This window comes from Ictidomys tridecemlineatus, chromosome 6, assembly GCF_052094955.1.
Source record: "Ictidomys tridecemlineatus isolate mIctTri1 chromosome 6, mIctTri1.hap1, whole genome shotgun sequence".
Lineage (NCBI taxonomy): Eukaryota > Metazoa > Chordata > Mammalia > Rodentia > Sciuridae > Ictidomys > Ictidomys tridecemlineatus.
In genome coordinates, this window is record NC_135482.1 from 99,359,647 (window position 1) to 99,431,735 (window position 72,089).

General features: G+C 37.3%; 2 protein-coding genes and 3 pseudogenes across 4 annotated transcripts; 2 read left to right on the forward strand and 3 right to left on the reverse strand.

The window, feature by feature from the left end:
- Positions 1 to 11,628: 11,628 nt before the first annotated feature.
- On the reverse strand, positions 11,629 to 12,554 carry LOC101968513 (phosphoethanolamine/phosphocholine phosphatase pseudogene; annotated as a pseudogene).
- Positions 12,555 to 17,676: 5,122 nt separating this feature from the next.
- Positions 17,677 to 43,236, forward strand: LOC101965910 (C-type lectin domain family 4 member A). 2 transcript variants are annotated; one of them, XM_078015288.1, is made up of 7 exons: positions 17,677 to 17,775; positions 26,339 to 26,526; positions 27,616 to 27,732; positions 34,057 to 34,167; positions 36,285 to 36,436; positions 39,563 to 39,678; positions 40,666 to 43,234. In XM_078015288.1, the coding sequence occupies exons 2-7, from the start codon at positions 26,445 to 26,447 to the stop codon at positions 40,808 to 40,810; spliced, it is 723 nt and encodes a 240-aa protein (XP_077871414.1). In that variant the 5' UTR covers positions 17,677 to 17,775; positions 26,339 to 26,444; the 3' UTR covers positions 40,811 to 43,234. The 2 variants fall into 2 exon arrangements, with proteins under 2 accessions (XP_077871414.1, XP_077871415.1); XM_078015289.1 differs by lacking the exon at positions 17,677 to 17,775 and having other exon boundaries at positions 26,135 to 26,502; positions 40,666 to 43,236.
- On the reverse strand, positions 38,267 to 39,385 carry LOC101965662 (non-histone chromosomal protein HMG-17). The gene is given in 1 exon segment (XM_040270713.2): positions 38,267 to 39,385. A coding segment is annotated over 1 exon segment (273 nt). The 5' UTR covers positions 39,352 to 39,385; the 3' UTR covers positions 38,267 to 39,078.
- A 15,986-nt stretch (positions 43,237 to 59,222) lies between the features above and the next one.
- Positions 59,223 to 62,527, reverse strand: LOC144365074 (rab5 GDP/GTP exchange factor pseudogene; annotated as a pseudogene).
- Positions 62,528 to 63,211: 684 nt separating this feature from the next.
- On the forward strand, positions 63,212 to 70,355 carry LOC144365075 (C-type lectin domain family 4 member A-like; annotated as a pseudogene). The gene is made up of 4 exons (XR_013423340.1): positions 63,212 to 63,299; positions 67,393 to 67,544; positions 68,762 to 68,876; positions 69,858 to 70,355. The product of XR_013423340.1 is annotated as a C-type lectin domain family 4 member A-like (transcript).
- Positions 70,356 to 72,089: the final 1,734 nt, after the last annotated feature.

Here is a 72,089-nt window from a genome sequence, read left to right on the forward strand (position 1 = left end):
AACCGATATTAAGGATTGTGGTTCATATTTATCCATACCTTTTCCTCACAAAAGTTATTCCAACAAAAGTTCAATGTTGTTTAATGTCACTTTCCTTGGTGAAGCTCAGGTGATTTGGGCTGCTGATTTCACATTCAGCTCTGTGGGTAGATAGTGATTAACTCAAGTTATCAAAACAATCACAATAGTGGCTGGGTAGGAACATCATGAAATGCAAATCCTGCCAACAAATTGCTTTCAGAGGAATCAGGGAATGAATCTCTCTCTCTTTTTAATTTTTTATTTGTTTTAATTAGTTATACTTGATAGTAGAAGATATGGGAATTGAACTCAGGGGCACTCAATCACTGAGCCATATCCCTAGTCCTGTTTTGTATTTTATTAGAGACAGGGTCTCACTGAATTGCTTAGTGCCTCCCTAAATTGCTGAGGCTGGCTTTAAACTCAAGCTCCTCCTGCCTCAGCCTCCCGAGCACCTGGGATTACAGGCCTGAGCCACCACGGCTGGCCAAGTTTTAGAATGATAGAAACACTGTGAATGCCAGAATAAAGTCATGGAAAGGACCTGGTTTATTAAATGCTTTGTTCAGTCACTGAATTGACTATTTCTAAAGCACAGCTTATTCTTAATTTTTATTATGAAAACTAAGAAATATTCTAGTTATTTTGCATATAAGTTCTGTATCATGTTTGTGATTTTCAAATATTGTCTTCTAGTCTGTGCTTTATAATTCCATTCTCTTGACATTGTCTTTTTAGAACAGAGGTTTTAAATTTTTCTGGATTGTAACTTATCATTTTTTTTTCAAGACTTTTGGTTTTGAACCTTAGAAGTCATTGCAAAACCCAAGACCACCTCAATTTTTTCTCTCTCTTATATCCCAGGGGTTTTCTCTTTGTGTTTCATTTAGGCCAATATTTCATTTGAGTTATTTTTTGAAAATATTATATCTATGTCTATATTCTTTTTTTTTAAATGTAGATTTCCAGTTATTTTAGCACCATCTTTGGTGTGAAAATCTATCATTTCTTCATTGGATTGCCTTTGCTCTCTTGTTGAAAATCAGTTGTGTTTATTTCCATACTCTATTCTGTTCCCTTGATCCATTTGTCTTTTATGAATTCCACACTGTCTTGATTATTATAGTATGACTGACAGTGTCAGCCCTCCAACTTTATTCCTCTTCAAAATTATGCTGTCTGTACAATTTTTTGAATCAGTTTGTTGATATCCAAAAGAGTAGTTTTCTGGGGTTTTGGTTGAGATTGAATTGAATACAGATCAAATTGGAAAAACAAACAAACGACCCCCCCCAAACCCCCCCAAACTGGTGCCTTAACATTATTTAGAAATCCTTTCCATGAACATGGAATATCTTCCTATTTGTTTGTTTATTTATTTAGTTAGTTAATGTTTCATTAAAGTTTTGTGTTTTCCCCCATAAAACCTTGTACATATTCTGTGACATTTATATCTAATTATTCTTTTTGGTATGCGTAATGTTGTGTTTTTTTTCTTTGTTTTTTAAATTGACAGACTGTAGGTACTTCTTATGTACAACATGCTCTGAAATGTAATAATTAAGTCTAGATAATTAACTGTGTTAGCTTTTCATTGCTGTGGCTAAAATAATAACAAGAACAACTTAGAGGAGGAAAAATTTGTTTTTGGTTAACAATTTTTTTAATATCTATTTTTTTTAAAAGAGAGAGTGAGAGAGGAGAGAGAGAGAGAGAGAGAGAATTTTTAATATTTATTTTTTAGTTCTCGGCAGACACAACATCTTTGTTGGTATGTGGTGCTGAGGATTGAACCCAGGTCACACGCATGCCAGGCGAGCCCGTTACCGCTTGAGCCACATCCCCAGCCCTTGGCTAACAATTTTAAAGTTTCAGGCTATGGTTGACTGACATCCTTGCTCTGGGCCCAAAGTGATGGCAGAACATTACAGTGGAGAGGTGTGTGAAGGAAATTTTCTCAGCTCCTGGCCTCCAGAAATCAGAGAGAGAAAGGAGATGTGGTTAAGCTAACTATTTTTTTTTTTTTTTTTTTTTTTTTTTTAGCTTCTGTTACTTGCTTGCTTACACGATGATGAGAAAAGCCCCTGATTTGTTGTTTTCATCCTTATATTCCCAAGACACAGGCCAGGAAATTGCTGTTCTCCCACAGAGCATCAGTCTCTATGAATGGGTGACAGCCCCTGGCCACATAAATAAAGCTCTCTTTTGTTTGAATTCGGACTTAGAGTGTTTTCCGAGGCAGCTCCCCATGACAGTGAGAGGCAAGTCCTCCCATACTTGCTCCTCTGTCTTGTGTCTGCTCCTCTGAGTTGCTGGGTTTTTGCCTGTCAGAAAAAACTTCTGGGGAGAGCCCTGAGTGTTGTCCACAGAGTTGAGCAGTGAAAGGGCCTCCTGGAGTCCCCATGTATGCAGGCACACCTGCCTTTTTGTCCTGTTGGTTTCTGAACAGAGACTTTCCTAAGAATCTCTGTATGGTCAATGTGACCTTAACTGGACAGGGAGCCCCAGACATACAAAAAAACTTCAGTAGGCAAACGGGGCAATTGACATAAACCCCTTGCAGCTAGTTGATATTGCTTTTCAGGTGTGCAGTGCCTGGGAGGAACAAAAACTAAAGCCAACTCCAACAAACTTGGATCTTCAAGAAAGCCTAAAGAAAAGAATGGGAAGGGCTCCTTCCATTGAAAATCAATATGCCTACTGAGAAAGAAAGGTAAGAGAGCCTGTTGGGTATAACTGAAAATGAATAACTCATGTAAAGTTGATGCACTGTGATAACGAGAAGAGTGATAAGTCAGGCTCCAACCCCTTGAATGCACACTGGGAGAAGAAAGATGATTAATTTTTTCTACATGTCATATTGTCCAATCCCTCTCCTGGGAAGAGATTTGTTACATACATTAGATAGTCAGATAACATTCTCCCCCCAAAAGTGATACCAGTTTTGAAAATCAGGATAAGGTCCTTGTTCCCCAGGTGTTGAAAATTAAACACCCCAAAAATGCCAAGGCAAGAGCAGAAAGCAAAGTTTATTTAAGAAACAGAAGAGACCTTCCTGTGGAGGTGGGCATGGAACTCTGGTGAGCAGGCTCAGAGGGGATGAGAGGGCCTGACTTTCTCCAGCAAGTTATACTTTAACCATTAATTCTTTAGGAAACCTCCCCAAAACTCCTTCGTTGGACAAAGCCTTCAGTTATACACTCTATAACACTGTCTACCTCCTTCATGTTATAAAATTTTCATTTGTGTGAATATTCTTGAGTACATACTCCCTACTGGTCCACAGGCTTCCTGAGAAGACAGAGTATGTGCAATTTTGATCAAAGTGTTTTTGGAATTTACCTTGTACCCTCTGTATATTAAATGCATGGTAAATCCATGTTGAATAAACTTAATAAATGAATAAAAGAAAAGAAACATAAGAGTGAGGGTGGGGTGGTGAGGGCAAGAGGGGGGAGAGAGAGAAAGAGAGAGAGAAAGAGAGAGAGAGAGAAAGAGAGAGAGAGAGAGAGAGAAAGAGAGAGAGAGAGAGAGAGAGAGAGAGAGAGAGAGAGAGAGAGAGAGAGAGAGAGAGAGAGTGTCGGTCTATCCTGTGGAGAGAAGGGGGTCCGGAGCTGGTGCCTGAGGGAATGGGGGTGTCTTGCTCCTTTATAGATTTTAGGTTTTCTTTCTTCTCTTGCCCCTCCTCCCATTGTGCCTCTGTGACTAAAAGGTGACCAAAAGACAGGAAGTGTGTGATTGCTACAGGGTGTGATTGCCTGTGTTGGGAAATACCATTCTTCCCCTGGAAGCTGTTAGCACCCTGGTGAGAGGTGATGGGAGGTGCTATCTACCCATCTCTTTTTCTTTGATAATTAGCTACCTTTGCCCTATCTCAAAGGTAACAACTCTTGTTGCAAGTGCCACCAGAAACATGCTCTGATTCCAGCTTTCCTTGCCACCCAGGAAAAGGAAGCTGAGCCTGTTCTGCTAGAGGTGTGCTAAACAGTGAGTAAGGCTGTGTGGGCTAAGGGACCCTGGAAAGAATGATCAGGTTTTCCCAGCCAGACTTTTGCTTAAGGAGGAGGTAACTTGTCCCAAGAAGAAACAATAGTCCTCCCTTACCTTAAAATAGAAGCATCACTAGTGATCCAGAGTCTTTTGGGTACATTTTTTAAAAACATATTGAGTTAGCTTTACCAGTTCCCCTACAGAATTCCAATCCTGCCTGTGTAAAATACACATGCACATGCACACCCCCCACCTCCAACAACAATGACATATACCTCCAACAACAAAATAACCCCATCACATTATGGGTAATGATTTGTTCAAAGCCTGAGAGCTCTATATAATGTTGTTTAGTATATTTAGCTCTGTTTTAGTCAGAATTTTTGTTGCTGTGACCAAAAGACCTGACAAGAACAATTAGTGGAGGAAAAGTTTATTTGGGGGTCATGGTTTCAGAGGTCTCAGTCTCTGGCTCCATTCCTCAGGGTGGGAGATGAAGCAGCTCATCATGATGGAATAGTGTGGAGGAAGAAAGCAGGTGGGAACCTGGCACCAGGAAGGAGAGAGTGAGGGGGAGAGACTGAGAGCTCCCTGTGTTCAACAAGAAAACAAATTAAAAATCCCAAAAGCATGCCCCCAGGGACCCACCTCCTTCAGCCACACCTTACCTGCCTACAGTTACCAGTTAATCCCTGTCACAGGACTAATTCACAGATTGGGTTAAAGCTTTCATAACCCAGTCATTTTACCTCCAAATCTTCTTGCATTGTCTCACACATTAGATTGTGGGGAACATCTCATATTTAAACCATAATAAACCCATAGTACCAAATCACTTATACCCTGCTGACTACAGTGCCAGGTAACCATGGCTTATTTAATAATGCCAGATTTAAAGGATGTATTCTTTTGCATCCCACTAGAAAGAAATTCCCAATTACTGTTTGCTTTTGAAAGATAGGACCTCAGTACCAAATTAACCACCCAGTTTATTTGACTGTTTTACATCAGGGACTTAAAAACCTCACCTACTCTGTTTAATGAGAGTCTAGGAAAAGACCTGTGAGGGTTACAGATGGATCCACGAATTCTTTGTAATATGTGGATCATCTACTTATGGCCTATCTTGACTATGAACACTGCATTTCAATCACTATTGCTGTACTAAACCACCCTGCCTCATGTGGATATTAGGTATCCATTAAAAAGGCTAAGTTTTGTAAGTAAGTCACCTATCTGGGATTCCAGATTAGCCAACAAACCCAAAGTTTGATGTCATATCCAAAGCAGCCTATTTTTATGTATTTGTTCCAGTTTAGTTATACATGACAGCAGAATACATTTTGACTCATTGTATACAAATGGGGCAACTTTTCATTTCTCTGGTTATACATGATGCAGAGTCACACCATCCGTGTAATCATACAAATACATAGGGTAATAATGTCTGTCTCATTCCACCATCTTTCCCACTCCCATTGATCTCCCTTCCCTTCATTCCCCTCTTCCCAAACCAAAGTTCCTTCATTTTTCCTTGTCCCCACTTTCCATCCCCTCATGGATCAGCATCTACATATCAGAAAACATTTGGCCTTTGGTTTTTTGGGATTGGCTTACTTCACTTATTATAGTATTCTCTAACTCCATCCATTTACCTGAAAATGCCATAATTTCATTCTTCTTTAAGGCTGAATAATATTTCATTGTGTAACCACAGTTTCTTTATCAATTCAACCGTTGAAGGGAATCTAGGTATATACGTTGGTTCCACACTTTAGCTATTGTGAATTGAGCTGTTATAAACCTTGGTGTGGCTGTGTCAGTATAGTATGATGATTTTAAGTCCTTTGGATATAAACTGAGGAGTGGGATAGCTGGGTCAAATGGTGGTTCTATTCTAAGTTTTCTGAGGAATCTCCATACTGCTTTCCAGAGTGGTTGTACCAATTTGCAGTTCCACCAGCAATGTATGAGTGTGCCTTTTCCTCTACATCCTTGCCAACACTTATTATTGCTTGTATTCTTGATAATTGCCATTCTGATTGGAGTGAGATAAAATATCAGTGTAGTTTTTATTGGCATTTCTCTGATTGCTAGAGATGATGAACATTTTTTCATATATTTGTTGACTGATTCTATTTCTTCTTCTGTGAAGTGTTCAGTTCCTTAGCCCATTTATTGATTTTGCTATTTGGTTTTTTGGTGTTAGTTTTTTAAAGTTCTTTATATACCCTGGAGATTAGTGCTCTATTTGGGGTGTGTGTGTTGAAGATTTTCTCCCATTCCAAAGCAGGCTCTCTTGAATCTTAGAGAAGCCAGGAACCAGAGACAGTTATATGGGTCCCCGAGAATGTTAAGATTTTGCCATATTTGGGTACCTAATAGTTAACCCCCATATAAGACCTTGAAAAGAGCAGGAATTAAATCTTTCACTTGGACCCCAGAATATCAAACTACCTTTGAGAAGTTAAAACAAACTCTCATTACAATCTCTGCCCTAGGTGCCTAATTTACAAAAGGAATTTAGATAAAGTACAGCACACAAAACTCTTTTATGGACATTGGGAGACATACTGTGACTAACAGCCTATTTGTCAAAATAGCTTGACCATTACAGCAAAATGATGACTAATGGCTGACTACTGGGAGGATGGAGAGCTACCAGGCCATCCTATCAGGAAATTCAAATGTCAACCAGTACAAAAACAGTGCCCCCCATCTCAACACCTATTTCCATCTTAAACCCAGCAACCCTGTTGCTAGCAAATGATAATGAACCAATACAACATGACTCAGAGATCTTGTAGATAGATGATAGCAGGTTGGATTTGCTAGATCAAACTATCACTGAGCTAGACTGGGACCTCTTTACCAATGAGAGCAACTTCATGGGCAATGGTCAGCAGGTAGCTGGATAGCTATGGTCTTAGAAACAGAAGCTTTGCTGCTGAAAACATCAGCCCAGAAAGCTAAACTAATTGCTCTGACAAGAGCCCTCAGATTGTCCAAAAGAAAGAAGGTAAACATTTATACTGACTCAACATATGCTTTAATGATGGTACATGCATATGGAACTATCTGGAAAGAAAGATGACACCTCACTGCTGAAAACAAAGACATTAAGCATGCCCTTGAAATCCTGATGCTAATACAGACTATGGCTGAGCCAAAATAAGTGGCAATCATATACATTGACCTTGACATCAGAAGGTTGATAATCATGTGGCCAAGAGAAATTAAGCCACTGATAGTGCAGCCAAAAGGGCCAGAAAGGAAAAACTGATTTTTAAAAATTTTTTTAGTGCATTATAGTTATACATAATATTGGGATTCATTTTGACATAATTATACAAGGATGAAATATAATTTGTTTTAATTTCATCCCCTGTGATTCTCCTTTTCCTCCTTTCTCCCCCTGTTCAATTTCCTCTATTTTTCTAGCCTTTGTTCTATTTATTTATAGTTTTTTTAAAAAAATTAGTTCATTATAGATATACTTAAAGATGAAATTCATTGCAGCATATTTACATATGTACATAGGATAGTTTGGTTAGTTTCTTTCCATTCTTCTCTTTTCTCATTCCACCTCCCCATCCAACCCCTTCCTCTACTTCACTGATTTCTCAGTGAAGATTCATGGAATCTCCTCCCTCTTCCCCTCCTTTTGGTCTAGTTTCTGCATATGTGAGAAAACATTCAAACTTGGACTTTCTAGGTCTGGCTTATTTCATTTAGCCAGGCCCAGTTCAATCTATTTGCCAGCAAATGCCATAACTTCATTCTTCTTTGTTACTGAGTAAAGCTCCATTGTGTATATATGCTACATTGCCTTTATCCATTTGTCCATTGATGGGTACTTGGGCTAGTTCCATAAGTTGGTTATTGTGAACGTGTTGCTATAAATACTGATGTGGTTGTATTCCTATAAAATACTGAAGTGGAATAGCTGGGTCATCTAATGTTTCCATTCCTAGAGTTTTGAGGATTTTCCTTACTGCTTTCCAGAGTGGTTATACTAATTTGCAGTCCCACTAGCCATGTATGGGTGTACCTTTCCCCCACATCCTCTACAACACTTATTACTGCTTGTATTCTTGATAATTGCCATTCTGACTGAAGTGAGATGAAATCTCAATGTAGTTTTGATTTGTATTTTCTGGTTGCTAGAGATGTTGAATTTTTTTTTCATATATTTGTTGGCCATTTGTATTTCTTCTTTTGAAAAGTGTCTGTTAGTTCTTCTGCCCATTTTTAATTGGGTTTTATTATTTTTTTGGTGATAAGACTTTCGAGTTCTTTATATATTCTGAATATTAATCTCCTATTTTTAAGAGTGGGTAGAAAGGATCTCCCAAGGGGTGAAAAAAGAGAGGAGAGGGAATTTCATAAAAATAGAGGAAAGATCAGTAGAGTTTGATGAAGCGGACAGAGGAGGAAGAAGGGACTGGGAAAAGGAAGAACACTGGAGTGAATCTGACTGAAATTTTGTTTGTGCATGCATGGATGTGCACTGTGGGTCATGGCATTTGGTGTATCCACAGGAACCTAGTTAGAAAAAGCAAAAGCAAACCGTAAATGAATTGAAGATTGGTGGAGTTGAAGGAGGGGAGAGGGGCAGGAGGAGCTGCTGAGACTGAGTCAGAGCAGTCATTCCCATGCTTTTGGAATTATGTCGAGGTGTATCTTGGTGCTGTATCATAATTAAAGAGAATTTAAAAAAGTAAAACTTTGGTACCTTTTTGCTCTGTCAGTGGGAGCATAAATCTGGTCCACATTTTCTGGAGAATATTTTGGCAGTATGTGGACATGCCTTGACATAGGCATAACATTTCTAGGAACTTATTTTAGGTAAATAGAGCACTCAAAGTTTATGGCAAAAGACTATGAGAAACAATTAATAATCACCAAATATGCAAGCTAATTATGAAATAATGTTAGCAGATTGGCATCCCCACACATGGCGTACTGAGCAAACATAGAAACATCATACGTTAAAATGTTATTTCATAACATGAAAAATATTTGTGATCTGCTATAATGGGAGGGAGAAAAAAGAACTGGCAAGATCCATTATGATTGGATGGCAGATATATGAGTAATTTTTATATCCTTCTCTAAGTGTGGTGGCTACCTCGCAGGGTGGCCCAACCATTCCCACCTTTTGGCATTCATTCTTTTTTCCCATCATTGCCCCACAGCATCAAGGATAGAAAGTGAGTCAAAGGAATATGGCAGAGGGATAGGATGTCACTTCTGATGGTAGAACATAAAAGGCATTGTAGCTTATACCACATTCTCTTGGATCCCTAACTCTGGAGGGAATAAGAAGCTCTGTGGAAAGCAACTTAGATCTTCTGCCAACCATCAGTGAGGAACTGAGGCCTCTGTCCAACAGCCATGTGAATGAACCATCTTTGCAGAGGGTGTTCCAGACTCATTGAAGATTTCAGATGAGCACAGCTCTGTCCCACATTTTGACCACTGCTTTATGAATCCATGGAGCCAAAACATCCCAGCTAGGCCACTCTCAGATTCCTGACTCAGAAACTGTGTCTAAGTTGTTAAATTTTAGGGTACTTATTACATAGATAGTCATATTTTCTAAATATCCATGGATTACATGTACTGTTTTTAAAATTAAAGAAATAATATGACAATTAAAGATGCCTTATTTTATTTAGAGACAGGGTCTCACTGAGTTGCTTAGCACCTCACTTTTGCTGAGGCTGACTTTGAACTTGTGATCCTCCTACCTCAGCCTTCTGAGCTGCTGGGATTATAGGCATGTGCCACTGCACCTGGCTCTTCACATTATTTTTTTTTAAATTTGCACTGTTCTTTTTAGATATGCATATACATGACAAGAGAGTGTATTTTGACATACATCCATATATATACATACATATATACATATATGTGTACATAAATGAAGTACAAATTCCCATTCTTGTGGTTGTACATGATATGGAATTACACTGGTGATATAGTCATATATGAACATAGGAAAGTTACATTTGATTCATTCTACTGTCTTTTGTATTTTCATCCCCCCTCCCTTCCCTTCATTACCCTTTCCCTAATCGAATGCCTTCTATTTTTCCCTTCCTGCTCTTATTGTGTGTTAGTATCCCATACAGACAAAAAATTTGGCTGTTTTTTTTTGGGGGGGGGACTGGCTTATTTCACTTAGCATAGTAGTCTCCAGGTCCGTCCATTTACTGCTAAATGCCATAATTTCATTCTTCTTTATGGCTGAGTAATATTCCATTGTGTATATATACCACAGTTTCTTCATCCATTCATCTGTTGAAGGGCATCTAGGTTAGTTCCATAGCTTGGTTATTGTGAATTGAGCTGCTGTAAACATTGATGTGCCTGCATCACTGTAATATATTAATTTTAAGTCCTTTGGGTATATACCAAGGAGTGGGATAACTGGATCAAATGGTGGTTCCAATCCATGTTTCCTGAGGAATCTCCATACTGCTTTCCAGAGCGGTTGCACCAATTTTCAGTCCTACCAGCAATATAAGAGTGTACCTTTATCTTCACATCCTTGCCAACATTTATTGTTACTTGTATTCTTGATAATTGCCATTCTGACTGTAGTGAGATGAAATCTCAGTGTAGTTTTGATTTGCATTTATCTAATTGCTAGAGATGTTGAACATTTTTTCATATATTTGATGATTGCTTGTATTTCTTTTTCTGTGAAGTCTGTTCAGTTCCTTAGCCCACTTATTGATTTGGTTATTTGTTTTTTTGGTGTTAAGTTTTTTGAGTTCTTTACATATCCTGGAGATTAATGCTCTGAGGTGCAGGTGGCAAAGATTTTCTCCCTTCACACTCTCGATTGTTTCCGTTGCTGTGAAGAAGCTTTCTAGTTTTATACCATCCCATTTGTTGATTTTTTTTTTTTGTCTCCCTTCACCTCCTTTATAGTTCTCAAACACCAGAGGGAGAAGGGGCTTGGGTTTCCCTGGATCTGCTTAAGAACATCATGGCTTTTTGTTCCATATGGAAGGAGGTGGACACTAAGGACGACTTTGGTGAAGTCCCTGGGCTCTTATGGCATGGACGAGGCTGTGGTGTGAGGAGACACCTTTGGACGCTGTGAAGTCTTTGGCTGACATTAATCCGAGGAGGACGGTGTGCTTCCTCCTTCCACCAGCAGAAAGCGACTGTTGCATCTCGCTTTCCACAATCCCCCCTCCCCCCATTCAGAGGTGCTGGCGGGGTGGGAAGGGGGATTCATGGTGTTGCGAGCACAGAAATAGTATGGGATTTCTGTGGTTGAGGCAAGATCGAGGAGGCCTGGAGCTGTGGCAGAGAGGATTATCTGTCTCTGCTGAGAGTCTGGTCAGCCCTGAGGAGTTTGGGATACCCGGTTTCACTGAGAGAAGACTGGGAGAGGGGAGGTTATGCAGCCCCAGGCAGCAGTTAAAGCAGTGGGAGGTGTTCCTTTTCCCGTCTGCCAAGGAGCCCCTTCCTCCCCGTTCGGAGCATGGGGTTTTGCAAACACTGCTGTCTTTCAAGGCATGTACACCACTCCCCTGTGGACCAGATTCCAGGATGGAACTGTTTACAGTGGAACCGGGGAAGATAGCCGATCTGGGGTCAGTTCCAGACCCCTCTCCCGGTCCCCAAATGAATGAAATTCCAGAAATCAGGCTTGTCTTTCCCAATTCCATCTCTCTGCCCTTCCTTTGCCCTCTCGCCCCTGGAGCCTCCTCCATCCAGGCGGTAGGGCTGAACAGTCTTCAGCATCTGTTGCAGATGGAAGAGCACGTCTATTTCCCAGGGCACCACACTGGCGCGGAAGGAGCTAGGCTCCGCCTTCGGTGCTTCCTGAATGAGGCAGTGCATAGGATAGCCGCGGTGCGGTAAGGCCACATCACCCACTCTCAGCCATCAGCCCCACGGGTCAGAGATCTTTTGCACCATCGACCACGTAGAAGAGGCGTTCGAACTGCACACCATTGCGGGCCCACTCGCGCAGGTAGTGGCTGAGCAACTTGTGCTTGTACATGTTGGCTGGGCAGCGCGTGCAGCTGTGCGTGTGGAAGGGTCTCAGCTTCAGGCCAGGACAGGTTGCTGAGGAAGAGGGCGGACAGACCCAGGGGGCCAGCGGCACGCAGGGAGCTCTCCACACCAACAGTGTTGACGTCTGAGATGAGAATAACCTGGAAGCAGGAGCCCTGCTTAGCCACAAACTGCAGCAAGTCTCCCAAACCGCAGCAAGTCTCCCCAAACCCGGAGACAGGGGGATAGCGTGCAGGTCCCACAGCCGCAAATCCTGCTCACCCAGGTACTAGAAGACGCGCTGCCTGGACTCCTTGTAGAAACCCTCGCGGTGTGTGGCTCACCGGCTGTCGGGTAGCTGCTGGCTTGTTGGAGCTCACACGTTGGAGTCATCGTTGTTTTCGTCCACAATGGTCTCCTGAAGCCAACAAGGTCAGGAGGAAGCACGATGTGCCCTTTGCAGCCATCCCGCTGTCCCTAGTCAGGCATCGGAGGCCAGCCATTGGAAGACACTCACTCATTGACAGTGCATAACCCTGAGCACCACCTCTAGGGACTCTGTTGGCCTCCAGACGTCCAGAGCTCCTCTGGCAGCTTTATCCTGAGGGATCAAATCCTTTTGAGGGCACCAAAAGGGTCTTCAAAAGAGGGCAGGATCTCTGAGTTTCTCCCTTAGCGGGAATTGGAGGGGATGCTGTGTCTTAATCCATTCTCGGATTTCTGAGTTTTGTCATGAGTCCTTCCAATCCAGAGGAACCATGGATGATGTGCGTCTAAGCTGCGCCCAGGTTGCAGCCGTGCCCCCTTTAAAAGCCTGGGAACCAGAGCCAGAGCCTCGGTGCAGCCCTATTTGTTGATTTCTTGATTTTACTTTTTGCACTTTCGGAGTCTTTTTGGTTCCTAAGCGCCCTCCGCCCCCCACTTTGAAATTGTAGTTGGACACAATAACTTTATTTTATGTGTTTATTTTTCTGTGGTGCTGAGAATTGAACCCAGGGGCCTCAAACGTGTAGGTGAGTGCTCTACAGCTGAGCCACAAAACCAACCCCCCCAATTTTTTTTTTGTTTTGTTTTTTGGTCTTACTAGGGATTGAACCCAAGGCCTTGTGCATACCAGGCAAGCACTCTACTAACTGAGCTATGTCCCTATCCCTCACATTCTTGTTTCCTTTGCTGTGAAGTTTTACAATTTGATGCCATTCCACTTATTGATTTTTGGTTTTATTTCTTGCACTTTAGGAGTCTTTTAAGGAATTTGATACCTGTGCCAATATGCTTGAGTGTTGGGTGGACATTTTCTTCTACCATTGGCAGAATTTCTGACATAATTCCTGGGTCTTTGATCCATTTTGAGTTGACTTTTTTGCAGGGCAAGAGAAGGGGATCTCACTCCAATTAGAATGGCAGCAATCCATAATGCAAACAATAGTGCTGGGGTTGTGGCTTAGTGGTAGAGTCTGGACTGGCATGAGGGGGTCACTGGGTTTTATGCTCAGCATGACATAAAAATAAAGTAAATGTACTGTGTCCATCAACAACTAAAGCAAAAATATTAAAAAAATAATACAAGCAATAATAAATGCTAGAGAGGATGTGGAGAAAGGAACACTTTTACAGTATTGGTGAGACTGAAAATTAGTGCATCTGCTGTGGAAATCAGTATGGAATTTCTTCAAAGACTAGGAATAGAACCACCATATGACCCACATATAGTACTCCTTGGTATTTATCCTGAAAAATTAAAGTCATCATATAAAAAACATCCCTCCCTACGTTTATAGCAGCACAATTCACAATGGCCAAACTATGGAACCACTATGTGTCCATCCGTGGGTGAATGGGTTTTTTAAATGCAGTATATGTACACAATGGAATCTTATTCATTCATGAAGACAAATTAAATTATGTCATTTGTAGGAAAATGAATTGAACTTAATAATTATATTAAGTGAAATAAGCCAAACCAAAAGTCAAGTGTTTTTTTCTTATTTGTGGAAGCTAGAGATGAAAATGGGAAAGAAAGGTGGGGGAGGGATCTCATGAAAATCAAAGGGAGATCACTAACTAGAGGAACAGGACCAGGGGAGGGAGAAGGAAAGGATAGGGGAAATATGGAGGCATAATCTTGGACAAATTACATTTTTATGTTTTGTGCATGTACAAATATGTAACAACAAATCCCACCAATATGTACAACAATAATAGTGCCAACAAAAATATAGAAAAAAATAAATAAAAATTTAAAAGATGCAATGGCACAGCAGTGAAGGTTATTTTCAAAGCATGAAGTGAATCCCCATTACATTTTCCCCACTGTCAGTTTCCACCTTCCCTTGCTATGGAAAAATCAATGATGACATCTCCAACCTGCTTTTTGCTGAAAATAGGTGTCAAAGGGGGTTGTAGAGTAGAAGTTTTTTTTACTTGTTGTCATTTATCTCTTTTGGACTTTTACAGAAGGGATAAAGAGGTGATTCCAACCTTTGTGGGGATCTGGAAGAAGCACTCAGGATGGCAGGTAATGTTTGAGTGATTGTTGTGCATACTGTTTTAATCTAGTTTCTTTTGCTATAGTCACATTTTCTACTCCTGCCTGCACCCCTGCCCCTGGGTGTCAGAAAGGATCTTTAATACACTATTTCTTTGTGCACTCTAAGTATAGCCTGCTTCTGAGTATACCCTTGTGGATGAAAGCAATTTGCAATATCTTATCCCACTCTAGGTGGATTTCTTGGCATAATTCAGCCACTATATTTTTAAGATGTGATTTATCTTTTCTGTTTTCCCTGTAGATTGTGGTCTCTAGGATGTATGTAACTTCCATTGAATATCCAATGTTTTGCTTACTTGTGGGTCATTTATATAATTAAAGATGGTCTGTTGTTACTCTCATTGATAAAGGGAGCTCATGCTCTAGGATAAGTTCCTTCAAGAAGACTCTAGTTGTTTCAGAAATCTTTTCTGCTCTGGCAGGATAAGCCTTAACCTGCACAGAGAAGGTTTCTACTAGTGTAAGCAAATATCTGATGTTTTCTCTGGCACAGAGCACTTGGGTAAAATCTACTTGTCAGCCATCAAAAGACTGTATTTTTACATATTGAGTCCCTTTTATAGTAGGCCACTTTTAGACTTTGGATTGTTCTTGTTGCATAAGACACCATTCTGAGTCACTTGCTGAACAGTCTGCTGGAGTTGTGACCCTTGAAAGTGGAGCTTGATTAAATTTGCCGAGGTATTCCTCCCATAATGAGCACTCTCATGGAGGTGTTTATCAAGACAAGAACAGCACTTCAGGCAGGAGGATGAGCCCATGCAAATTTCTCTCCTCTTGGCAGTACTATTCCAGGATTCAAAACTTGAATCTTTGACCTTTTACCCTCCTCAGAATTAAAGGTTTCATTGGTCTGGTTCAAGCTGAGTAATTAGGGCTCTGATAAACAGTTTGTACTTCTAGAAAAGAAGTAGCTCTAAAACTTATTTGGAAAAACAAGGGACCCAGAATAGCCAGTGCAATCCTGAGCAAGTAGGCAGCACAATACCAGATCTCAAATTATACTACAGAGCCATAGAAACACACATCATCATCATCATCATCATATATGAATACCTTCCTTTCTCACCTGCCTGATGAGATTCTTCCCACTGTGTGAGTCTAGCTCAGATACTGCTTCATGACACATTCACCATCCTCTCAGTCTGAGAGATGAAGTTCCTCATTCTGTTTGAATTGCTGTTGAAATTCTCTCATTACACTTTATGAACAACCAGAGACAGGAAAAATTGTTCTCTGTATGTGTGCTATGAATTGAAATGCATTCTGATGTCATGTGTAACAAATTAGAATAAATGAATAAATTAAAAAAAGAAATTCTTTCTTTGCAAGTTTGTTACCTCTTTAGCATATAAGAATAATGTTTTCTTTTTATCTGCTTTCATTACTTTCCATACATCATTGTAGATGGTAAATGTTTATTAAATACTTGTTCAATTGGTGATTTCCCTGAAGAGGGAGTATAAATTATTAAATCATTTTTTTCTTTTCTTTTACTCATTTTTTTATGTGAGTTGCTTATGGAGACATGACTTAAATATTTTTTATATTCTCTGGAATTATTACAGAAAACCTCATTTTTGTGCTCCTGAGTCAGTAAAGAAGGCCAAATAAGCAGCAATAAAGATAAATTTCACTTTGGTAATAGACTCTTTGAAATGAAGGTAAGGGACAGGAGATGGGAATAGGAAAGATGGCGGAATGAATTAGATATAACTTTCCTATGTTCATATATGAATACACGACCAGTGCTACATCATGTTCAACCACAAGAATAGGATCCTAATTAGAATGTTATTTCCACGTATGTATGATATGTCAAAATAGTCTACTGTCATGTATAATTTTAAAAAGAACAAATAAAAAAAGAAGAAAACAAAAAAGATTCTTTGATCATCATAAAAGCCACTGGGCATTATACAATACATTATGATAAATTGGTAGCTTAAACCTCATTTAGTTATTACTGGCTAAGATTGCTTTTTTTCCCATGGTTATGTTTTTTTTTTTTTTTTGCGGAAGATTTTAAATCAATTCATATTATTGCCTCTTGATTGTACATAACAAAAATATAGACCATTTGTGATATGAGTCATTCTCCCCATCAGTCATATATTCTCTTGAAAAATAGGAGGAAGAAGAGAACATTTTATTTACCTTGGGTCCTTAAGCCTGGGGATATAATAGGCTTGTGATGGTTTTCACAGCCATTTTGTGGTCTACCACTTATTTCAGAAAATTTTCAGGGTTATCATTTTCAGTTATCTTTAGAAATATACAGGATATCCAGATAGCATATATTTTAAAAAAGTTCTAGTATATAAGTATTGCCTGCATCTGAATCAGTAGAAAATTAATTGTCAATGTTTTGCTCAATAATTAATGTTTTGCTCAATTAATCTACTGATAATATCATCTTATTAAACAAAATAGTGCATTTAGACTCACTATTTGTTTCTCTGTTTGCTTTTTGATATTTCTTTGTTCTTATGTGTGTTCTGCCCAGGCACCTGTGGTAGGGAAGAAAGATCACTGATTATTCTATGTGGAAGTTATATTTGACTGTAAGATAGCATGGGACCACTAGAGGGTATGCTTCCTCTAGTAACTCTCAGAATTGTAGGAACTGCTCATACTTCTGAGGAAGGTAAATGTTGAAAAAGAGAGAAAAATGAAGACTGTGGTGGTGAATTTTATCTATGGATTCTGAGCCAGTATGTATTCTAAAATTTGTTAAAAATGTAGGAAAGCAGCTGTTTGGGGAGGCAGAAAGTGAAATACAAAATGATACTTTCTTCAGACTAATACTTAAATATTTGAATGGCAACTACATTTATTAATAACATGCTCTCTGTTCCAGCTCCACCCCATAATAGATTATTATAATAAATAATAGATTACATGGTAAAGAGTAGTAATCAGGGACACAGATTTAGGAGGAGACATTGTCTCTGGTCTAAATTTGCTCTGTCATGTACTGGCTTTTAGACTTCAGACTAATTATTTACCCTTGTTCACCCCAGTTTCCTCATATGCAAAACAGTACCCACTTCATAGAGTTATTGTGATAATAAAATAAGTTAAATAATTAAAGTATTTATGATGTTTTTTTTTCTTGAGGCAATCAGCTTCACGATGGGTTCCCTCATTAACTGAAAAATGAAAGTGCTTGGAATAGGACCTGGTACATGGTAAGTTCCTTGTAAATATCTGCTACTACTCCCTCCTTTGCTACTTCTAATGCTGCTTGGGTGGACTCTCTCATTCCTGCTGTCAGGGTGTTTAATGGGATGGTGTTAGGGCAAAGTGATGTGGTAGTAGAACTGAGGTAGGTGTCCCAGAGTGAGGAATGAAGTAGGAGAAACCAGCTGGTAGGGAGGAATGGAGTAAGGGATGATGGGAGACATGCTTTGGAGAGCTAGCTCCCTGGATGGGACTGAATGTATAAGAGTGTGCTGAAGACTTCATTCTCTCTTGTAATTCTGCACAGCCTCTATTTATAGCTTTATATTATATTACTTTTTGTGGAATTAAGAAACTCAGCTGGGCACAGTGGTGCATGCTTATAATTTCAGTGACTTGAGAGGCTGAGGCAGGAGGATTGCAAATTCGAAGCCACCTTCAGCAAAAAGGTGCTAATCAGCTTAGCAAGACCCTGTCTCAAAAAATAAGGGCTGGGATGTGCTCAGGGGTAAAGAACCTCTGGGTTCAATCTCCAGTACAAAAACAAAAATCTCAAAATACAAAAAAAAAAAAAAACCCAATTCAACTGCCTTTTCACCCTGTATTTTTTTGAGCAGAAGTCATTTGCTAGATACTAATTAATTGTTATGTATAGATTGTCTCATTTATCTTCGCACAACCTCCTCCCCAAAGTAGATAATATGTTTTTTTTTTAAATATCTTACAGATGAGGAACACAGACATAGAGAGGTTAAATAAAATTTTACCTAGTTGTATCTGTGGTGACACTAGTATCAAAGATAATGATTAATGAATTGATTGTGGCCTACTTCTACACCTCATTATGAATAAAGGAAAGCACACACACACACACACACACACACACACACAATGATACAATGGAGTTTTATTCAGCATAAAGAAAAATGAAATTATTTCATTTGGAAGAAAATGAATGGATCTAAAGACCATATGTTGAGTGAAACAAATCAAACTCAGAAGGTCAAGAGTCTGTTTTCTCTTATATGTGGAAGACAGAGAGGAAAAAGGAAAAAAAAGATAGGGTCCGACCTCATGAAAATCAAAGAGCAATCCGTAGAGGAAAGGGATCAAAGGGTGGGGGAAAATGTTGGGGGTGATATTGGCCAAATTTTATTGTTATATTATGTGCATGTAAGATTATGTAATAATAAATCCAATCATTATATAAAAAGAATTATATTTTAATAAATGCTGTAAGTATACAAAATAATTAAGAATTTTATTTTAATAAATGCTAAAAGGGGAAGTTGTATATTTATCTTAATATCCCAGCCATTCTGATTCAATGATATGCTGTTCTATTTTATGCATGCTCTGTCCTTTCTGTCCCAAATGACTGCACGTCTTAAATGTACCTTAAATGCTTTGTCATAGTTGCTGGAAATCTCATTGTTGTGCTTCTATTTAGGTTTCTATTTATCCACTGTAGAAACCGTATAATAATTTCCAGCAAAGACCAGTTCTTCCTCCTGTGTGTGCCACATACGTAGAATATAGTCTAGTATTGTGCCTTTCCCAATATGTTGAACTTACCTCTTTACATGCCTGTTACTAAACCTTACACTTTCACAGTAAAAATCTTTTGTGTTTCTGTCCCTATCCCCTGATAGTGTTTGGTGCATGATAAAGCCTTAGTAAATAAAAACCAATGAGGGAAAATGGAAACACAGCAACTAGTGGTGAACAGAAAAGTGAGTACAGCTGAAACTCATATTGACTCATATTGTGATGTTTCATTTAATATAACAGTTAATCTAGATTTCAAAAGTTTTTACTTTCAGAATATTTAGGAAATTCAACTTAGTTGCTTGTTAGAATTTTGTAGAAGCATATTATGGGGGACATTGGGATTTGTAATGAGCATAGTAAATCAGAATTTAGAATTTTTATTTAGCTATGGAAGAAAGCTCTAATTTTTTATTTTTAAATTACAGAAATAATACATTCTAAAAGATTCAAGTGATAAAGAAATGTGTAATGCAAAGTGTGAAACCCTCTTGGTGTGCCTTTTTCTGTTCCTGGTTTCCTTCTGCAAAGTCAATCACTGTCAATAATTTCATATGTATCTTTTTAGACACCTTTTAATTCATATTTTTGTGCAAATGTGTGTTTCTGCTTATGTGTATGTTCTTTGATAAAGTAAAATGTATACCATATGTAAATTTTTACTCTTAAATATCTATAAGGTTTTGAAATACTTTGTCCATATATTTGTATATACTTCTCTTTCTTATGTATAATTTATTCTTTTTATCATCTAAATAGTTGTCTAATGTGTGAATATATGGCAATTTATTTAAGCACTGCCTTCATTGATAATATCATTTTTCTAATTTTGTTTTGTGCGCTGGGCATTGACCCTCAGCCTCATGTATGCTAGGTGAGGTCTCTATTCTTGAGTTGTATCCCCTGACAGAATTCCTAATTTTAAAATACTTAGTAAACAATTAAACATCTTTTATGTATTGTTATACTTAAATGAATTGCTAGGTAAAAAGTGACACATTTTAATTTTTGATAGTTTTTTGCTACATTATCTTCTGCCTAATTTATATACCAATGTTAGTCCTCAGAATGTTTGTTTCTGTATTTACTTTGCCAACACATTACTTTAAAATTATATAGTCAATACGTTGGGTGAAAAATATTACTTATGCTTTACTTTTATTATATTGAAGTTGTGATCTTTTCATATTTTTTTTACAATCTGGTTTTCCTGTGAATAGCCTGTGTATTTTTTGGTTTCACTTTTCTTTTTTAAAAAAATTTTAATTGATTTTTTTAAAAAACAAATGACAGCAGAATGCATTACAATTCTTATTACACATATACAGCACAATTTTTCATATCTATGGTTGTATATACCAATTCTTGTCTTCCTACATGTACTTTGGATAATGATGTCCATCACATTCCACCATCCTTGCTAACCCCCGCCCCCTCCCTTGGGTTCACTTTTCTGTTGCATTTGTAGCATCTTTTGGTGTACTTTAGATATTAATCCTTTTCCAGTTAAACACGTTGTCCTAAAGCATCACTTGTCTCTTGGCTTTGTGTTCTTATCTGTCAATAAGAAACTTAATTTTCATGTAGTCAAATTTGTCAGTTTTTCTATTGGAAGTCTGGGAATTTGTTAAACTTAGAATTGTCTTCCAATTCCATGATTATACATATATTTTATTGAATACTTCTGTAATTTCATAAATATAATGAGGTTTCAATTCATCCAGAATTTATTTTTGTATATTATGTGAGGTCAAGATTTAAATATATTTGTTTCTTCTAAATAATTTCTCACCTTCTTTCCGTCTTTCTTTCTTTGGTCCTGGGGATTAAATCCAGTGACAGTCTGTTACTGAGCCACATTATCCACCCCTTTTATAAATTTTGTTCTGAGGGAGGATCTAAATTGCCCAGCAGACTGGTCTTGAACTTGAGATTCTCCTGACTCAGCCTCCCGAGTCACTGGTATTAGAGACCTTCACACTATTTCTTTTTCTTTCCTTCCCTTCCCCTCTCCCTTTCTGCAGGAAAAACAGACTGTAAGTAAGTGACTCAAAGCCAGTTCTTGCTTGTCCAATGTTACTATTCCTGCAGGAAGCTGGGGAGGGGCCCTGGGTCCTGGCTGGTCACAGCCTCTGAAAGTGCTAAAACCCACAGACAGGCAGACTCACCCTACCTGCTCTCTGGGAAACCTGCAACTAACACTATTTCTTAAGCAATTCTTTTTTTTATTTTATTAGTTGCTCATGACAATACAATGATCTTGAAATATCATACATTTGAATCAAATGGGGTATAATTTCTCATTTTTCCAAGTGTCTTAAGCAATTCTTTTGAGTATATTGATATAAAATTCCCATGAATATATTGATATATTTCTGAACTCTATTTTATTCTGCTGTTCTATTTTTATATTTGACAATGTCATCTCATAATTTATTATGAAATCTCTTTCTGTAAATTCTGTTCTTTGTTCTTTTCCTTCCCTTTTCTCCCTTTTCCAACTCTTCTAGTTGGTGAGTTCTAGTTTCACTGGCTATTTATAAAAGTTGGTTAATTCTTTTTCAAGTGTACCTTTTTTTGATTTTTTTCTGGTTTACAGTTTTTGGTCTTTAATCATTTAAAACATCACTTGCTTTACAGTAATTTTCATATTCTTCTATTTTCTCTCATTTGCCCATGTGGTTTATCCATTTAGGATTGGTTGAATTGGCATGTGTTTTCAAAATTTTTAGTGTCCTCCTGGGAAATCTTATTCTATTTGTGTTGCATGAGTATTTCTGTGCTGTGGCTTTTTTTTTTTGCGGGGTGTTATTATCTGATTTAGATAAATTTTTAAATTAAATTATTGGCTAGGAGAATTCTTCCCATCATAGGTCATACAAGTTTGTACTCAAACCTGTAGACAGTGGCCTGGGATTTTCTCCTCACTTTTTTTTTTTTAAGTTTTGACTCTTTAAAAAAATTTTTTTGTAGTTGTAGATGGATAGAATGCCTTTATTTTATTTGTTTATTTTTATGTGGTGCTAAGGGTCAAACCCAGTGATTCAGATGTGTATAGCAAGTGCTCTGCTACTGAGCTACAGCCCCAGCCCTCCCCTCAATTTTTTATCATGAATATTTTCAAACAGAAGTTGAATGAATGGTATAATTAATTTTCATATAACCATCATTTATGTTTAACAATTGTGAACATTTGAATATATAACTCTCTATATAGTACCTGCTGGATGATTTGAGAATAAGTTTTATATATAACATTTTACCTCTAAATACTTCAGTACTCATATTTTAAAACTGTCATTCCACCACAAAAATCCTAATACCATTACCATTCTTAAGCTCAATAATCATTTTCTAATATTTTGTGCTACCTTGTCTGTACTAAAAATTGCCTCAGTTGTCCTCAACATTTTCATCATAACTGTTCTGTACAACCAGGATTTTGTCAAGTTTTACTTACTGTTTTAAAAAATGTATATTTAGGGCTGGGGATATGGTTCAATCGGTAGCGTGCTCATCTGGCATGCGCAGGGTGCTGGGTTCCATCCTCAGCACGACATAAAAATAAAATAAAGATGTTGTGTCCACTGACAACTAAAAAATAAATATTAAAAAAACTCTCTCTCTCTCTCTCTTAAAAATGTATATTTAATTGACAACACTTTTATGTGGAAGAATATGATGCTTCAATACACATGTACAACATGCAATAATTGGATCATTGTAATTGGCATATCTATCTCCTGAAACATTTATCATTTCATTGTTCTGGGACTATTCAAAATTCCTTTTACTAGCTATTTGGAAACACTTCATGAATTGTGAACAACCCTAGTCATCCCACTGTGCTATAGAACCTGAGAAGTTATTCCTTCTATCCATGTATCTTGAACTCCTTAACCATCATCTCTCCATCCCTCTCACTTTCACATATTTCCGAGACTCTGGAAACTACTATTATACCTCCATTTCTAGGAGACCAACTTTTTAGCTACTACATATAAGCAAGAGGTTGCAGTCTATGTCTTTCTGTGTATGACTTATGTTACTCAATGCAATGTCCTCCATTCCCATCCATGTTGCTGAAAATTATTGATTTTCATTCTTTTATATGGCTGAATAATATTTCCTTGTGTATATAAGCACATTTAAAAAAATCCATTCATCCATTGTTGAACACCTCAGTTGGTTCCATATCATGGCCATTGTGAATAGTGCAGCAGTAAATATCACTGGAGGTAACTCTTTGGTATGCTGATTTCATTTTCATTGAATGTATGTGTGTATATATATATACCCAGAAGTAGGGTAGTTGTATAATATGGTGGATCCATTTTTAATTTATTGAGTAGATTTCATATTGTTAACATAATGGTTGCACTAATTCTTATTCTTACCAGCAGTGTATAAGACTTCCCTTTTCTCTGCATCCTCACAGCATTTCTTCTTCCTATTCTTCCCACATGCCTCCTCCTCTCCTCCTCCCCTCCTCCTCCCCTCCTCATCCTTTTTTCCTTTTCCTCCTCTACATCCTTCTTCTTCTTTTGTTTTTTTTGATAATAGCTCATCTAATTTTGGAGAAATTATATATCATAGTGGTGTTTATTTTCATTTCCCTGATGGTTAGTGATGTTAAGCCTATTTTCATATACCTGTCAACCATTTGTGCATTTTTAAAGAAATGTCTATTGAGATCATTTACTAATTATTTTTGGATGATTTATGTTTTTGTTGTTGAGTTTCTTGAGTTCCTTATATTTTTATGTGTGTGTGTGTGTGTGTGTGTGTGTGTGTGTGTATATATTTCTCCTCTTCTTCTTCCTTCTTTCCTTTTTTCTTTTCTCTCCCTCCCTCCCTTTATTTCTTCCTTTCTCTCTCTCTCTCTCTCTCTCTCTCTCTCTCTCTCTCTCTCTCTTTTTCTCCAGGCATGATGGTACACACCTGTAATCCCAGCTACTCAGGAGGCTGAGACAAGAGGATTGCACGTTTGAGGCCAGCCTGGGCAACTTTGGGATACCTTTTGTCAAAATAAAAATAAAAAGGACTGAGGATACGGCTCCGTGGCAGAGCACTGCTGGGTTTAATACCTGGAGTGGCCAAAAAAGAAAAAGAAAAAATATCATTGCCCATATTGATGCCCTGAAATGTTGTTTCTTCTTTGAGTTTCATAGTTTTCTGGTCTTATATTTAAGTCTTTGATCCATTTTGTGTTAATTTATTGGTAATGGGAATTGAACCAAATCCCCAGCCTTTTATTTTTTTTTTAATTTTGAGACAGGATCTCACTAAGTTGCTTAGAGCTTTGCTAAATTACTGAGGTTGGCCTCTAACTTGCAATCCTTCTGCCTCAGCCTCCTGAGTGACTGGGATTACAGGCCTGTACCACCATGCCTGGCTGAGTTACTTTTTATATATGGTGAAAGAAAGGCATCCTTGCTGGTGATGGAGGACCTGTCATGGAATGTCAAATCCCAAGTAGGATGAGAGAACTCTCTATGAAGTAGGTAGACTTGATGTGAGTTTCAGCAACTGAGCAGGATAAGGAGGTTGTCTGTATGGTAGGATACATCAGAGTGGGAGACAGAGCCTTACAGGGTAAGGAGGGCTTCTACCCATGGAGTTAACCTCGTGTGGTCTGTTTGAGCCTCAGGGAGGCTAAGTTATGGCTAGGAGATTAGCATCAAGAATCAGAGCACAAGCAGAGTAAAGGAGGTTTTCCTGTGGAGCGATGGCTCAGCTCAGGGTTTTAGAACCTCAACAAGGTGAGGAGTCTGTGCACTGGGGAGGGTGTTAGCTGGCCCTGTTCAGGAATATCCAAGAAGAGTGAGGAGAGCATCAGTGCTGGGGACAGGGTTTAGGACTGGGGAATCAGAGCTCAACCAGGAAGAGAAGGATGTTTTAGTAGGAGAGGGCTGGTACCAATAGTGGGAGATTAGTAATATTCAGAAGATCAGTCAAATAAATGAATAAGTCAAAGTTAAGGGACATAGGTTTCTTACTAAACTGAAATTTGGGACATTGGATTGGAATTGGAGTTATTAGTGGGAACTCATGGTTTTCAATATATTTAGATACAGAAATAAATATAAAGATCTGTATTATGCTGAGGAGGAGAATGTAGGTAGGAGAGACTAAAAGAAAGGGAATCATCTGGGAAAAGCTGAGAGCAAAGAATGTGGGCATGAATTGAGATAAGTTTTGTGGAAAGTTCCCACATGAAACTTTTAGTTTTTGATATGTTTTCCTCTTGGCTTTTGGAAAAAAAAATTTAGCACTAGGTGGAAGTTTATCCTTCACATATAATTCCATGCCATTATCCCAACTGTTCAAAATATTCCTATGTACCTCCTAGAGCTGTTTGTTGGTGTATGTGGAGAATAAAGGGAAAGAGAAGTGTGGAATGAAATATGCCTCCTTTTCTACCACCTAATAAAGACAGATGCTTTCAGGAGTTCTGGCGGTGACCAGTAGCAAAATGAACAGAGATTCATGATGGAGATAATTATTAACATCAAGGGAAAGCAGAGAGGAGCCTCTTCAGAAGGAACAGGATTTAAACTTTGTCTTCCCCATCGTACTACAGGAAGCTGACTCTTGAATTTGGGGAGGCTGTCATCTGATATTTGTGTCAGTGATCATCTTAGAATGTGGTATCAAGAAGCCACCTGATCAGGCAGAAATGAGGAGGTGAATGCAATATGTTTGCTTAGTGAGTTGGTTGGATGAATGTGGAACACGAATATTATTTTTTTGCTGATAAGAGCACAGTTCTTAGGAAAGACTTCTCTAAATTGCTCATTTCCCCTTTTCCTTTCCTTCCTATTTCTTGCCCTTGCCTTTTGAGTTCCTGCTTTTGATACATCTGCTTAGCCGTATTTAGTATGTTTAAAGACTAACTCTCATGGTGCTGGTCCTGGCGATTGCACCTCTCTCTGCGGAATGAGTGGTTTCATGCTGTGGTTTGAATTCTCATGAGACAGTCTCAGGGGTATGTGCTTATTTATTGCTTCTGGTCTCATCCAGTTGAGAGAAAGAGCAGTCGACCACCATGTTTGGATCTCATGTATAAGATGTTTTAAGGAAGGGATGACACAGATTTTCTGAAGAAAGCAGAAGGGCTCTTCGCAGTATGGCTTCGGAAATCACTTATGCTGAAGTGAGGTTCAAAAATGAACTGAAGTCTTCAGGTACCAATTCAGATTCTCCTGCAGGTAAAAAATCATTTTCTGGTGATCAGAGTTAGTGATGTGGTGAAGGAGGAAGGGAAGATTTATAAGCAAGGCATTGGTGATGTTAGTTGCTGTTCTGTGAGTGGTTGTGTCTGGGAAACCCTAGAGTTCCTTATATTTTGTTGCCTGTAGATAAGCATTAAAGGGTTGAGGAGTTGTAAAGTGGCAAAGAAAAGATTTATGATATTTTCCTTACTGGAACCATTTAGGACAAGTATTTGTATTTTATTGTATGTTCTTCCACATACACATATACAGCCATGTGTGTAGAAGTATATTTGTATGTATATATTATGTGTATGTATGTATATATATATATATATTTTTCCATTTATGAGGCTCTCATAAATGGTGGGCAAGTGCTCTCCTACTGTGCTTCATTCCTAGACCTGAAAATGGTTTCTAACTATGAGATGGCAACAAGAAAGACTGATCTTCTCCTAAAAATGTGGATAGTTTTTAAAGATTATCTGCTACAGCACATATTTTTAAAGTAAAGTTGGGAACAATCTGGAAGATTATTTAAATATACAATGAAATACTGCGCAACCACAATAAATGAAGAAATAGGGAGATTTGAAAAAATATTCATGATGCAGTGTTAAAGAAAATGGTAGTTAACAAATGAAGATTGATGATATGTCATTGGACAAAAATGCACATATGAATATACATTTTAAAAACTGATTGAGGGGCTGGGGGTTGTGGCTCAGTGGTAGAGCACTTGCCTAGTACATGTGGGGCCCTGGGTTCAATCCTCAGCACCACATAAAATAAAATAAATGTATTGTGTCCAACTACAACTAAAAATATTTTAAAAAACTGGCTGAAATAATATATATTAAAATATTAAGAACAGTTATTCTCAATGGTAGGAATTAGTACTTTTATGTATGTTATAAAATTTCTACAGTGATCATCATTGTTTCATTCTTAATCCTATTTTTAAATTATTTACAATCTTATACTATTAGTAATTGTGTGTCACACATAGAAAAGGAGAAGAAGATGAGGAAGAGGAAATAAGGACATAATTTATTATTAATGAAAAGTATTTGGTTTCTTCTTCAGCTCCCAAAGAGAACACCACTCCTCTCAAAAGTAATCCCGCTTTTCCTAAGCTGCTGCTTGGATCATTGCTGATACTTTTCCTGCTGTTGGCAATCTTATTCTTTGTTGCTTTTATTAGTAAGTATAGCAATTCAATCAATAGTCAATATCTGCCTTGCATAAAACGAAGATTTTCTTAGAAACTGACATTTAACAATGTATTTATCCAGATAGCTGAACAAGAAAATTTCTCTGGGGAGATTAAATTCAGTTGTATCTAATGGAAATTTTGCTCCTTTTTAGGATTTAGTTACTCTCCTATAAAAATAATGGAATCCATTCTCATTAGATAATTTGAAGAATATATGTGGGTAATGTATGTTTCCTTAGTAGCACTTATAAAGCTAGTCCTATTTGACTTCACAGACACTTATATTTTGGGGTATGTAATGGACAAGAAGGAGATGGGAATAAATATTCCAGAAGAGTTCTCCAATACATTATCTTCTAATTATTTCTGTTCTGCCTAAGATTGTGTGAGATGTAAAAGCCAAATTAGCAAATAGATTTTTGCATAACTTGGCTTTCAGAATTTATCAAAATTTTAAGTCATAAACAGCATACTTTTGGATAGATATTTTATTCATTAATTTTGTTATTCAATAAGTGGTAATGGCCTTGTACTATTTGCTAGGCACAATGTTAGAGAGTCTAGAAAGAGTCACAAATTCTGTCCTCAAGAAACTGAATAGTCAAATGAACCAGTGCTTGCTGGGTGCAGGGGCACATACTTATAGTAATTCCAACTACTCAAGGTGCTGAGGACAGCTTGGGCAACATACTGAGATCTCCAAAAAAAGAAGAACCAGTGTTTGCAACATTGCATGGGAAGTGTTCTGTAGGTAAGAAGTGAGCTCAGGAGGCTGAGTTAAGCTTCCTGCAAGAGGTGCCACCTAGAACTGTATATATCAAGAATGGTATAGACATATTATATATTTGGAGAAATATAAGCATACATGACTGGAACATATAATGCTGCTTGAAGAACTTTGAAATGAAGTTGTTAGGGGCAGACATGAACAGGACACAGATTATGAAGTATTGTGTACCATTATAAAAAATTTGGATTTTTTCCCCTAAATATTATTTTACAAAGTAAATTAATCTAAAATTTAGTGGATTAAAAGAGCTATATATTTAGCTCCCACTTCTGGGGCTTGGCAGTTTATATTGGTTTCAGTTGGGAGTTTCCTCTGTCCTAGCTGAACTCATTCATGCATACTATGTCAGGTACTAGTCATAGAGGGAGGAAGAGGATGTCAAGTGGAATGAAAGGGGCAATTTCACCACATTTCTGTCGTCATTTATCAGGCTAGCCTGGGTTTGTTCACATGACCACTTACTAACTTCCAAGACTGAGGGTGAAAGGAAGCCAAGCATGTTGAAGTCTCAATTTGGAACTAGCACAGTTTTTTTTGCACATTCTATTGGCTAAATGGAGTCTTAAAGGCAGCACATATTCAAGTAGTGGAGAAACAGACTCCATGTCTTGATTGGAGAAGCTGTAAATTCACAGGGCAAATGGGTATAAATATAGGGAGTATGGAACTTTGGGGCCATTTATTCAGTGTGTCACAGTCATGGAAAGCCATTAAAAAATTCTGAGCAAGGAGTTGATATGGAAAAATTATGGAAAGTTTGTTTTTACAAAGCTGTGACAATGGGTTTATGAGCACAAAGTTGGTGTTAGAAAAAGAAGTTAGAAGGCCAATGGATAATCTTGTTGAGGCACATTGAGAGCCTGATACAAGGAAACTGTTAGTGAAGGAAAAGAGGAGGTAGTTTTGAATGATAGAGAAGATCGAATCAAGGAAGACTTGATGCATATTTAGATCTGGTGATTAAGGGACCCAGAGAAGTTAAGTGTGACTCTAATATTCTGACCTATTAAACTCACCAATAATAAAGTCATTCAAAAAAGGTAGACAACATAGGATGAGTAGCAGGTTTGGTTGGAAGATGATGATTTAAGTTTTGAACACATTGAGCTGAACCCTCAAATGTAATTATTTAGTAGGAGGAACATCTGCATTTCAGGAGTGAGTTTTTTTTATTGGTTGTTCAAAACATTACAAAGCTCTTGACATATCATATTTCATACATTAGATTCAAGTGGGTTATGAACTCCCATTTTTACCCCAAATACAGATTGCAGAATCACATCGGTTACACATCCACATTTTTATATAATGCCATATTAGTAACTGTTGTATTCTGCTACCTTTCCTATCCTCTACTATCCCCCCTCCCCTCCTCTCCCATCTTCTCTCTCTACCCCATCTACTGTAATTCATTTCTCCCCCTTGTTTTTTTCTCTTTCCCCTCACTTCCTCTTGTATGTAATTTTGTATAATAATGAGGGTCTCCTTCCATTTCCATGCAGTTTCCCTTTTCTCTCCCTTTCCCTCCCACCTCATATCTCTGTTTAATGTTAATCTTCTTCTCATGCTCTTCCTCCCTACTCTGTTCTTAGTTGCTCTCCTTATATCAAAGAAGACATTTGGCATTTGTTTTTTAGGGATTGGCTAGCTTCACTTAGCATAATCTTCTCTAGTGCCATCCATTTCCCTGCAAATTCCATGATTTTGTCATTTTTTAGTGCTGCGTAATACTCCATTGTGTATAAATGCCACATTTTTTTAAATCCATTCATCTATTGAAGGGCATCTGGGTTGATTCCACAGTCTAGCTATTGTGAATTGTGCTGCTATGAACATTGATGTGGCAGTATCCCTGTAGTATGCTCTTTTAAGGTCTTCAGGTAATAGTCCGAGAAGGGCAATAGCTGGGTCAAATGATGGTTTTATTCCCAGCTTTCCCAGGAATCTCCATACTGCCAGGAGTGAGTTTTGAGTTTTGGAAGTCATTCACATTCAGGCAGCTGGTAACACCAGGGAAAAGTATGATATCACTCTGAAAGAAAACTTAGTATGAGAAGTAGGGACAGGGATGAAACTCTGGAGTACACTATATTTTAATAGGTAGATGAAAAAAGAGGAGCTTATAAAAGAGTAGAAGAATCAGCAGTAAGAAATATGAGGCAGAAACAGGAAAGAATTCTGTCCCAAAAAGTTAAGGAGAGAGAGAACTGTGGTGAAGAATTGTGAGTCCATTGGGAAGATGACTAATAAGTGGTCCTAGGATGTTACTGATGATCCATTTCAAGGATGGGTGTAGTGAAATGGTAAAAGCCAAAGCCAGAATGAGGTGGGTCAAGGAAAAATCAGGGTTAGGGGGAAAGAAAAAATTCAACTTCTAGATAATGAGGTGAGTTTTAATTTGAGAGAGACATGTGCACTTAGGAGTTAGAATCAGTGGTGATGGAGAGAGTTAAAGGACAGAAGAGGAAGAGAACAACATCCTCTTGATTAATCTTGAGGTTTCTAAAAAACATTTTTCTATTCTTTAAGGTAAGCCAGAACTGCTTAGAATTAGCAAATTCCTCCTTCTCCTAAAGTCCCAGGCTATGAAAAAAATTTTTTAATTTTTAAAATTTCTTGACTCTATTTTTTTCCATTGTTCTGTGTGATATGTTGTTTTTAAATTTTTTTATTCTAATTTGTTATATACGACAGCAGAATGCATTACAATTCATATTATATATAGAGAGAGCACAATTTTTCATGTCTCTGCTTATGTACAAAGTATATTCACACCATTTGTGTCTTCTTCATACACATACTTAGGGTAGTGATGTGTATCTCATTCCACCATCTTTTCTTTTTACCCCTTTGCCCCCTCCCTCCTCTACCTTCACCTTTGCCCTATCCAGAGTTTGTCTAATCTTCCCATGTGCCTCCTCCCAACTCTCTATGTATCAGCCTCCTTATATCAGGAAAACATTTGGCATTTGGTTTTTTGGAATTGGCTTATTTCACTTAGCATTATATTCTCCAACTCCATCCATTTACCTGCAAATTCCATGATTTTATTTTCTTTCATTGCTGAATAATATTCCATTGTGTATATATACCACATTTTCTTTATCCATTCAACTACTGATGGGCATCTAGGTTGATTCCACAGTTTAGTCATTGTGAATTGTGCTGCTATAAACATTGATGTGGCTGTGTCCCTGTTTTTAAGTCTTGTGTGTATAGGCCTAGGAGTGGGATAGTTGGGTTAAAAGGTGGTTCCATTCCCAGTTTTCCAAGGAATCTCCATACTGCTTTCCATATTGGCTGCACCATTTTGCAGTTCCACCAGCAGTGTATGAGTGTGTCTTTTTCTCCACTTCCTCGCCAACACTTATTGTTGTTTGCATTCTTAATAGCTGCCATTCTGACTGGAGTGAGATGAAATCTTAGGGTAGTTTTGATTTGCATTTCTCTAATTGCTAGAGATGATGAACATTTTTTTCATATATTTGTTGATTGATTATATATCCTTTTCTGAGAAATGTCTGTTCAATTCCTTGGCTCATTTATTGATTGGGTTATTTGTTTTTTTTTTTTTTTGATGTTTAACCTTTTGAGTTCTCTATATACCCTAGAGATTAGTTCTCTATCTGATGTTCAAATGGTAAAAATTTGCTCTCAAGCTGTAGGCTCTCTATTCACCTGACTGATTGTTTCTTTTGCTGAGAAGAAGCTTTTTAATTTGAATCTATTCCATTTACTAATTCTTGATTTTAATTCTTGCACTATAGGAGTCTTGTTAAGGAAGTAAAGGCCTAATCTGATATGATGTAGATTTGGGCCTACTATTTCTTCCACTAGACACAGGGTCTCTGGCTTAATTCCTAGGTCCTTGATCCACTTTGAGTTGAGTTTTGTGCATGGTGAGAGATAGGGGTTTAATTTCGTTTTGTTGCATATGGATTTCCAGTTTTCCCAGCACCATTTGTTGAAGAGGCTATCTTTTCTTCAATGTATGTTTTTGGTGCCTTTGTTTAATATAAGATAACTGTAATTATGTGGGTTAGTCTCTGTGTCCTCTGTTCTGTAACATTGGTCTACCAGTCTGTTTTGGTGCCAGTACCATGCTGTTTTTGTTACTATTGCTCTGTAGTATAGTTTAAGATCTGGCATAGTGATGCTACCTGCTTCATTCTTCTTGCTAAGGATTGCTCTAGCTATCCTGGTACTCTTATTTTTCCAGATAAATTTCATGACTGCCTTTTTTTTATTTCTGTGAGGAATGCCATTGGTATTTTGATTGGAATTGCATTAAATCTGTATAGTGCTTTTGGTAGTATGGTCATTTTGACAATACTAATTCTGCCTATCCAAGAACAAGGGAGATTTTATCTTCTAAGCTCTTCTTTAATTTTGATATTTAGCATTCTGTAGTTTTCATTGTAGAGGTCTTTCACTTCTTTTGTTAGATTGATTTCCAAGTATTTATTTTTTTTTGAGGCTATTGTAAATGGGGAAGTTTTCCTCATTTCCCTTTCGGAGGATTTGTCACTGATATACAGAAATGCCTTTGATTTATGGGTGTTGATTTTGTATCCTACTAACTTACTTAATTTATTTACTAGTTCTAGAAGTTTTCTGGTGGAATTTTTTGGGTCTTCTAGGTATAGAATCATATCATTGGTAAATAGTGCTAATTTGAGTTCTTCTTTTCCTATGTGTATCCCTTTATTTTTTTCATCTGTCTAATTGCTCTGGCCTGTGTTTCAAGAACTATGTTAAATAGAAGTGGTAAAAGAGGGAATCTTTGTCTTGTTCCAGTTTTTAGAGGGGGTGTTTTCATTTTTTTTCCATTTAGAATGATATTGGCCTGGGGCTTAGCATAGATAGCCTTTACAATGTTGAGAAATGTTCCTGTTATCCCTAGTTTTTCTAGTGTTTTGAACAGGAAGGGGTGCTGTATTTTGTCAAATGCTTTTTCTGTGTCTATTGAGATGGTCATATGGTTCTTATCTTTAAGGCTATTGTGTGTAAATTCTCAAATGCATTTATTTGATCTCCACTCCTTTCCTACAGATTTGGCCTTCATTTGCATCTTATGTTAAGTATTGAAGGAGACTGTGGATAAGTTCCTTTAGATCCCATTATGATAGAACTGTTATGTCCTCTTCTAACTCCTCATCTTTTAGCTATTCCTACCTAACATTTCAAAACCAGTAGGATTAGGCCTGTTGACTGTGGGGTCATGGGGAAAGTTTTCCTGTCAGGTTGTGTACAATTAGGTAATAAGACATTTTTAGATTTTGTTTCTGTGTTGAATGCAAGAAAGCAACAGTAAAGAGCAGTGACCTGGGTTGGGGCTGTGGCTCAGTGGTAGAGCACTTGCCTTGCATGTTTGAAGCACTGAGTTTGATCCTCAGCACCACATAAAAATAAATAAGGTAAATAGAGGTATTGTGTCCATCTGCAACTAAAAAAATCTTTAATAAAAGAGCAATGACCTAATGCTACCAGGAAAATGATTGGTTTTTATTCTATTTTTCAGTTTTCTTTAACAAATATTCTCAGCTACTTGAAGAAAAGAACTATAAAATTTCTACGAAGACCTCAATTCACACAAACTTAAAGTGTGTAAGAAACAATTCAACCATGGAAGGTAAATTTAATGTGCCTAGAGTTCAGTTGCTGACTGTAGTATTAAGGATCCCAAATCAGTATTTATGATTTCTAGGTAGAGCACACCAAGAAGAGGAGTCTCATGATCATTCTAAGTTACAAGTGTACACATCATAACACCTGAAATTTTTATACATTTAAAGTTTTCTAGGCAACGCTTGATTGTATAAAAGGATATATTGCTATTGCATTTCTTCAGCCAGTGCTTCTTTCTGAGGTTTCTGTGCAAGGCTACTCTTTTTCTCTATGTTAGTTATAACAATTTGATAAAAATGATGATGAATATATTATTGTGAATGTGATTATGTGATTATTTTATATTAAAATAGGCTGTTTTAAAACATCTTTATATTTACAAAAAATTGAGCAGATGGTATTAAAAGATTCTATTGTAATCCCCCCTTTCACACACAGTGCCCATTATTATTAACCTAAATAAGGACATTTGTTATGACAAATGAACCAATATTGATGTTTTTATCACTAAATTCATGATTTTTTTCCCTTTGGTACTAGGAATTAATCTTAGGATTTCACACATCTAGGCAAGTCTTTATCACTGAGCCACCTCTCTACCCAAAAGTTCTTGATTTTCTAAATTTTCAAGTATTATACTTTTTCTGCACTGGACTCCCACACAGTTCTCCACATTACATTTAGTTGTCATCTCTCTTTAGGTTCCTCTTTGCTGTGATAGTTTTTCAGACCTTCCTTGTTTTTGATGACTCTTAACAATTTTGGGAAACACTGTTCTATATATTATAGGTTGTCCCTCATTAAAAGTTGAAGTTTTCCTAATGATTATATGGGGATTATTTGTATTTGGGAGGAGGCTCACAGATGTAAAATGCTATTTTCATCGAATCATTTTAATTGTTTATATCATCAAAGTAATTTTTGACTGTTGATGCCAAAGTTGATTACCCCAGGTAGTGTTTGTCAGGTTTCTCCATTGTAAATGTATTCCCTCTCTTATTTCCAGACTATAGAGTTCACCAGGAGGTTACTATGTGTAGATAATACTTTATTTAGGGTGGAGGAGTCATGATTTCTGTTCATTAGGGTAGAATGTTACATTAATGCTCTCCAGAAGAACAGAAGCAATATGAATATGGATTTTTTCTTTTTTATTTATTTCTTTTTTTTTGTGCTTCATCTTTTTTTTTTATTGGTTGTCCAAAACATTACAAAGCTCATGACATATCATATTTCATGCATTTGATTCAAGTGGGTTATGAACTCCCATTTTTACCCCAAATACAAATTGCATAATTTATTTATTTCTTATGGATATTTATTTTAGGAACTTGGCTCATGCAATCTTGGGGGCTTGATAAGTCCAACATTTGATCTGGGTAACTTGCAGGCTAAGGATTCAGGAAGGAGTGTCAGATTGAGGCCAAAGGAAGTCTGCTAAGCTTTTAAAAGGCTATTATATTTTTCAATAATAAAATATCCATTTTTTACATCTTCTGTTTTTGTTGACTCTATTTTTTCCTTTATTTATTTTTTTTGTGGGGGGTGGTTTACTGGGTTTATCCCAGGGGTGCTAAACCACTGAGCCACATTCCAGTCCTTTTTAATTTTAATTTTGAGACAGGGACTCACTGAGTTGCTTAGGGCTTTTCCTTTGTTTCAAGATTGTATCTTCTTGTTGAAGAGTTTTTATCATGGTTGCTTTAAAATAATTGTCAGATAATTCTAACACTTTGGTTATCTGTTTTTTTGTGTCTAGTGATTATCATTTTTTACTAAATTTGAGAACTACCTGATCCTTGGTATGGTTAATTTTTTCTGTTGAAACTTATATATTTTTATTTTGAGGTTTTGGAGTCTGGGTTTTATTTAAACATTATATTTTAGCTGTTATTTTTCTCTGATACCACGCCAGCATGAGAAAGGGTCCCTGACACATTATTGCCTGGTGGAGGCAACTTGGCTCCTTGGCACCTGAGGAAAGGGGTCTCCTTGTTATATCTGGGTGAATATAGGAGCTGCAGCTTTCATGCTGTTTCCCTAGGTTTGTAAATTTAATAACACACATTTAAAAAATACATTTTCATATAACGCACCTATTTGTCCTTCTTGCCAATAAAGGAAAAGTCTGGACCTGTTGCCCAGAGAAATGGAAGTCATTTAGTTCCAGTTGCTACTTTTTTTCTACTGATGCAAAATCTTGGAATGACAGTCAGGAGAACTGCTCTAGAATGGAGGCTCACCTGGTGGTGATCAACAGCAAGGAAGAGCAGGTACTTTCTAAGAGACAATGGAGTCATGAGCCTGTCTCACTTTTGTACATGTCTTTGCTAAGAAGGGATATTGATGCTGTGGCAGAAGACTTTTCATAAGACAGATAGGAGAGGCTCCCTTAGCCTTCACATGCCACACCTTGTACCTTCTTCAGTGTAACTAACCTACTCCCAAGGAAATTGTGGCATTCAACACTTAAGACCTGGGGGTTTAGTGAAAGGATGAAAATGTTTCTGCCTACAACAGCAGTTGCTATTTCAATATATAACTGTTTTCTAAATTATCAACTGCTTAACAGAAAGGAGAGTTAACTTGAATGGGCAAAGTTAAATCAAGAGACTCACAATCAGCAATCAGGAATGAAATTTAAGAATTTGTGAAGTGCTGGGTGTTGTGATGCATGCTTGTAATCCCAGGGGCTTGAGAGGCTTAGGCAGGAGGATCTCAAGTTCAAAGCAATCCTCCACAATGTAGCAAGGCAATTTAGCAAGTCCCTGATCCTAATTGAAGTATAAGAAAGGGTAGGGATGTGGCTCAATGATTAAGCACTCCTGGTTTCAATTTTGGGTACCAAAAAAAAAAAAAAAAAGGTCATGATGTTATGAAAGGAATTTGATTAAATTTGTAAGAATTTTCTTATGCACAACTTTGAAGAATGTTCTTTCAGTGAAAAAAAAGAGGGAAAGTGTGGGTGGATCTGGGACATTGGGCTTTACCTCCCATGGTAGTCTGTTGGTCAGAAGGGGTGGTCCTATGATGGAGGCTAGGCTCCACAATGGAATATTACTCAGCAATAAAAGAGAATAAAATCATGACATTTGCAGGTAAATGGATGGAGTTAGAGAAGATAATGCTAAGTGAAGTTAGCCAATCCCAAAAAAACAAATGCTGAATGTTTTCTTTGATATAAGGAAGCTGATTCATAGTGGGTTAGGGAGGGAGAGCCTGGGAGGAATATATGAACTCTAGATAGGGCAGAGGGGTGGGAGGGGAAGGGAGGAGGCATGGGGTCATTAATGATGGTGGAATGTGGTGATCATTATTATCCAAAGTACAGGTATGGAGACATGAATTGGTGTGAATATACATTGTAATCAGCCAGAGATATGAAAAATTGTGCTCTGTATGTGTAATAAGAATTATAATGTATTCCATTATTATATATAAAGCATAAAAATTAATTAAAAAGAAGAAAAGAGGGAAAGTGAATTTGAGATGGAAGTCATTGTGATTGTAGATAGGAATTGCTTCCATATTTAATAAAATTAAGGCTTACAGATGAAGTCTTTGATCCTGTTGTGCTCAAAGATCTGCAGTTCTGAGGTCCCCATCTGATTATTCCTGAACCATCTCCTTTTGTTTTCATTTCTGTGTGACCATAAAGAGTTCAGCTGAGGGACTGGGATTGTGGCTCAGAGGTACAGCACTCACCTAGCATGCGTGAGATACTGGGTTCCATCCTCAGTACCACATAAGTATAAAAGAAAGACATTGTGTCCCCCTGTAACTAAAAAATAAATATTTTTAAAAAAAGGAGTTCAGCTGAAAAATCACACTGTAGCTTTAAATATATATAATTATTAGTTGTTAGTAAAATCTTTAAAAAATGTAAAGATGGAAATGTTAACTATGCCAATTTGATCATTATGCACTGTGTATATGTATCAAACTATCATGTTATCTGATAGATTTTACAATTGAAATAAGAATAAATAAATCACCAAAATTATTTTAAAAGTATTTTTTATTGGCAAATTATATTTACACATGGGAGTGGACTTCATTCTGTTTTATTTATTTATTTTTTATTATTATTATTTTTTCCAAGCCAAACTGTATCCAGCTTTATTAAAGATACTTTTCATAAACAATCATGGTATTTCAGGCAGGACATGGGCAGACAATCGTTAACAGTATACAACAACTTTCAAACTCCCTTCTTGAATGGACTACCAAAATCAGAAAGCCACTATAAAACCCAATGAAGTCTTCATTTGATGCTCTGAATAGGGAAAGTTTAGAGTGAGGGTTGGCATTTCACATTTAGCATGTTGTTTAACAACTTTTCACAAGCCGACCCTGACTTTCAGGAAATGAAAGGAAAATGGCAAAAATTATTAATCTGAAGATCCACAATCTAGAAAAGGAACTGCTGCTCTTCTGAGGGACACTATTCTCAATGACATCACTGGAAAGTCCAGATTGCCCCACACACTGGTAAAACCAACTGTTGGGAATCAGGTCCCAACAGGTTTAGGGGAGTTAAGTCTATGCCAATGGCAGAGAGGGACAGGAGGACATACAGATGAGTTTGAGTTTTTCCATACCACAAGGCATTTGTGCCAAGGTGGCTATGTGTGCCAACATCAGGGAATCCCTTCCTCTTAGGAACAAAGAGGAAGTCTCTCAAAACTAGAAGGGAAAGGTGTCTTCCCCCACAGCAATCCAGCTTTGGAGACATTCTACTAGTGACATATGCTCCTTCCCCCCCAAAACAACAATGAAGTGTTCTGTGTGCTAACAACATAGCTTAAAAAAAAAAAGTAAAACAAAATTCTGCATTTTTATAAAACTTGATAAAAAATAGTATTTCAAACTGTACAGTCACCAGAAGTACACAGTTATCAAAAACGCACACACTTCACTTGGCATCTCCAGCACCTTCAGCTTTCTGTGCCTGGTCTGTTTTGGCATCTCCATTTTCTGCAGGGTTATTCCCATCCTTGCCAGTGTCAGCTTTTCACTTTTTCCCTTAGGGTACCTTCTCTCCCTTCTTTGCAGGGGCCTTTTTAGGCTTGGGCTCTGGCTTTGGAGGAGCAGGTTTGGCAGACAACCTTGCAGATCTTCTCTGTGGTTCGTCTTTCACCTTGGCTTTATCTCCTTTAGCATCCCCTTCAGCCTTTCTCTTGGGCATGGTGGCGACAGCGGCGGGACGCAGGCGCTGGACGCGGGGATGCAGCGGCGCGCGGCTTTGGTTGGTCCGGGGGTTGTTCTCGCCTCCTCCTTCCTTCATTCTGTTTTATTAATACCAGTACCTAGCATGATTTGGCAAATTAAAAAAAAACACCTCAGTTCAAGCTGAGTATCTAAAGCCTATGACTTCTTTTCCTTTTCTTTTCCTTTAGGATTTCCTCACTCAGAATATGGATAAATACGCTGCTTATTTTGTGGGGCTATCAGATCCAGAGGGTCAAGGACACTGGCAATGGGTTGATCAGACCCCATACAACCAAAGTGCCATGTGAGTACAGAATTAGATAAAGGAATCCTGGCTCCTGGGTCATGCAGGAGGTTTAGAATGTTCCAGCATCAGTTCTGAAACTAAAACAGCTCACTCTTGTCCTGTTGCACACATAGTTAATCAGTTTTATTACCTCATGAAATTATCACAGAACCCTAGGAGGCACATATTATTTTTCCTATTATTGAACTGGGAAATTGAGTTTGGAGAGTATAGATAGTTCAGCTAAGGTCACCCAACAATAGTCTTTAGAACCAAGTGGATTCTACTTTGCTTTTAAAAACTCTATTTATTCTCTATGTTTAAAAATCATGTTTTTAAAGATTATTGCATATTATTATGATTTAATATTTATCATAAAGCAAATATCATACATTTGGATAGTATTACAATATTTCATATTTATGTAATCTTTAAAGGCATTTAAATACATTAGTATACTTCCACCTTTGACCCTTATATCTTCTTTGTGGAATATATAGTGCTGTTACTCTGGTCCAGGTTTTAGATGGGCAAACTAAAAATTTAAGAAATTAAATTATTTGACCTAGAAAACTGGAATAACTAGAAGATCTACAGATTTAACTAGTTCTTCAGACTTCAAAATCATCCCATTAAAAAGGGAAAAAAGCCTACATTGATACATGGGACCATGGTGACTTTTTTTCATGATATAAGAAAGGCCCACAGATTGACAGTCCCCTGGCAATATGGCCTATGTTTAGAGGAGAGCCTGTGGGTAACTTTTGCTCAAATGCTTAGTGCAATAAGATATGAGAAAATATGAGTGATGAGGGCCCAATTTTGAAGATAAATACCAGAGGTGTTGGTGGTGGAGAAACTGCATGAGAATTGGGAAGGGTTGGTCTGGGCATATCTGACCCTGACTTCCACAAAGTTCCACCCCAGCCTCTGACCCCATAACTGACTATAACCCCCTTAAAAGCAGTCTTGGAAGAATCATTTCATCTTTTTTCTCTGTTTCAGATTCTGGCATCCAGGTGAGCCAAGTAGTAGTGAAGAGCGTTGTGTAATAGTAAATGCTCGTCATCCATCATTACAATGGGGCTGGAATGATGTATCTTGTAAAGGTCATCAACGATCAGTTTGTGAAATGATGACCTACTTATGAATCAACACTTTTCATGGACATGTGTTTGGATTTGCATTCATTATTCTAGAACTAGCTCATAAGTTCTTTATGAAAGACATTCCATAGACATTTAGGTATGTGGTCAACTATTCCACTTTTGAGGAAATGTTAGTGTTGCAAATGGAATTTATCAGTTTACTTTCTACAAAACACCTAAATACAATAATTGTGGGGTCTTTTACTTTATGTACAAAGAGTTTACTCCATATTATTTCTGTACCATAATGATGGTACAGAATTTTCAAAGACACATTTTACTCAATATGCCTTTGACTGCCTCAGCAAAGAGAGTAATTGAACAGGAGTGAAATATTTTATCCTGTGTCTAGCCAGTGCTGGAACTCTTCTCTTCACTCTACCTTGTGTTGTCTGAGTGTGTTTCAGTGTCTTTTACTTATTTTTCTCTAGAGCATCTTTACATCAATGTGTGTGAACAGGTTTTATGTGAGGTTTGTGTTTAAAGAGCAATATAGAATCAGAAACCATCCTACTGAGTGCTAATCATTGAAAAGGATTGTAAGAAGTAATACAGTAGTTACGGTTTTAAGCCACTAAGGTTTTGGGTACACTGTTGAGTACTGGGAAGAATTCTTTCACGAGACTAGTGTTTTGTAGAAATGATAATGTTGAAGGTGACTGATTTCTCTGAAGGTGGACATCTGCTGACAACTGACAATCCTCTAGATCCCTTTGGATGTAAATTTTATTCAGATTATTCTAATTCTGAAACATGGATTATGTTACAGTTTAGGTATGAGGTGTCTCCAAAAGCTCACGTGTGTGACAATGAAAGAAAGCTTAGAGTTGAAATGATTGGGCTGTGAGAGCCTTCACCCAGTCAGTGCACTAATCCCCTGATAGGGACTAAATAAATGGTAACTGTAGGCATGTAGGGTGTGGCTGAAAGAGGTGAGTCACTGAGGGTGTGCCTTTGAGGTGGGTATTTTCTTATGGTGGGAGGAGTTCTGTTGTTTTCTGTCTGCTTCCTGGTGGGAATGTCCTGAGTCACTTTCCTTCTCTGCACCTTTCTGCTCTGATGGTCTCTTTCACTTCAGACCCAGAGCAATGGGAGCTGGCCATCTGTGGACTGAGACCTTTGAAAGCATGAGCCCAAGATGAACTTTTCCTCCTCTAAAATTGTTTTTTTTGTCAGGTATTTTGGTCACAGTAGCAAAAAAGTTGAGTAAAACAGATTAGTAATTCCTTATTTGCCTACATGGAAATTATCAGTAGTGCACAGTTACTGGGGATGAGCTCAATGATTCAAGGACAGAAGAAATAATGAGGCACAGTTCAGCTGTGTTAAAGCAGTTGTTCAGTGTAAAGGTTTGATGAAATATTGTGTCATAATATTTTGAATGAAGGGCTTTGGAGAAGTTAAAAATGTTTTAAATGGAATTTTTAAAATGAGGAATCAGCTTTGAGGACTGTGGTTCATGTTTGATGTCTATTCATCCCTTCTTCCTCAAAAACAATATTTCAATATTGTTTAAAGTCACACTTTCCTTCTTGAAGCTCCTTTGACTTGGGATGTGTGAGTGAATATGGATTAATCCAAGTCAACCACACAATCATACTAGTGATTGGTTTAGGAATATCATGAATTGCTAAGAAATTGCTTCTTCCTCTTCTCAGAGAATCAAGGAGTGAATCTCCCTCTCCTAATGAACATGAAAGGTCCTGTTCACAACTGACAGTCATTCTGTAACCATGAGGGGAAGTAGTCTTCAAATGATAGAAACACCATGGATGGCAGAGTAGAGCCATGGGAAAGACCTGGTTATTTAAGTTCTTTGTGGATCACTGAATCGACTATTTTTACAGCATAGCCTACTGTGAAATTTTATTGTGAAGACTAATAAATTTCTAATTATTTGTCAGACTGAGTCCTGATGGATTTAAGAAAATACATTACTTTTAGTGACTAGATTTTATTGAGCGATAGTTCACATAAGTAAAAGGCACACAGTTTCTGAGTATAGTTCCATGATTTTGTCAAGTGCATGCAAACCTGTAACCACCATGATTGTCTACAGTAAAGATCTCTATCATTACCCAATATTCCCAGTCCTAACCTTATGAATGCAATGTTCTGATTTCTGCTTTTCAAATTCCATATAAAACAGAAAACAAAGTTTGCCTTTTTTTACTTTCTTTATCTCAATATGTTTGTGATTCTCTGAAGTTTTTGTATTTTTTCATTGGTAGATTCAATTTTTTTATGGAATTATGTTTCATCATAACATGATCTGATTATCTGATTTGCTGTTGGGTAAGCTTTGAATTATTTCTATATCTTATCTATTGTGAATAAAGCTTCTTCTTTTACATGCCTTTTTGTGTAACGCTGCATTTATTTTTCTTAGAAATGTGTGCAGGAATGGAATGTTTTTACACCACAGTATTATAGAGAATAGTATTACTGTCCTAAAATTTTTCTATGTTTCAGTTACTATCTTTTTCTTCCTGACAACTCCTGGAATTTACTGATTTTTATGCTTTTGTCTTTACAGATTGTCATAAGTTGGGTCCTACACAGATATTTCTGATGTCTTCTTACAGTTAGTAATGTGCACTTAAGATTCCTCCATTTTATTTTACAGCATGTTGACATTTCTTTTTATTGCAGAAAATATTCTACCACAGTTTATTCATCCATTGAAGTATATGTTGATTGCTTCTAATGTTTGATACTTAGGAATGAAGTTTTTATTTGGCCTCTTGTTTGGGTTTTTGTGTCTACGTCTTTTCAATTTTTTTGTGTTAACACCTAGGAACACTCTTGTTGACTTGGGGGTTAAGACTAACAACTGTCTTCCAAAGTGGTTTATCATTTTACATTTGACCAGCCATGAATCACAGTGTTCCTATTTCCTTGCCAGCATTTGGAATTGACAATGTTGTGGATTTGTCAATTATATGTGTGCTTTGGTGTCTAATATTTAAAATTTTTTCCTCCCTATCAATTGAATAATGTAAACTCCTTGAGTTTAGTGACTTTGATTTGTTCACTGTTGAGTCCTCAGAGATAACACAGTATGTGTCCCCAAGTTGTTACTTAATAAGTATTGATTGAAAGAGAAAATGAATGTCTCAGCAGGAGTGGTATAGAGTTGTCTATCTCTGTCTGGGTAAATGTCATACAAGGTAACATGTTAGAAAATTTATTGAGTTTGGAAATTTTAGCCAAATCCTACATTATAGCTTTTGTCAATAATGAAGTTCATGCTGTGATGTCTGTCATATGCATGCATCTATTTGGGTAGGGACAAGGGAAGAGAAGGGCATTATTTATTGGCTCCCTAAAGCCACAATCAAAAGTTCCATAAAAGATGAAATAAGTAGAAATTTTCATTTTAAAAATTTAAACTAGACTTATGTGAAACTGATACATATATCACCAAATTGTGCATATTATGGGTTTCTATGTAATGTTTCCATATATGTATGTATAATTTAGTGTTTAAATCAAGTTAAACTTATCTGTCTCCTCAAACATTGATCAGTTCTTTATGTAAAAACTGTCAACATCCTTTTTTTAAATTTAAAACAATTTTTCCAGTTGTAGATGGACACAATACCTTTATTTTATTTATTGTTATGTGGAACTGAGCATTGAACCCTGTGCCTCATACATGGTAGGCAAGAGCTCTACCACTGATCCACAACCCCAGACCTCAAAAATTTTTTCTAGCTCTCTTCCTCATTTGCTTCCTGGCCATGTGGAATGAACAGTGGTATTCTCACTACCATGTCCTCTGGAAACCCCACCAGCACCCTCAAAGCAATGGATCTGCCTGATTGTGGACTGGAATCATTAAAATTGTGAGCCAAAATAAACATTTTCTCTTTATAAGAAGTTAATTATCAAGCTACTGCCTGCACCTGAACGGTAGGCAGACCGTGCAACCCGGAGAAGGGGCCCAGCAGCCCGCCGGCCTAGGAAACAGACAACCCCAATTGGAGGAGGGGCCCAGCCGCAGACTGTGCCTGCATCGTAGGCAGACCGCGCGACTCAGAGAAGGGGCTCAGCGGCCCGCCAACACGGTAGACAGACCTCCCCAGTTGGAGGAGCCCAGCCTCCCACCTGTGCAGTAGACAGACCACTCCAACTGGAGGAGGGGCCCTGCTGCCTGCCCGTTCAGTCACCCAACCTAGCTCTTGACAAACATAAGGTTTCCCCAACACCCCCACCTCATCAAACACCTTATGAGAAAAACTGATGGAACTCATCACGGAAAGTCCCACCAACCCTTAAAACCCACCAACCAGTTGGCGTGGCTACCAGTGCGGCTCTGCAGTGGATCAGGCACCTGGTTTACATCTCAGAGAATAAGAGTAAAGAGGCCACAGGTGGAAGCTCAAGTCCTCTCACACTGACTACCACCACCATCCTGAATCCAGAGACTCAAGCTAGGAATAGACAATGCCACCAATTGGAAGAAATGAAAACAGAGTTCTGAGAGACATTTCTTTTTCTTTCTTTTTCTCTCTTCTCTCTCTCTTTTCAGCCATTCACCCTGTCTCCTCTACCCTTCCCCCTCAGGTCCTCGCAACCTCAACATATGTGAAGCCAAAAATTGTGCACGAAAAAGGTCTTTAACAACTGAATCACCAGAATAATATACTATAGAGGAATTTCATATGCCCCACCTCCCTCACCCCTTTTTATTTCTTTTCTTTTTTCTCATATTTTCTTTTTCCCACACTCTTTTTTCTCTTCCTTTCCTTGTTATTTGTTTTCTTCCCTCTTACTCCCTTTATCCCACTTGCAACCCCCTAAATTTTACTATTCATAAGTAGGGTAATCTTATAAATACAGATAGGAATTTGAATCTATATATTCTTCCATAAATTACCCATCTATTGGTTAGAGCTTTCCAAAGTTACTAAGTTAGATTAACCCCATACCCTCACTCCTTTCCCCATAAACATAACATCCTACTCCTTAAATTCAGTTTTCTTCAAGCTACCAGAAACTTTATGCCTTTCATGAAACTCATGACTATATTTGTAAACGATAATCGAAACCAACATTTGTAGAGATAGAGTCTAGCTATGAATGTAGTAATAAGGAAAACGTGTGCTTAGATGATGTACTATTGATATTGAGAACTGTTAACATTGTCTTTCTCCACAAAAGGGAGACTTTGCAACTATACAAGAGCAATATAAATATATAGGGGGAAAATTCAATAACACAACAGTTTCACAAAGCAGAAAGAAACTCGAGCAGTATGAAAAGACAAGGAAAGAAAGGACCACAAGCAATAATGGTCAACTCAACTTTAGAAGAGGTAATATCTGCAGCAGATGGAATCTCAGATAAAGAATTCAGGATATATATGCTTCAGATGATCTGGAGTCTCAAGGAAGACATTAGACAGCAAAATTAGACAATGAAAGATCACTTCAGCAATGAATTACATAAACAAATCCAAGAAGCAAAAGATCAACTATACAGGGAGATAGAGGTTATAAAAAACAAACAGAATCCTAGAAATGCAGGAAGCAATAAGCCAACTCAAAAACTCAAATGAGAATACTACCAGCAGAGTAGAACACTTAGAAGATAGAACATCAGACAATGAAGACAAAGTATTTCAACTTGAAAAGAACATAGACAGCTCAGCGAGACTGTTAAGAAACCATGAGCAGAACATCCAAGAAATATGGGATAACATAAAGAGACCAAACTTAAGAGTTATTGGGATACAGGAAAGTATAGAGGTCCAATCCAAAGGAATGAGCAATCTGTTCAACGAAATAATATGAGAAAACATCCCAGACTTGAAGAATGAAACAGAATCCCAAATCCTAGAAGCCTACAGGATGCTGAATGTACAAAATCATAAGAGATCCACACCTAGACACATTATAATGAAGATGCCCAACATACAGAATAAAGAGAGAATTTTAAAAGCTACAAGAGAAAGGAAGCAGATTACATTTAGGGGTAAACTAATCAGGATAACAGCTGATCTTTCAACACAGACACTGAAAGCTAGAAGATACTGGAACAACATATTTCAAACACTGAAAGAAAATGGGTTCCAACCAAGAATTGTGTATCCAGCGAAATTAAGCTTCAGGATGGAAGATGAAATTAAAACCTTCCATGATAAACAAAAGTTAAAAGAATTTATAGTTAGAAAACCAGCTCTTCAAAACATCCTCGGCAAAACATTATAGGAAGAGGAAATGGAAAATAACAATGAAAACCAACAGCGGGAGGTAGTACAGTAAAGGGAAAAAATAATCAAAGAGGAAAAACAAACCATGTTAAATAACAAAAATAAACAAATATGGCTGGAAAACAATCCATATCTCAATAATAACCCTAAGTGTTAATGGCTTAAACTCACCAATCAAGAGACACAGGCTAGTATACTGGATAAAAAAAAAATCCAACAATGTGCTGCCTACAGGAGACACATTTGATAGGAAAAGACATACATAGACTGAAGGTGAAAGGTTGGGAAACATCATATTACTCATATGGACCTCAGAAGTGTCCATATGAGTAATATGATGTGTCCATACTCATATCAAATAAAATAGATTTCAAGCCAAAGTTAATCAAAAGGGATAAAGAGGGACACTACATACTGCTCAAGGGAACCATACACCAACAAGACATAACAATCATAAATATATATGCCCCAAACAATGGTGAGGCTATGTTCATCAAACAAACTCTTCTCAAGCTCAAGATTATAATAGACCACCATACAATAATTATGGGAGACTTCAACACACCTCTCTCACCACTGGACAGATCTTCCAAACAAAAGTTGAATAAAGAAACTATAGAACTCAATAATACAATTAATAACCTAGACTTAATTGACATATATAGAATATACCACCCAACATCAAGCAGTTACACTTTTTTCTCAGCAGCACATGGATCCTTCTCAAAAATAGATCATATATATGTCACAGGGCAACTCTTAGAAATTATAAAGGAGAAGAGATAATACCATGCATCCTATCTGATCATAATGGAATGAAACTGGAAATCAACGATAAAAGAAGGAAGGAAAAATCATGCATCACTTGGAGAATGAACAATAGGTTACTGAATGATGAATGGGTTATAAAAGACATCAAGGAGGAAATTTAAAAATTCTTAGAGATAAATGAAAACACAGACACAACATATCGGAATCTATGGGACACAATGAAAGCAGTTCTAAGAGGAAAATTGATTGCTTGAAGTTCATTCCTTAAAAAAAGAAAAAAACAACAAATAAATGATCTCACACTTCATCTCAAAACCCTAGAAAAAGAAGAGCAAAACAACAGCAAAAGTAGTAGAAGGCAAGAAATAATTAAAATCAGAGCTGAAATCAATGAGATCGAAATAAAAGAAACAATTGAAAAAATTGACAAAACTAAAAGTTGATTCTTTGAAAAATTAAATAAGATCGACAGACCCTTAGCCATGCTAACAAAGAGAAGAGAGAGAATTCAAATTACTAGCATAAGGGATGAAAAAGGCAATATCACAATAGACTCTTCAGAAATACAGAAGATAATTAGAAATTATTTTGAATCCTTATACTCCAATAAAATAGAAGATAGTGAAGGCATCGATAAATTTATTAAGTCATATGATCTGCCCAGATTGAGTCAGGAGGATATAGACAACCTAAACAGACCAATATCAATTGAGGAAATAGAAGAAGCCATCAAAAGACTACCAACTAAGAAAAGCCCAGGACTGGATGGGTATACAGAGGAGTTTTACAAAACCTTTAAAGAAGAATTAATACCAATACTTTTCAAGTTATTTCAGGAAATAGAAAAAGAGGGAGCTCTTCCAAATTTATTCTACAAGGCCAACATCACCCTGATTCCTAAACCAGACAAAGACACTTCAAAGAAAGAAAAATACAGACCAATATCTCTAATGAACATAGATGCAAAAATCCTCAATAAAATTTTGGCAAATTGGATACAAAGACATATCAAAAAGATCATGCATCATAATCAAGTAGGATTCATCCCTGGGATGCAAGTCTGGTTCAATATACGGAAATCAATAAATGTTATTCACCACATCAATAGACTTAAAGATAAGAACCATATGATCATCTCAATAGATGCAGAAAATGCAGTTGACAAAGTACAGCATTCCTTTATGTTTAAAACTCTAGAAAAACTAGGGATAACAGGAACATACCTCAATATTGTAAAAGCTATCTATGCTAAGCCTCAGGCTAGCATCATTCTGAACAGAGAAAAATTGAAGGCATTCCCTCTAAAATATGGAACAAGACAGGGATGCCCTCTCTTACCACTTCTGTTCAACATCGTTCTCGAAACACTGGCCAGAGTAATTAGACGAAAGAAATTAAAGGCATAAAAATAGGAAAAGAAGAACTTAAATTATCACTATTTGCAAGTGACATGATTCTATACCTAGCAGACCCATAAGGGTCTACAAAGAAACTACTAGAGCTAATAATTGAATTCAGCAAAATGGTAGGACATAAAATCAACACACACAAATCAAAGGCATTCCTGTATATCAGCATCAAATCTGAAATGGAAATGGGGACAACTACTCCATTCACAATATCCTCAAAAAAAAAAATACTTCGGAGTCAACCTAACAAAAGAGGTGAAAGACTTATACAATGAAAACTACAGAACCCTAAAGAGAGAAGTAGAAGAAGATCTTAGAAGATGGAAAAATATACCCTGTTCATGGATAGGCAGAACTAACATCATGAAAATGGCGATATTACCAAAGGTTCTCTATAGGTTTAATGCAATGCCAATCAAAATCCCAACGGCATTTCTTGTAGAAATAGATAAAGCAATCATGAAATTCATATGGAAAAATAAAAGACCTAGAATAGCAAAAACAATTCTAAGCAGGAAGTGTGAATGAGGCGGTATAGCGATACCAGACTTCAAACTAACTACAGAGCAATAGTAACAAAAACAGCATGGTACTGGTACCAAAACAGGCTGGTGGACCAATGGTACAGAATAGAAGACAGAGAGACCAATCCACAAAGTTACAACTATCTTATATTTGATAAAGGGGCTAAAGCATGCAATGGAGGAAGGATAGCATCTTCAACAAATGGTGCTGGGAAAACTGGAAATCCATATGCATCAAAATGAAACTGAATCCCTTTCTCTTGCCATGCACAAAATTCAACTCAAAATGGATCAAGAAGCTTGATATTAAATCAGAGACTCTGCGTCTGATAGAAGAAAAAGTTGGCTCCGATCTACATATTGTGGGGTCAGGCTCCAAATTCCTCAATAGGACACCCATAGCACAGAGTTAATAACTAGAATCAACAAATGGGACTTACTCAAACTAAAAAGTTTTTTCTCAGCAAGAGAAACAGTAAGAGAGGTAAATAGGGAGCCTACATCATGGGAACAAATCTTTACTCCTCACACTTCAGATAGAGCCCTAATATCCAGAGTATACAAAGAACTCATAAAATTAAACAATAAGAAAACAAATAACCCAATCAAAAAATGGGCCAAGGACCTGAACAGACACTTCTCAGAGGAGGACATACAATCAATCAACAAGTACATGAAAAAATGCTCACCATCTCTAGCAGTCAGAGAAATGCAAATCAAAACCACCCTAAGATACCATCTCACTCCAGTAAGATTGGCAGCCATTCTGAAGTCAAACAACAACAAGTGCTGGCAAAGATGTGGGGAAAAGGGTACACTTGTACATTGCTGGTGGGACTGCAAATTGGTGCAGCCAATTTGGAAAGCAGTATGGAGATTTCTTGGAAAGCTGAGAATGGAACCACCATTTGACCCAGCTATCCCCCTTCTCAGTCTATTCCCTAAAGTCCTAAAAAGAGCATACTACACGGACACTGCTACATCGATGTTCGTAGCAGCACAATTCACAATAGCAAGACTGTGGAACCAACCTAGATACCCTTCAATAGATGAATGGATAACAAATATGGCATTTATACACAATGGAGTATTACTCTGCAATAAAAAAGACAAAATCATGGAATTTGCAGGGAAATGGATGGCATTAGAGCAGATTATGCTAAGTGAAGCTAGCCAATCCCTAAAAAACAAATGCCAAATGTCTTCTTTGATATAAGGAGAGCAACTAAGAACAGAGTAGGGAGGAAGAGCATGAGAAGAAGATTAACATTAAACAGAGACATGAGGTGGGAGGGAAAGGGAGAGAGAAGGGTAATTGCATGGAAATGGAAGGAGACCCTCAGTGTTATACAAAATTACATACAAGAGGAAGTGAGGAGAAAGAGAAAAAAACAAGGGGGAGAAATGAATTACAGTAGATGGGGTAGAGAGAGAGGATGGGAGGGGAGGGGAGGGGAGGGGGGATAGTAGAGGATAGGAAAGGCAGCAGAATACAACACACACTAGTATGGCAATATGTAAAACAGTGGATGTGTAACTGATGTGATTCTGCAATCTGTATATGGGATAAAAATAGGAGTTCATAACCCACTTGAATCAGATGTGTGAAATATGATATGTCAAGAAGTATGTAATGTTTTGAAGATGAATAATAAAAATTAAAAAAATTTTTTTTCTAGCTTATTTTTATTGATGCGTTGTAATCGAGGTCACAGAGTAGTGTCTGCTTTCCAGATCGAAGCTGTGCTGCGGATGTTAGCAGAGGGGCAGCCTGACAAGTGAAGATGCTGCTGACTTCCCAGCAGAAACCTGAGAACACTAGATGTATACAACCCCTATTCAGTCTCCCAGATTCATGATGTTAAGCTGTTTTTATAACAAATCTTCTGAAAATTGTTTTTCAGAAGTAGCATTACCCAATCTGTCCTAAAGGACATCTGTGCATTAGTGACAGATAGTGGGACTTGACTTCATTGTAATACTAAAGTCTCCAAGCAGGGAAAACCCGAAGGCTCATTTCCATAACATGGAAAGTATAAGGAAGCATGTTCCCAGACTTCCTTGTGCAGGAAAGTCCCCACCCATGTTTGTGATGATGTCTTCTCTGGACCAAGTCATGTATTCCCTGCCAAATAAACTGCAGCTTGCTCTGGCAGCCAGCAGGGCTTTGGGAGAAAATCCTCATTTGCAAACAAATTGGTTTCATATCATCACTGTTCTTGGTGTATGTTCTGCCTGGATTCTCACCAAGAGGTAGATCCATTAAGTTGGGTCACACTGTCATTGTTCAAGGAACTGGAGGAATTGTGATGCTGTGTGTAGAGGGGTGCTGTCACAGCCCACCATCCCTAATCTCTGGGTTCTTGCTGCTTATGGGGAAGGTGCAGAATGCAAAATCTGGGGAGGTGGCAACTACAGATCCTCAGCTTCACTGAAGGGCTTCAAGCTAGCCTTGTGCTGCAACCTTGGGGATGTGCATTCATTTCTCCTGCTCACCTTCTGAACCCAGGCCCAGGGTTTACTGCTGCAGCTTCTATAGTAACTGGGCCACCTGCAAGATGGTTTCTGTTGCAAGGACAGTACCCTGCACCAGTATTCCCATACCTCTTCCTGGAGACCAGCCTGTTTCTCCAAGAACAGGGACAGAATTGAGCTTTGGGGCTCTGGTTCTACTTGGGCTGTTGTTGCCCACACAGCCCTCCGTTCAGGGTACTGTCTCTGGAAGTTCAGATCATTGGTAGGACTGGTCATTTTCAAAGGGCACAGGAAAGTATAAGGAAGCATGTTGTCTGACTTCCTTCAAACTTAGCAACTGTGTCTGAAGGATCTTCATTATGCCTCCATGTGTCTTGATTTGTCCAGGTTTCACAGTCTAATTTTTTTCAAAATCAATTATTGATTACTACCAGTTATTTTATCCTTTAATTCTAAATTTTCTTCAAAAATATCATTTTTATCAACAAATTAATTAGGCATATTAATAGAGTTCACTGTGATATTTTTTTTAAACCCATACAGCCTGCACTGATCATATCCATACCTTCTCTTCCACTCCCTCCACCCCAGCAGACTTCCCAGTTGCTAGTAATCACAATTTTACATTCAGGTAAATTTTTCACATATTTTTTTTAATAGGAGAGGAAATAAGATACTTTCTTTCTATGTCTGTTTTTTTTTTGCTTGCTATGATTTTCTCCAGTTCCATTTTTTCTCTTTTTTGTTGCAAATGACAGGACTTCTTTCTTTTTAATGAGTGAATAATAATTCATTGTCCATATATACCATATTTTCTTCATTCCATCTCTTGGTTAATGGGTACCTAGACTGATTCTATGTGTTAGTTATGAGTAGTGCATGCAGTTAGTTTAACTAACTCTTTTGTATGCTGACTTAATTTCTTTTGGATATATACACAGGAGTAATGTTGTTTGATATTATGATAGTTAAATGTTTAGTTTTTTGTGGAATTGCCATATTGTTTTTCATAGTGGCCTTACCAATTTACATTTCTACCATCAGTATATAGGAGTTTCTTTTTCTCTAGGGCCTCACCAGCATTTGTTAATTTTTGTTGTTTTGATAATAGTCATTCTAAATGGTGTGAGATTTTATCTCATTTCAGTTTTGGTTTGTATTTCTCTGATGGCTGATAACAAATTGGCTCCATGTCATCATTGAGCAAAATAAAATACACTTATTGGTCTTTTATATTTTTTCTTTTGAGAAGTGTGTATTCAGATCATATACCCATTTTTATTTGGATGACTTGTTTTTGTTGTTAAGTATTCTTTTATTTTCTTCTATAGTTCAGATAACAACCATATGTGAGATTTATAGTTGGCAAAGATTTCCTCCCTTTGTGTAGTTCATCTTCTGTTGGTTTTTCCTTTGCTGTGTAGAAGCTTTTTAGTTTGATATAATCCAAGTGTCAGGATTGCTTTTATTTCCATGCTTTTGGGAAATATTCAGCTATGGTCCTACTTGGAAAATCATTGCCTGTACCCATGTATTGGAGAACAACATTAAGGAAGGTTAAATTGGAGACGGGTAAGGAAGTCAAGAGCTCTTCAACTTGCTTGTCCTAAACAGAGCTGAGGAGAATGTTTTCTCTTCCTTCACAGTCAGATGACCTGATCATCGAGTTTATTTCTTCATCTCTAAGGGGAACTGGAAAAATGGCAACATTTTATAACCAATTCCTCCATCTCCCCCTATGATTTATTTTATCTCAAAGAAACCATGGGAGAAACTTTCTGGGTTTCTATCCTGTTTCTCAAAGTCTGTTTCACCATGTGCCACAGCTATGACTATCCCATCACTACAAGTGCCCTGCTGAGTTCAAGTCCACTTTTTACTGAGGTCCAGTTATGGAGGTCTGTTTAATTAAATCATTGGCTATTGGTGATGGAACTTGGTTTTCAGTCCTTTTCCCTCCCAGGGTGGGATTGAATGTTTCAACTGTTTACTTACATGATTGGTTCCTCTAGCAAGCAGCTCCCATTCTGGAACTATCTTGAGGACCATCAAGAGTCACATAATTGGCATAAGGTTAAGTATGAATGAACGGGGCATGTTATGAATAAAAAAACTGTCTTCTCTTGTCTTTATTGTTCCAAACCTCTTTTGGGAATTTGGGGAGGAAAACCCAAATATTATAAAAAAGATGCTTTTATTACCCTTATGGTTGAGAAAGGTTGTAACGTGTTAGAAACTCTGTGCCAAGACCTGAGCATGAAAACAAATGTATATTTCTTTTATAACCCAATATTGTGAGTTCAATGTCCATATGTCCATAATAGATTTCCATGTATTCAGACTGCTTCCTTAAGATTGTGGAGATTTTTTATGTTAATAAAGAAAAAAATGTGCATAATCTACATTCTACAATCTGCAAAATATTGACCCAGGTTCCCAAAGTCCTTGACTTGAAGTCTGCCTCTGAATTTAAATCATTTCAGGCTTCCCTTTACCTGAGGAGGGAGGATTAAAAATCTTTATTGACCTTTGCCCAATATTTATCTTGACTGATACCTGTGACAATAATGACCTCAAGTACTGTGGTCCTGCCAAGAGGAGCAGAATTTTTATTCTCTAAGAAAATGACAAATCTGGTGAAACAAAGATAATGTGTGGGTAGAATAAAAGCACTTTCAGTAGATACTCTACCACTGGTCTTAGGAATGTTTTGCTTGTCAGCCCCTAAAAGGAACTTTAAAAGACTGTGTAGCCTCTTATGCAATTTTACATTGAAAATATTTCTTCATGTTATAGAAGCAATGGTTTCAACTTGTGGAACTTCATAAATACTGATCTTTAAATTGATTACATCTCTTTTTAAAATATACCTCTCAGTGTCTAGAAACCATAACAAAGTGTTAATCCCCATGATCCATTAAAAGAAGAATAAGTGGAAATTCTGTTATTCTGGTTATCACTAATTCTGTGGGGGATAAAGGCTTTTCCCTTTCGAAAAAAATGTGTTTTGTTTAGCAGTTAGATGTTTTATACTCTTTTCCCCCTTGGACTAATATTTATGTCACACTTTTTAATGTAAATTTTTTTATTTATGTATGAGAGCAGAATGATTACAATTCTTATTACATATATAGAGCAAATTTTTCATATCTTTGGTTGTATACATAGTATATTCATACCATTTTATATCTTTTTTTGTATACATAGTATATTCACACCAGATCAGTTCCTGTCTTCATACATGTACTTTGGATAGTAATGATCATCACATTCCGCTATCATTAATTACCCCATGCCCTCTCCCTTCCCATCCAACCCTATGTTACACTTCTTTTATCCACTAAACACATACATATATACATGTTTAAAAATTTCCTTTCCTGTGGGGTGTTAGGCTTTAAGGTTGTAAAAATTCTTTTGTATTGGCTCATTGTTAAAAGTCTGATCAGTATACAATATTGAACACATCACAAGTTTACTATAAATTTTGATAAAAACATTATTAAAACAATGAAATTCCATTTGAAATCTTAGCAAGGTGAATGGGAATTTTAAAAACTGTAATCTGATGTATCCATCATCAAATCATATTATTGTTAGCATAAGGTAGTTTTCAACATTGATGATATTCCTAATTTTCAACTTGATGACACAAACTGATAAATTTGGTCTCTTAAAGTAGTAGATAGAAATGGAATGAGGTTTGATAGAAAGTTACCCAAGTTTTTGAAAAATTTAGTTCTCTATTCATGATCGTATAGTAAAGTATTATGAAAATTATTTGTAATGGTCTACCAAATAAGAATTTGATTGTTATTGTGTTAGCTATTTATTGATGTGATCAAAGTGTCTTACAAGAACAACTAAAAGGAGGAAAAGTTCATTTGGGGGTCATGGTGTCAGAGGTCTAAATTCATGGACTCCAATGCTCTGAGCCTGAGATGAGTGAGAACATTAAGGCAGAAGGGCATGGTGGAGGAGAGATCTCAGCTTAGGGAACCTCAGACAAGATATAATCCACAAGAGCATGCCCCCAGTGACCAACTTCCTCTAGCCACACTCTTATCTGCCTAATTACCCCTAGCAGTTTATTCAAGTGATTATTACATGAATTAATCAGCTGGTGAGGTTACAATTCTCATAGCCTGATCTTTCCACCTTTGAAAATTGTTACATCCGCTAACATGAGCATTCTGCATTCACTAGAACAATAATAGACATTCTTTGATATTGTTCAATGTAAAGAATAAAAACTGAGATAAGTTGCAAAAGATTTGTTATTTCTTATTCAGTTATTTGTTTTCTCAATTTATCAATATTTATACAAAATTTTTCATTTTACATTTTCAAAGTACCATATCAGATTATTATTCTCAGATCAGTTTGGGAAAATAAAACAACTATGCCATTATACACTGTTTACATATGTTTTTATTCCCAATGGCTTTGAATACATATTTTTTGTTAACATTTGAGCTAGAAAGTTAACATAGTCATGTTAAGAAGATTGTACATCATGAACAAATTGTTTTCATCCCAGGGTTGTAAAGATGGTTTAACATATGCAAATTAATGAATGTAATTCTCCACATAAATGTTTCATGACAAAAACTACATACTCATCTAAATAGATGCAGAGAAATCCTTCAACAGAATTCAGGACCCATTCATGATAAAAGCACTTGAGAAAGTAGAGTAGAAAGAACTAGAGATAGAAGGATTTTTTTTCCATTGCTGAATTATAACTTTACATAAAAGCAGAATTTCTTTTGATATGTTCATAGGTGAATATAGCATAATTTGGTCGATTTTATTTCCTTGTTCTTCCCCTTCGTCCCCCTTCCTCACTTATCTTGATTCTCTGACTTTATTCTAGATCTTCCTTCTATTTTTGTGAGATCTTCCATTCTACTTTTAAAATTCCTTTTTTTTTCTCTCCATCTTCCTTATATCAGAAAAACATTCAACTCTTGACTAAATCTGATACATTTCACTTAGCATGATGTCCCCCAGTCCTACCCACCTACCAGCAAATGAGACAATTTCATTCCTTTATGGTTGAATATAGGAAGAGCATAACAGTAGTGGAAAGTGAACAGGCAAAGGGAGGAGGAGGGGGAAAAAGGAAACATTGGGAATGTATTGGAGCAAATTATGTGATGTGCGTATCCACAGATGACATAATGAGTCCCACTACTACCCATAATAAAAATTTAATGAGAGAACTAACAGGCCAGGTGTGGTGGCACACACCTGTAACCTCAGTGACTCAGGAGGCTGAACCAGGAGTGTTACATATTTGAGGCCCTAAGCAAAGTAGTTAGACCCTGTATCAAATACAATACAGCACTTGTTTGCATGAGCTCTCTTTGCCCTGTGAGTAGGTCCATGGAACAGGGTATAGGAGAGTGTGGCTGTGGAGTCGCTAATCAAGGCCCCTGGAGACCGCACAGGAAGCAGGTCTGATTTTATTGCACAATTACCATGTATATATACTCAGGCATAGCTAAGCAGATTATAGGCAGCCACCAATGCATTTTCTGCTAATTCTCCTTGCAGTGTCCAATTGAGGAGTGGCCACGGAACAAGCACAGGGACTACAACACATGGCCTCACACCCTGGCCTGTGCCTATGAGGTAAGAAGCCTGCTGTTTAGACACCAAGCATGAGGGGAGTGGTCTGCCACTCAGATGCCCTTAAGGTATGCCATGAATGCAGTACTCCATGCACTTGTCCCCACACTTACTGTCTTGCCTTTCCCCTCTCTTGCACTTTGCCTTCTTTGATGAGATGATATAGCACAAAGGCCCTCATCAGATACCAACACCATACCCTTGGACTTCCCATCCTCCAGTACCATGAGCCAAATAAACTGTTCTTCTTAAATTTCCAGTCTGTGGTATTCTCTTACAGCAGCCAAACCTGTAGTAAGACATTAGGGCAGAGGTGACTTCCCAGACCGTGTTCTTTCTTGTCATGGTGGAGATTTTGAGAAAAGTGCTTTTGATATTCTCTCAGACTTTTTATTTTGGGGAAAATGTGGACCATCATTTCTCTATGTAAATTCCCTCAGTTGCATTTGACGTCTCCCTTCATTGTCAGAATTTAAGCCTGTAATATGTCTCACTTGCACTATTCTATGCAGTCTGCTTTTCCATATCTCTCTTCTTTTCGATCAACTTATGTGCTGCCAGCACAGTACATTTTCTCTGGCCTAATCATGTTTCTTTCTTCCTTAGTCTTCCCCATATTATTCTTTGTTTGCAGTTTGAAGTCCAATGTAGTCAACTGAAGTCAAGTTTCCGGCTTTTCTTTCAGTTGCAATATGTTTCAGTAAACTGGCATGCCAGTCATTCTTCAAACACCAGAAATGTTGAGTGCTGGCTAAAATTCTCTCCACCTATAACATCTTCCCTTTCCTGCCTGTTAATTAGTGAATAATATTTAATTATGTATATATGCTACATTTTCTTTATCCATTTATCTGTTGATGGACAACCTATCTGATTTTATATTTTGGCTATTGTGAGTTGTGCTGCAATAAATATAAGAGTGAATGTCTCTTTTATGACAATTGTAGTTTTTCAAATATGCACCCAAAATGAGATAGTTGGGTCATATGGTGAGTTTATTTTTAATTAATTCAGGAAAGTTTTTAGTTTTTCCATAATGGCTATACTAATTTTTTAGTTTTTCCATAATGGCTACATTCCCACAAGCAGTGTGTAAGACATACATTTCCTCTGCATTTTCACCAGGATTTGTTAGTTTTTGCTTTCATTGATAATAGCCATTTGGACTGGGGTGAGATGATTTCTCATTGTGTGTGTGTGTGTGTGTGTGTGTGTGTTTGTGTGTTTTTTAAATAAATAGTAATTTATAATTAAGTGAGCTTCCCCTACCAGGAAAAAGAAAATAAAGCATATGAAACAACCTCCACAAAATACATTTTAAAAATTCTCTGACATTTAAAAGCAATTGGGTATATTCTAGATCTAACTTGCAGCTGCAGTACTGTTACCTACAATGCAGGCTCAAATAAATACTACCTACATAATGTTTATCATTGTGCATTAGCATGAGTTTGCATGGTGGAGGAATTTTGTTATTTTCAACATTTTCAGAATCAATAGCTGCTAATGATTGACTTTGGGGCTTAATTTCAAGTGGATATTTCTCCACGATGTCTTGAACTTCTTTGCAATTCCATCTGTCCAAACTATTAAGTCTTTTTCAAGTTTTGTGGCTTCATTCAGGATTCTTTCCTGTCTTTCATTCAACTGAGACAGGAGGTCCAAGATCTTATACATCTGCTTCACACCTAAGCAAGCATCAGGAGACCAACTCTTGGGTTCTAGCCTCCTGGGAGTGGTGTGGCTAGGTATGTAGTGATCAAAATCCTCCTGACTTGGATTCAAAGACTGGGCATCCAATTTCTCAACGAAAGCCCCAGCACAGCACAAGTTGGTGAAATAGTATCTGTCCTCCCCATCATCAGCCAGCTGGGGTTGTAGAAGCAGGTGATGTAATGGATGTAGGATTACAGGTGGGGTGGGCTTGTCCTTCAGCACAATGTAGATGAGATTGGGTAAGAAGCAGAAGAAGGCTGAAGTCATCCCCAGAAGCAGGCTCATTGTTGGTGATCTTGATGGTGTTGAAGTTATGCTTGCTACACTTGGTGATGCAGGCCAACTTATCTTGAGGCACATGCTTCAAATCCCTATCAATGACATTTGATCCTCTTCTGAATGGTGCAGTCTTTCTTATCATCAGTGATTTCTGAACAGAACACAAATTTAAAGAGGCGAGTTATGATGGACTTTTTAATCTGATCCATTATCTTTTCAACTGTTTCTGGAGGTACTTTTCCATGAGTCAGCATTCTTTTCACCACATTCTGGTGAAACTCCTTACTACACTCTGACTACTCCTCTATCTCAAATCCCTTTTGTAATGTATCTTTCCAAAAATATCTTGGTCTTTTTTTTTACAGATCTCTTGTCTGTTTTTTTGGACGTTCTTGAGAAACTCTATGAACTCCTTAGACACCGTTTCAGTACTGGTTTGGGGGTTTAAGGACTGGGAGCTTTTGCTTCCTGAATTTCTGACCTTTTTGATCCAACTCTGGAACTTGCACTGAAGAATTTCACCTTGTGGAGCTTTTTACTGGTTTCCTTTTCTTCAAATTTGGAAAATGTGATGAAGGCTGCCCCTGGCTATTCTGACTGCTGCTTGCAAAGGCCTCTTCTTCCTCCTGCTGAAGTCCTTCAGCCAGCTCCCAGTCCTTCTGGATCTGCTCCTGCTGGGCTCTGTGGTACTCCTCTCTCCAGCACTGGGAGCAGAAGCCCTGATGGGCAGGGATGCCATAATAGCCACAACCCTTCTTGTACAGGAGCTTCCACTGGTCCATGTGAATTCCTAGGTGCTCAGACTTAAGGATCCTCTTCTTTCTGCTGGGTGGCCCCTGGAGTCAGCACTACAGCTGCCCAGGCTGCTCCAGTTGGTGCCTCCTTGTGTTTTTGATTTGCATTTTGCTAATGATTAGTGACAATGAAATATTTTTCCTATACATGTGGATGATTTGTATTTTTTTAATTATATCATTTGTATTTTTATTGTTGTGTTTCTAAAATTCCTTATATATTTTGGTAGTAATTCCTGTCAGAAAATTAATTGGGAAGTATTTTCTCCTCTTTTGTAGGTTGTATATTTACTCTGTTGTTTCCTATGCTTTTTCTTTGACCTAATTTTAGGTTTTCATTTGCTGTCTGTGCTTTTGGGGTGTTATTCAAACAGTCTTTCCTTCTATGTATGTATTGAGTTTTTTCTTCCATGTGTTCTTCCAGTAGTTTTATACATCTAGGTCTTAAACTTAGGTCTTTAATACATTTTGAATTGAGTTTCATACATGGTGAGAGGTGGTGGTTAAAAAAAACCTTTTATTTTTTAGGATTTCAAAATGAAGGTGGATAACCATATCTCTACTTCAAACAAAAAACCATAAAGTGTCAATAACATGTCTTTTATGTTCAATTTTGTGAATTGTCCCTCCACAGTATCAGTGTCTCTCATAATGTACTTTCCTTCTTATTTTTTGTTAGAATATTTTCTTTTCCCAGAGAGTATTGGTTGTGTATGCACATTCTGATGTGCTTAATTAAACATGTGCTAATTAGCATATCATTGGGAAACTATTCACAGCACTGAAAAAGTGACCAAAATTTGAAGCACATAACTCTTTTATTTACAAGAAGCTCATGAAACAAATGTAGCAAAAAAGTCAACATGAAAGGTACAACATCAACTTCTTAGGAACTTCTGTGCCTCCTTCACAATAGGTCATATACCATACATGACAGCGATCCCACAATAAAAATACAAATACTGATTCTAAGAGGCATTCTCATACAAGTTCCTTAAACAAAATAGGTTTCTAAAGTTATGTCTCTCCCTAGAATAAGTCACATTGCACATAAATTACGTTGTATCAGAAACAACCCCAAAGCTCAGTGGCTTATAACATTTATTTCCCACACACAGTACATGCAGACTTAGGATCTACTTAAAGTTGACTATAACTTGAGTTGGATCCTTTTTGAATGTTTTCTCATTCTGGAACCCAGGTGGGAGGCATGGTGAGGAGGATGTCCACATATGCAGTGGTCTCAAGATATTAAGAGAATAGTCAAAATAACTAGTGCTGTGCTGGCATTGTAGCTCAGTGGTGGAGCACTCATCTTGCATATGTGAAGTCCTGGGTTTTATTAAAAAATAACCAGTGCTTACAAGATGAGATGGGAAGGGTTTTGCAGGTAAGAAGTGAGCACAGGAGGTTGAAATTGGTTTCCTGAACCTGAAGGAGGAGACACCTACATCTGTTAGTACTAAAATGACATAGATATATTATTTTACAACATGGAAGATTTGGGGGCAATATAAATATGCCTGATTAGTAGCATATAGTGTGATGTGAAAAATGAAATGAAGTTGTAGGTTGCCTACATAAACAGAATTCAGATCATGAAAAATATTATATACTATCAAAAATTTTTTGAATTTTTTCTCTAAAGGTTATTTTATAAAATATCCTTTGATATTTAATAAACAAGTCTAAAACAGTGAATTGAAACAGCTATTTATTTAGCTCATGCATCTGTGGCTTGGTAATTTAGACTAGTCACAGATGGGAGTTTCTTTGGTCCTAGCTGAACTCACTCATGCATATGATGTTAGAGACTGATAACAGGCAAGTTGGCTTGTGAAGAAGAGCATGTCAACTGGAATGAAAGGGGAAATTTTACCACATTTTTGTCATTATTCATCAGGCCAGCTTGGTCTTGTTCACATGGCCACTTGCAGACTTTGAAAATGGAGGGTGAATGAAAACCAAGCACATTGAAGTTTCAATTTGGAACTAGCCTCATTGCTTTTGTACATTCTATTGGCCAAATGGAGTCCTAAAGGCAGCTCATATTCTATTGGTGAAGAAACAGACCCTACTTCTTGATTGGAGAAACTACAAAGTCACATTGCAAAGGGGTGTAAATACAAGGGTGGAACATTGAGGCCAGTTTTGCAGTTTGTCAGTTATGTGGAGCCATTGTGGAATTTTGGGCAGGGATTTGACATAAGCAAATTTGACTTAAGGAGGCATGCTTTTACTGAGCTGTGAAAATGGATTTAAGAGGACAAAGGTGAAGGTTAAGGAGAGGGGTTATTTTCTAGAAAACAGACAGAAGTAGACAGCATTGTGTTAAGTGAGATAAACCAGATTGAGAAAGTCAATGGTTGTATGTCTTCTCTCATATATGATAATTTGGAAGCAAGAAGATAAAAAGGGATGAGGTCTCATGAAAATTGAGGGAAAAGTAGTAGAGTAGGGGCAGGGGACGAAGGTGACAGAAGAGGGAAGGAATTGGAAGGTACTGGGGAATGAAATTGACCAAATAATGTTATGTGTGTGTATGACTATGTAATAGTGCATCCTATTATGACGAATAAGTATAATGCACCAAAGAGATGCTAATTCATCATCCCATTGGAAAACATTGAGAGACTCATTTAAGGAAGAGTTAGTAAAGAAAGAGAAGTCAGGTAAGCTTTGAAGGATAAAGAAGATATAATCAAGGAGGCCAAGGCTTGATGTATATTGGGGATTAAAGGACCCAGAGAAATTAAGTGTGAATATAATATTCTGACCTTTTAAAATCAGCAGTGAAGAAGTTGTTCAAAGGCATAGGCAGTGTAGGATAAATAGTGTGTTTCTTCTAAGAGATGACTACTTATGTTTAACACATTACAATGTATTAAACCACAAAGTACATGTCCAGCGGGAGGCATATTTGCCTGGATTTTAGGACAGAGTTCTGGAATTTAGAAAGTGATTTACATAATGATAGCAAGTCCTATATGGGAATACATGCTATCACTCCAGAAGAGGACTTTAAACAAGACGTTGGGATTAGGAAAGAACTCTTGGATATGCTACATTTTTTTTAAAAAGGTGAATGGAGGAAGAGAATTGATAAAGAGAATAAGAAGCAGCAGGAAGAAAGGTGAGGCAGGAACAGGAGAGAACACTGTACCAAGAGCTAAGGAGGAAGACCTGGGTGAATGATTTCAAGAAAGACATTAGAAAATGACTAATAAATGGTCATAGTAAATTACTGATGATCCATTTCATGGGTAGTTGTAATGAAATGATGGAAGCCAAAGCCAGAATGAAGTGGGTCAAGGAACAAATATTAAGTTAGAGGGAAAAAAGAGATTTAATTTATTGCAGTAGTGTAGTGTTGATTAACCCAGGGCCTTCATATTCTAGGCAAGTGCTGTGATACTGAGATGCTACTGCAGTCTAGAAAATTCGATTTCTAAAGGTGGGGATGAGTTAATTCAAAATTGGGAGAGACACACAAAAGAGATGAAGAACAATGTCCTCTTGATCAATCTTTGGGTTTTTGAAAAACATTTTTTTCTGTTCTTTAAGATCACCCAGAAATTGTTAAAATTAGCAAATTCTTCCTTCCCTCAAAGTCCCAGGTTGTTTACTTCCTTAAATAACTTCCACTCCCATCCCACAGAATTTAGCCTTGTTTTGCATCTTGGGTTAACTCTGGAAGGAGACTATGGATAACATCCTTCAGATCCCATTATGATGGAACTTTCATGTCTTCTTTCAACTCCTCATCTTTTAGCTATTCCTACAGATAGTCCTAATATTTCCAAAGCAGTAGGATTAGGATTCCATTGACCGAGGGGTCATGGGGAAACTTTTTCTGTCAAGCTCTCTCCAATTGGGTAATTGGACATGTGTAGATTTTGTCCATAGTATGCAAGAAAGAAATGTAAAGAGCAATGACCTAATGCTACCAGAAAAATGGTTTATATTCTGTTTTCCAGCTTTCTTTCAAAAAAATTCAGCTGTTTGAAGAAAAAATTATAAAAAATTTATAAAAGAAATGATTCACACAAATTTGAAGTTTGTAAGAATCAATTCAACCATGGAAAGTAAAACTTCATGTGCCTAGAATTCAATTGCTGACTGTAGTATGTAAGATTCCCCAACAAGTGATTATGATTTCCAGGTTAAACACACTAAGTAGTGGAGTTTCCCGGTCATTGTAAGCTACAAGTGTACAATTTTATAGAATCTGACATTATTTTTAAAAATTTTTTTTATTGTAGATGGTCACAATATCTTTATATATTTATTTCTATGTGGTGCTGAGGATCAAACCTAGTGCCTCATATGTGTGAGGCAGGTGCCGTACCACTGAGCTACAGCCCCAGCCCAGAATCTAACATTCTAATATGGATATTGAATGTTGTCCTTGTGAAGCTCAATTTAGAAAAAGGATATATTGTTGTTGTATTTCTTCAGACTATTCTCTCTGACTTTTCTGTGGAAGGCACTATTTTTCTCACATGTCAGTCAAACAATTTGATAAAAATGAAGATGAATATATTATTGTGAATGTGATTTTTTTTACATTTAAATAGGATGTTTTGAAAACACTTCTAAATTTCCAAAAAAATTGAGGAGATAATATTAGAAGAGTATATTTTAACCATACCTTGTACACACAGTGCCCATTATTATTAATTTATTCCTAAGAAGGGAATTTTTTTACAACAAATGAACCAATATTCATGATTTTTTCCCCTTTGGTAGTAGGAATTGAATTCAGGGTTTCACATATGCTAGGCACGTCTCTATCACAGAACCACTTCCTTAGCCCAACATTCTTGATTTTCCCAATTTTAAACTCTTGTTCTTTTTCTATACTAGAATTTCTGCAGTCCCCCACATTTCATTTATTTGTCATATCTCTTTAGGTTCCTTTTTGCTATGATATTTCTTCAGATCTTTCTTGTTAGATGACTCTGACAATTTAGGGGAATACCATTCTTTATATTATTGATTGTCTCTGAGTTAAAATAAGTTTTTCTAATGATTATAGGTGGATTTTTTTTGAAGAAGGTCACAGATATAAAATTCTATTCATCACATTATTGCAAGGGTATGTATTATCAAAGTGAATGTTGACTACTGATGCTGAACTTTATCACCTGAGTTAGTGTTTGTCAGGTTTCTCATTGTGAAGCTACTTTTCCCTCTCCTATTCCCACACTGTACAGTTCATAAGGAGATTGCTACATGCAGTTAATGTTTTATGACGGAGGAGTTATGCTCCCATTTTTTAGGGTGGTGTATTATTAGTGCTCTCCAGAGGAACAGAAGAAATATGAACATGAATATTTATTTTAAGAACTTGACTCATGGAAATGTGGGGGCTTGATAAGTCCAAAATTTGATCTGGGTAACTTTTCTGCTGAAGACTCAGGAAGGAGTGGCAGATTGAGGCCAAAGAAAGTCTGCTAAGCTTTTAAAAGTTTATTATATCTTTCAGTGTTAAAATTCCCATTTTTTATATCTTCTGTTTTTTGTTGAGTCTATTTTTTGTTTCTTATTTCTTTTTCTATTAAATTATTTATTCATCCAAATTTCTTATCCATGATTGCAGAATGCAATTTATTTTACATTACACATATAGAGCACAATTTTTCAAGGCACTGATTGCACACAAAGTATTTTCACACCATTCATGTCTTTATACATGTAGTTAGGGTAATGATGTCTAACTCATTCCACCATCATTCCTATCCCCCTTACCCCCTCCTACCTCTCCCTCCCCTTTTCCCTATCTAAAGTTCCTCCATTCCTCCCATGCTCCCCCCCCATTGCCATTATGAGTCAGCATTCCTTTTGAAAGGCCAATGAGTCACCCAAGATGGAAGGAGAGGAAGAGACCAGCAGCCTTAGCCTGCAAGCTTCAGCTTAAGGGTTGCTTAGGCGATGAGGTGGGTGCTAATTGGCAGGGTGACTCAGGAACAGGCGAGCAGACACTGTGTCCTGTGGGGATAGGTCTAGAAAACTTTGACTTTGGTGCCCTTCTGCTTGGTGCCTTCTGTGAGGAGCGGGAGGGGTAAGGGATTACATGATGTTCTTCTCCAGAGACTGAAACTTAACTTCAGCAGGGAGAAACCCCATAGGGGAAATAAAACCAAAAGGCAAGGTCTCCCACACACCCAATACCCTTGTTTCTCTTTTGGGGATGGTGGTTTTTTTTGGGTACCTGAGATTGAACTTTGGGCTTCGAAACCCCTGAGCCACATTCTAGCCCTTTTTATTCTTTATTTTGGCATAGGGATTTTCCAAGTAACTTAGAGCTTTTCCTTTGTTTCAAGATTGTTTGTATCTTCTTGTTGAAGCATTTTTATCATAGTTGTTTTAAAATCTTTGTTGGATAATTGTAACACTTTTGTTATCCCCCCTCCCCCCCTGTTGATTATTGTTTTTTTCCTAAAATCGAGTACTTCCTGGTCCTTGTTATGATTAATTGTTTTGTGTTGAAACATGTATATTTTTATTTTGAGGTTTTGGAGTCTGGGTTTTATTTAAACATTATTTTTAGCTGTTTTTTTCTTCTGATATCAGTCCAGTAGGAGAAAGGGGCACATTACTTAGCTTCTTGGCACCTCAGGAAAGGAGTCTCCTTATTATATCCGGGTGAATATGGGAGTTGCAGCTTTCGTGCTCTTTCCCTATGTCTTTAAATTTAATAGTACACACAGTTTAAAAATAATTTTTTATATATTGCACTGATTTGCCCTTATGCCAATAAAGGAAAAGTCTGGAGCTATTGCCCAAAGAATTGGAAGTCTTTTAGTTCTAGTTGCTACTTTTTTTCTACTGATGCAAAATCTTGGAAGGCGAGTCAGGAGAACTGCTCTAGAATGGAGGCTCACCTAGTGGAGATCAACAGCAAGGAAGAGCAGGTAGTTTCTAAGAGACAATGGAGTCATGAGCCTGTCTGACTTTTGTACTTGTCTTTGCTAAGAAGGGATATTGATGCTGTGACAGAAGACTTTCCATAAGACAGATAGGAGAGGCTCCCTCAGCCTTCACATGCCACACCTTGTACTTACTCAGTGTAAATCATCTACCCCCAGGGAAATTGTGGCATTCAACATGTAGGACCTGGGGGTTTAGTGAAAGGATGAAAATATTTCTGTCTACAACAGCAGTTGGTTATTTCAATATATAACTGTTTTCTGAATGATCAACTGCATAACAGAAAGGAGAATTTACTTGAATAGGCAAAGTTAAATCAAGAGACTCACAATCAGCAACCAGGAATGAAATTTTAAGAATCTGTAAAGTGCTGGTTTTTGTGGCACATGCTTGTAATCCCATGGGTTTGGGAGGCTAAGAGAGGAGGATCTCAAGTTCAAAGAAATCCTCTGAAATGTAGAGCAATTTAGAAAGACCCTATTCCTAATTGAAATATAAAATAGGTTGGGGATGTGGCTCAGTGCTTAAGCACTCCTGGGTTCAACTTCAGGTACCAAAAAAAAAAAATCCATGATATAATGAAAGTAAAATGATTAAATTCGTAAGAATTTTCTCATGCACAACTTTGAAGAATGTGCTCTCAGTGAATAAAAGAAGGAAGTTGAATTTGAGATAATAATTCATTATGATTGTAAGTAAGAATTGCTTCATATTTAATAAAATTAAGAATCACAGATGATGTCTTTGATCCTTTTGTGCTCAACAATCTGCAGTTCTGAGGTCCCCATCTGGTTATTCCTGAACCATCTCCTTTTGTTTTCATTTTTGTATGACCATAAAGAGTTTAGTTGAAAAATCACACTGTACCTTTAAAAATGTATAATTATTAGTTGTTAGTAAAATCTTTCAAAAGATATAAAGAAGATGGAAATGTTAACTGTGACAATTTGATCATTATGCATTGTGTATATGTATCAAATTACTTGTTACTGATAGATTTTACAATTAAAATAAGAAGAAATAAATCACCAAAATTTTTAAGAATTATTTTTATTGGTGAATTATATTTACACATGAGAGTGGACTTCATTCTGTTTTATTAATACTAGTACATAGAATGATTTGGCAAATTAAAAAAAAAACCTCAGTTTTAGCTGAGTATCTAAAGCCTATGATTCCTTTCATTTTTGTTTTCCTTTAGGATTTCCTCACTCAGAATATGGATAAATACGCTGCTTATTTATGGGGCTATCAGATCCAGAGGGTCAAGGACACTGGCAATGGGTTGATCAGACCCCATACAACCAAAGTGCCACGTGAGTACAGAATTAGATAAAGGAATCCTGGTCCTGGGTCATGCAGGAAGTTTAGAGTGTTCCAGCATCAGTTCTGAAACTAAAACAGCTCACTCTTGTCCTGTTGCACACACAGTTAATCAATTTTATTACCTCATTAAATTATCACAGAACCCTAGGAGGCACACATTATTTTTCCTATTATAGAACTGAGGAAATTGAGTTTGGAGAGTATAGATAGTTCAGCTAAGGTCATCCAACAATAGTCTTTAGAACCAGATGGATTCTACTTTGCTTTTAAAAACACTATTTATTCTCTATGTTTAAAAATCATGGTTTTAAAGATTACTGCATATTATTGTGACTTAATATTTCTCATAAAGCAAAAATCCTACATTTGAATAGTATTACAATATCTCATATTTATGTAATCTTTAAAGGCATTTAAATATATTAGTATACTTCTACCTTTGATCTTTATATCTTCTTTGTGGAATATATAGTGCTGTTATTCTGGTCCAGTTTTTAGATGGGCAAACTGAGAATCTAAGAAATTATTTGACCTAGAAAACAGGAATAAGTAGAATATTTAGAGATTTAACAAGTTCTTCAGACTTCAAAATCATCCCTTTAAAAAGGGAAAAAAGCCTATATTGATACATGGGACCATGGTGACTTCCCCCATCATATAAGAAAGCCCCATGGGTTGACAGTCTCCTGGCAACAGGGCCTATGTTTAGAGGAGAGCCTGTGGGTAACTTTTGGTCAAATGTTTAGTGCAATAAGGTATGAGAAAATATGAGTGATGAGGGCAAAATTTTCAAGATAAATGCCAGAGGTGTTGGTGGGGGAGAAACTGCATGAGAATTGGGAAGGGTTGGTGTGGGCATATCTGACCCTGACTTCCACAAAGTTCCACCCCAGCTTCTGACCCCATAACTGACTATAACCCTTTTAAAAGAAGTTTTGGAAGAATAACTTCATCCTTTTTCTCTGTTTCAGATTCTGGCATCCAGGTGAGCCAAGTCATAGTGAAGAGCATTGTGTTGTAGTAAATCATCGCCCTACATCATTGCAATGGGGCTGGAATGATGCACTTTGTAAAAATCATGAACAATCAGTTTGTGAAATGATGAAGATCTACTTATGAATCAACACTTTTCATGGACATGTTTTTGGATTTGCATTCATTATCTAGAGCTAGCTCATAAGTTCTTCTTTATGAAAGACATTCCATAGACTTTTAGGTATGTGGTCAACTATTTCACTTTTGAGGAAATGTTAGTGTTGCAAATGGAATTTATCAGTTTACTTCCTACAGAGCACCTAATACAATAATTGTGGGGGACTTTTACTTTATGTACAATGAATTTACTCCATATTATTTCTGTACCATAATAATGGTACAGAATTTTCAAAAGATACATTTTACTCAAAATGCCTTTGACTGCCTCAGTAAAGAGAGTAATTGAACAGGAGTGAAATATTTAATCCTGTGTCTAGCCAGTGCTGGAATTCTTCACTCTACCTTGTGTTGTATGAGTGTGTTTCAGTGTCTTTTACTTATTTTTCTCTAGAGCATCTTTACATCAATGTATGTGAACAGGTTTTATTTGAGTTTTGGGCTTAAAGAGTGATATAAAATCAGAAGACATTCTACTGAGCGCTAATCACTGAAATGGATTGTAAGAAGTAATACAGTAGTTATGGTTTTAAGCCATTAAGATTTTGGGTAGAATGTTCAGTACTGGGAGAATACTTTTACTTTCACATGACTATCATTTTGTAGAAATTTTGGTAATGTTGAAGCTGGCTGATTTCTCTGAGGTTGGAGATCTGCTGACAACTGACAACCCTTCAGAGCCCTTTGGATGTGAATTTTATTCAGATGAATTAAATTCTGAAACATGGATCGTGTTACAGATTAGATATGAAATGTCTCCCAAAAGCTCATGTGTGTGACAGTGAAAGAAAGTTTAGAGTTGAAATGATTGGGCTATGAGAACCTTCACCCAATCAGTGTATTAATCCACTGATAGGGACTAAATAAATGGTGACTGTATACATGTAGGGTGTGGCTGAAAGAGGAGAGTCACTGAGGGTGTGCCTTTGAGGTTGGTATTTTGTTGTGGTGGGAGAAGTTTTTTTTCTTTCTTTTTCTCTCTGCTTCCTGGTGGGAATGTCCTGAGCCACTTTCCTCCCCTACACCTTTCTCCTCTGATGGTCTATTTCACTTCAGGCCCAGAGCAATGGGAAATGGCCATCTGTGGACTGAGACCTTTGAAAGCATGAGCCCCAGATGAAATTTTCCTCCTCTAAAATTGTTTTTGTTCACGTTTTTTGGTCAAAGTAGGAAAAAAGCTGACTAAAACAGATTCGTAGTCCTGTGACAGTCATTCTGTAACCACGAGGGGAGCAATGGGAAGGACCTAGTTAATTAATTTCTTTCTGAGTCACGGAATCGATTTCCTTGTACAGGAAGGTCTCCACCCACATTTATGATGGACCAGGTCATGCATTCCCTGCCAAATAAACTGCAGCTTTCTCTTGCAGCCAGCAGAGGTTTGGAAATAATTTCGCATTTGCAAACAAATTTGGCTCCATGTCATCACTGTTCTTGGTGTTTTGTTCTACCTGGATTCTCACCAAGAGGTGGATCTATTAAGTTGGGTCACAAGTCATTGTTCAAGGAACTGGAAGAATTGTGATGCTGTGTGTTGAGGGATGCTGCCACAGCCCACCGTTCCAAGCCCTGGGTTCTTGCTGCTTATGCGGAAGGTGCAGAACTGGGCATGTGGCTACTATTGATCCTGAGCTTCACTAAAGTGCTTCAGGCTGGCCTTGTGCAGCAAACTCTGGGATGTGCATTCATTTCTCCTGCTCACCTTCTGAACCTAGGCTCAGGGTTTACTGCTGCAGCTGCTGCAGGAACTTGGCGTCCTGTAAGATGGTTTCTGTTGCAAGGACAGTACCCTGCAGCAGCAGCATACCTCTTCCTGGAGTCTAGCATCTTTCTCCAAGAACAGGGCCAGAACTGAGCTTTGGGGCTCTGGGTTCTAGATTGGGCTGCTGTTGCCTACAGAAACCTCCACTGGAGAGAACCATCTCGGAGATGTCAGATCATTGGCAGGACTGGTCATATTCAAAGGACACAGGTCCTGGAACCTTCAAACTTTGCAACTGTGTCTGTAGGATCTTCATTATGCCTCCATGTGTCTTGGTTTGTCTGGATTT

Coding starts and splice junctions, on each gene's coding strand:
- LOC101965910 (XM_078015288.1), top strand. CDS start 26,445: ATGGCTTCGGAAATCACTTATGCTGAAGTGAGGTTCAAAAATGAACTG. Junction 34,168..36,284: donor AAACAATTCAACCATGGAAG/GTAAATTTAATG, acceptor TTGCCAATAAAG/GAAAAGTCTGGACCTGTTGC. Junction 39,679..40,665: donor CCATACAACCAAAGTGCCAT/GTGAGTACAGAA, acceptor TCTCTGTTTCAG/ATTCTGGCATCCAGGTGAGC.